At 34.9% G+C, this 72,089-nt stretch overlaps 3 protein-coding genes across 3 annotated transcripts; 2 read left to right on the top strand and 1 right to left on the bottom strand.

Moving 5' to 3' along the window:
• Nucleotides 1-12,271: 12,271 nt before the first annotated feature.
• Nucleotides 12,272-28,895, bottom strand: LOC123556712 (uncharacterized). Its single transcript, XM_045347632.2, has 4 exons — nucleotides 28,814-28,895; nucleotides 23,455-25,137; nucleotides 18,704-18,897; nucleotides 12,272-13,816 (listed from the first exon to the last, which is right to left on the bottom strand). Exons 2-4 carry the CDS (start codon nucleotides 25,063-25,065, stop codon nucleotides 13,474-13,476), a joined length of 2,148 nt encoding a protein of 715 aa, XP_045203567.2. The 5' UTR covers nucleotides 25,066-25,137; nucleotides 28,814-28,895; the 3' UTR covers nucleotides 12,272-13,473.
• Nucleotides 28,896-29,004: 109 nt separating this feature from the next.
• LOC123556711 (transmembrane protein 218-like) lies at nucleotides 29,005-38,435 on the top strand. Its single transcript, XM_045347631.2, has 3 exons — nucleotides 29,005-29,192; nucleotides 34,908-35,001; nucleotides 37,154-38,435. The coding sequence occupies exons 1-3, from the start codon at nucleotides 29,077-29,079 to the stop codon at nucleotides 37,295-37,297; spliced, it is 354 nt and encodes a 117-aa protein (XP_045203566.1). The 5' UTR covers nucleotides 29,005-29,076; the 3' UTR covers nucleotides 37,298-38,435.
• An 11,950-nt stretch (nucleotides 38,436-50,385) lies between these two features.
• Nucleotides 50,386-52,358, top strand: LOC123558842 (uncharacterized). Its single transcript, XM_045350690.2, has 2 exons — nucleotides 50,386-50,551; nucleotides 51,649-52,358. Exons 1-2 carry the CDS (start codon nucleotides 50,433-50,435, stop codon nucleotides 52,010-52,012), a joined length of 483 nt encoding a protein of 160 aa, XP_045206625.2. The 5' UTR covers nucleotides 50,386-50,432; the 3' UTR covers nucleotides 52,013-52,358.
• The last annotated feature ends 19,731 nt before the right edge of the window (nucleotides 52,359-72,089 follow it).

Raw genomic sequence — 72,089 nt, 5'->3', positions numbered from 1 at the left:
ACCACAAATCAAAACCTCAGTTTACACAGCCTCCTACTACGAATCTGAGTTTCAGGTTACACTACCACCTTCTACGAATCTGAGCTTCAGTTTTCACAGCCTCCTACTACCAATCAGAGCCTCAGTTTTCACGGCTTCCAAGTACAAATGTGAACCTCAAGTTTTCATACCTTTCTACAACCAATCAGAGCACAACTTTCTATTACAAAACAGAGCCACAGTTTGAACAGCCCACTGCTACCAATCAGAGCCTCAATTTGCACAGCCTCCCACTACATATCAGAGCCTCAATTCGCAGTTTCCTACTACAAATCTGAGCCTCAGTCTCCACAGCCTCCTACTACATCAGTTTGCATGGTTTTCTACTACCAATTTGAGCCTTAATTTGCAAAGGTTCCTACCACCAATCAAAGCCTCAGTTTGCACAGCGTCCTACTACAAACTTGAGCCTGTTTTCAGAGCATTCTGCTACCAATAAGAGCCTTTATTTGCACACCATCTTACGATAAATCTAAGCTTAAATTTGCACAACTTCCTAATACCAATCTGAGCCTCAATTAGCACAACCTTCTTCTATGAATCTGAGCCTCAGTTTGTACAGCCTCTTACTACAAATCTGAGCCTCAATTCTTAGAGCTTCCCGCTACCAATCAGAGCTCAATTTGCAGAGCTTCCTGCTATAAATCTGGGCCAGAATTTTCACTGCCTCCTACTACCAATCAGAGCCTTAATTTGAACATTCTCTTACTACTAATCTGAGCCTCAGTTTACATAGCCTCCTACTATAGATCTGAGCCTCAGTTTTCACACCTTCCTACTACAAATCTGAGCCTCACTTTGCACAGCTTTCCACTACAAATCTGAGCCTCAGTTTGCACAGCCTCCTATTACAAGTTTGAGCCTCAGTTTGCACAGCCTCCTACTACCAACCAGAGTCTCAGTTTGCACAGTCTGCTTCCACCTATCAGACTTTCGATCTGCACATCCTCCTAGTACAAATCAGAGCCTCAGTTTACATGGCTTCCTATTACCAATCTGAGCCTCAATTTGCAAAGCTTCCTACAACCAATCTGAGCCTCCATTTGCACAGCTTACCACTTCTGATCAGAGTTTCAGTTTGGACAGTCTAAACCTGAGACTGAGTTAGCACAGCCTCCTATAACAAATCTTAGCCCCAATTTGTACAGCCATCAACAAACAATCAGAGCCTCAGTACCTTACTACCAATCAGAGTAGCAATATGCACAGCTTCCCTCTGCTAATCAGAGCCTTAGTTTGCGCAGCCTCCTACTACAAATCTAAGCCTCAGTTTTCTACCAACAATCTATGCCTCAACTTGCACAGCCTCCTACTACAAAATTGAGTCTTAGTTTGAACAGCCTCCTACAAATCAGAGCCTCAGTTTGCAGAACCTCCTACTACCAATCAGAGCCTCAGTTTGCACAGATTCCTATCACAAATTTTGGCCCGAGTTTGCACAGCCTCCTAGTAAAAATGTGAGCCAGAGTTTGCCCTGCCTGCTACTAAAAATCTGAGCTCCGAGTTTGCACAGCTATCTACTACCAATCTGAGCCTCAATTAAACAGCTTCCTACTACCAATCAGAGCAGCCTACTTCAAATCTGAGCCTCAGTTTGCACAGCTGCATACAACCAATTAGAGCCTCAAAATACCCAGCTTCTTACTACCAGTTGGCTTTCTACTACAGAACACAGCCTCATTTACACTGCTGTTTCAGTACAGGGTACAGATCATAGCCAAAGAATCACTGCTTCCTACAACCAGTCAGGGTCTTATTTGCACAGGTTTTTCTACTAATCAGTGTTTGATCTTCTGAAGCGACATTTTAACTCATGATATATTCAACCTCCAATTTTTTTGTAACAATTTTTTACTTACTGAGAATTTCGTTATTTTTGCTCAATCAAATTATAATTCTTCTGCTGTTTTATCTGGGTAAATGTGCACAATAGATCCTTTCCATTTCACAATCTCCCAGTCTTTCAATGTCTGGACAAAATCATGACTACTGGTTTGTAGGTATACACGTATTTGAAATACGTACATTATAATTCCAGTATTTCTTATTTTAACCACTTTCACAAATACTTTTTTTCTAAAATGACGATGTCCATTCATGTGTCACTCTTTCAGCCTGTCCTTCTGAACTTCTATGCATGCAGGGTATTTAGCTAATGTATTAGCTAGGTATGAAATACTGACCTGATCAACCAGTAGAATGTACATACGACTTCAGAAGGATGTAATGGCTCTTGCACTTCATTTTTGGACTCCCTCACTTTTTTTCCCATGCAGACATTTTGCAGTTTTGGCATGTATGTGCTTAATGTGAATGGTACAGAATACATCTTTGGTTCAGGTTAAGTGATTTTTTATGGTGTTACTGTTGTTCATTGTTTTCATTCTTCACTCTATTTTTCACCATGCCCATATATATCTACTTTTTTATCTAGTCAATTTGGAGGTTTTTATAAGGATAGTCGAGATCAAAGTTTACACTGGTTTTGGTCTGACAGTTTTTAGGATTTATCGCCCTTCCACTTTAAATTCTCCATACCTGCACAGAGATACCAAGATGAGTTTGGTGTGCATTAGGGATAATACATGAATCGAATATTGCTTTCAGTCTGATCCACAAAGTTTTAGTGGAGTTGTGACCCTAGCACTTTATGTTTGATCCATCTTTTCTGTAACAATCGATTTCCTTAATTCCTCTTTAAATGCAACAATACTATTCATATAATACAGTATTTTAAAGAACTCTTAAGAATGATGTGAGAAACTTTTTCAGACTTGCAAATAGACCTGGACAATATTAAGGACTAATTTTAGGGCTGAAATCGGTAATATTTGGGTTAAAATTACCTTTTTTTAGTGCCGATTTAGTGGTTACAATGTTTAACAATATATCACAGAGCGATCTTGGCGCCCACCATTGAGCCATTTTTGAATGTTCCAAATTTCAAGACTAGCTGAAGATCAAAATCAAGGTCAAATTTCATTTTGGTACACAACACTGTGCATGTGGTCAAAATTTGAAAACTGAAGCTTGAGAAATGTGAAAGTTACAGTAACTGGTAACTAGATCAATTTCAAGGTCAAAGTTCATTTCAGTACACAAAACTATGCATGTGCTTCAAATTTGAAGGCTGTAGCTTGAGAAATGTGAAAGTAGGTAGTAGGTAAAAATCAATGTCAAATTTCAATTCAGAACACAAAACTATGCATGTGCTTCAAATTTGAAGGCTGTAGCTTGAGAAATGTGAAAGTAGGTAGTAGGTAAAAATCAATGTCAAATTTCAATTCAGAACACAAAACTATGCATGTGGTCCAAATTTGAAGCCTGTAGCTTCAGAAATGTGAAAGTAGGTCACTTGGTCAATCTCAAGGTCAAAGTTCATTTCGGTACACAAAACTATGCATGTGGTCCAAATTTGAAGGCTGTAGCTTGAGAAATGTGAAAGTAGGTCACTAGGTAAAAATCAAGGTCAAATTTCAATTCAGAACACAAACCTATGCATGCATGTGGTCCATATTTGAAGCCTGTACCTTCAAAAATGTGAAAGTAGGTCACTAGGTCAATGTCAAGGTCAAAGTTCATTTCAGTACACAAAACTATGCATGTGCTTCAAATTTGAAGGCTGTAGCTTGAGAAATGTGAAAGTAGGTAGTAGCTAAAAATCAATGTCAAATTTCAATTCAGAACACAAAACTGTGCATGTGGTCCAAATTTGAAGGCTGTAGCTACAGAAATGTGAAAGTAGGTCACTAGGTCAAGATCAAGGTAAACTCATGTCAAGGTTCATCTTGCCACTCAAAACTATACATGTGGTCCAAATCTGAATGTTGTAGGTTATGGACAAAGAGATTTTTAAAGTTTTTCCCTATATAAGTCTACATGAACCATGTGACCCCTGGGGCAGAGGCCATATTTGACCCTAGGGGGATAATTTGAACAAACTTGGTAGAGAACCACTAGATGATGCTACATTACAAATATCAAAGCCCTAGGGTTTGTGGTTTGGACAAGAAGATTTTCAAAGTTTTTCCCTATATAAGTCTATGTAAACCATGTAACCCCAACGGTGGGGCCATATTTGACCCTTGGGGAATAATTTGAACAATCTTAGTAGAAGACCACTAGATGATGTCACATAAAAAATATCAAAGCCCTAGGCCCTGTGGTTTTGAACAAGAGGTTTTTCAAAGTTTTTTCCTATATAAGTCTATATAAACCATGTGACCCCCGGGGCGGGGCCATATTTGACCCCAGGGAAATAATTTGAACAATCTTGGTAGAGGACCACTAGATGATGCTACATACCAAATAGGCCCTGTGGTTTTGTACAAGTTTTTCCCTGTATAAATCTATGTAAATTATAAAAATAAACAAAGGGCCATAACTCTTTCAAAAATTGTTGAACCAGTCTGATTTTCTGAGGGACACAACTAGGGTACCAATACATCATTCTGACAAAGTTTGGTCAAAATCCCCCCAGAAGTTTCTGAGGAAATGCGATAACGAGAAATTGCTAACGGACGGACGACGGACCACGGACGCAGAGTGATTTGAATAGCCCACCATCTGATGATGGTGGGCTAAAAGGAGGACCTAAATGGCCTACAGCCCCCCACCCCCCCTCCCACACGCACACACTGTGGTATCAAAAGAGAAAACTGCTGAAACTATATTCACCCTGTAGATACATCTCTATGTAAATTTAAAACATTTTGGTAGCATAAAGACAGGGTAGTACAGCAATACCTAATACTACAAGCAGGCACATCTAAACTTGTGTCAAAAGGGAATATGGTTTCTAAGTCTTCCTTACGTATCTGTGCAATACCTCTGTGGCAATCCCACATTTGACACAAGGGACATATTTAAACAAGCACTAGACAATGCTTCTTGCAAGGAAGCTTAAGGAGAAACTTTAAAGCTTTTACCATATGCAAAACACTAAACCCTATGACGATATGGAAATCTGCTTAAACTTCAGAGACCACCAACCAATGCCTTATGCCTATGAACTGATACATAAACAAGAGCACTGCAATGCAGAGCAATATACGTCCCAAGGTATGACATTTGACCCCTAAGTGTGACCTTGACCCTGAAGCAAGCCATCCGAAACATGCGCTCTGCATGTCACCTCGATGTGGTGAACATTTGTGCCAAGTTTCTTTAAAATCCTTCAAGCAGTTCAAGAGTTACAGAGCAGACACAAAACAAAGTCATATGACCTTTGACCCCGAAGTGTGATCTTGACCTTGAAGCGAGCCATCCAAAACATGCACTCTGCACGTCTTCTCAATGTGGTGAACATTTCTGTCAAGTTTCTTCGAAATCCTTCAAGGGGTTCAAGAGTTACAGTGGACATGATATTGCTCATGGATGGACGGACACCGGCGTAATAACATAATACGTAATAACATCATATATTTGAATGTTTTACTGTCAACAAGAAATTTAAGGGCCACTTAAAAGCCTGCTTTTTAAAACTTTTAATCTATCTATCACTGTTAATTATGACATCGTCAAAAACAATTTTAATGGGAGTAGTTTCCATTTAAAAGTTCAGCCATTTAGGACACAAAAAATATTGTAAAATTACAATTTTGATCAAATGCCACTTTTCATGGAATTACACTCTAGTGTATCATTGAAGGTTCTGTGTGCACTGCTGTATGAACACATCTGCAGATGTCTCTAAATTGTTTTTGGTACCAGTAACATGTGTAAATGTGGAGTTCTGCTCAAAACATGGCTAGAGGGTGTGGACAGTAGCATGCATTTCCACTACTGTCGATGAACAGGCTCAATCAAACCCAGCCTACATTTTCATTTTTCTTGTGTTGAGTGACCTGTGGAGTTTCCACTTCTCTATTTCATTTAAATATGACTGGATTGTTATAAAACTTACAGGATATTTTAGAAAGCAAAAAACCAAATTTTTATATAAAATTTATTAAAATTTTTAGAAAATTGATTTTTGCAATGTTTCATAAGCCACTGGGAATAAGAATGGTGTTAACATTGTACGAAACATACATCCTGAAAATGCTTAATAGAACAATAACTTAAGTCCAAAATAGGACTGTACTCCAGAAAGTATAATTGGACATGAAAGTCTTGAAAATATGCATATGACTACTTCACATTGATGATGTATACCAAGTTTCATTTCAACTGGATGGAAACTGTGCAAGTTGAGTACATACTGCTGTGATGTAGTTGTAATATTTCAGGGTACCAAAAGAGCCATAATGCAGAAAAATAAAATGGATACGAAAGTCCAGAAAATATACACATATCCATTTCATGCTGACGATGTATACCAAGTTTCAATTTAGTTGGATGAAAACTGTAGGAGTTGAGTACAAAATATTCTGATGTAACTGAAATACTTCAAAGTTCAAACAAGAGGACCATAATGGTCCTGAATCGCTCACCTATCCCCACATGACCCAGTGTTGAACTGAGTATGACGTCATTATTTCTATTATTTGATATAGTGACCTAGTTTTTGAGCACATGTGACCTAGATATCATCAATATAAAAAATTCTGACCAATTTTCATGAAGATCAATTGAAAAATATGGCCTCTAGAGAGGTCACAAGGTTTTTCTATTATTTGACCTAATGGCCTAGTTTTTGAAGGCACGTGACCCACTTTTAAACTTGACCTAGATATCATCAAGGTGAACATTCTCACCAATTTACATGAAGATCTTGTGAAAAATATGGCCTCTAGAGAGGTCACAAGGTTTTTCTATCTTTCGACCTACTGACCTAGTTTTTGACCGCACATGACCCAGTTACAAACCTGACCTAGATATCATCAAGCTGAACATTCTCACCAATTTTCATGAAGATCCGTTGAGAAATATGGCCTCTAGAGAGGTCACAAGGTTTTTCTATTTTTAGACCTACTGACCTAGTTTTTAACCCCACGTGACCCAGTTTTGAACTTGACTTAGATATCATCAAGGTGAACATTCTGACCAATAATCATGAAGATCTCATGAAAAATATGGCCTCTAGAGAGGTCACAAGGTTTTTCTATTTTTAGATCTACTGACCTAGTTTTTAACCCCACGTGACCCAGTTTCGAACTTGACCTAGATATCTTCAAGGTAAACACTCTGACCAATTTTCATGAACATCCATTGAAAAATATCGCCTCTAGAGAGGTCACAAGGTTTTCCTATTTTTAGACCTACTGACCTAGTTTTTGACCGCACGTGACCCAGTTTCGAACTTGACCTAGATATCATGAAGATGAACATTCTGACCAATTTTCATGAAGTTCCATTGAGAAATATGGCCTCAAGAGAGGTCACAAGGTTTTTCTATTTTTAGATCTACTGACCTAGTTTTTGACCCCACATGACCCAGTTTCGAACTTGACCTAGATATCATTAAGGTGAACATTCTGACCAATATTCATGAAGATCTCATGAAAAATATGGCCTCTAGAGAGGTAACAAGGTTTTTCTATTTTTAGATCTACTGACCTAGTTTTTAACCCCACGTGACCCAGTTTCAAACTTGATCTAGATATCATCAAGATGAACATTCTGACCAATTTTCATGAAGATCCATTGAGAAATATGGCCTCTAGAGAGGTCACAAGGTTTTTCTATTTTTAGACCTACTGACCTAGTTTTTGACCCTACGTGACCCAGTTTCGAACTTGACCTAGATATCATCAAGGTAAACATTCTGACCAATATTCATGAAGAACTCATGAAAAATATGGCCTCTAGAGAGGTCACAAGGTTTTTCTATTTTTGGACCTACTGACCTAGTTTTTGAACCCACGTGACCCAGTTTCGAACTTGACCTAGATATCATCAAGGTGAACATTCTGACCAATTTTCATGAAGATCTTATGAAATATATGGCCTCTAGAGAGGTCACAAGGTTTTTCTATTTTTAGACCTACTGACCTAGTTTTTGACCGAACGTGACCCAGTTTCAAACTTGACCTAGATATCATCAAGGTGAACATTCTGATCAATTTTCATGAAGATCCATTGAGAAATATGGCCTCTAGAGAGGTCACAAGGTTTTTCTATTTTTAGATCTACTGACCTAGTTTTTGATCCCACATGACCTAGTTCCGAACTTGACCTAGACATCATTAAGGTGAACATTCTGACCAATATTCATGAAGATCTCATGAAGAATATGGCCTCTAGAGAGGTCACAAGGTTTTTCTATTTTTAGATCTACTGACCTAGATTTTAACCCCACGTGACCCAGTTTCGAACTTGATCTAGATATCATCAAGATGAACATTCTGACCAATTTTCATGAAGATCCATTGAGAAATATGGCCTCTAGAGAGGTCACAAGGTTTTTCTATTTTTAGACCTACTGACCTAGTTTTTGACCCTACGTGACCCAGTTTCGAACTTGACCTAGATATCATCAAGGTAAACATTCTGACCAATATTCATGAAGAACTCATGAAAAATATGGCCTCTAGAGAGGTCACAAGGTTTTTCTATTTTTAGACCTACTGACCTAGTTTTTGAACCCACGTGACCCAGTTTCGAACCTGACCTAGATATCATCAAGGTGAACATTCTGACCAATTTTCATGAAGATCTTATGAATTATATGGCCTCTAGAGAGGTCACAAGGTTTTTCTATTTTTAGACCTACTGACCTAGTTTTTGACGGCACGTGACCCAGTTTCGAACTTGACCTAGATATCATCAAGATGAACATTCTGACCAACTTTCATAAAGATCCCGTGAAAAATGTGACCTCTAGAGTGGTCACAAGCAAAAGTTTACGGACGCACGGACGGACGACGGACACCGCGTGATCACAAAAAGGGCCATAACTCTAAAAATACTAATGGAATATATTCAACTCCTGAAAATATGCACGTATCCTCTTATAATGAAGATGTATACCAAGTTTCATTTTAATTTGATGGAATCTGTAGGACTTTAGTACACAAGAAAGTGTGACAGACAGGGACAGTTCAAACACTATATGCCTTCCTTGTCTTTGACATGGGGGTTGGGGCATAAGAATGCATTTTTGGCCATAAAATTGACCTTTCCAAAGATATTTAAAAGAAATTATAAAGTCTTGCTATCACCCCAAGAGACTTAAAAATAATGTTTAACTTGTACCTAAATCTTTGCATAATAAAGCTGTAATTCATGAAGAAAAAAATATCCTACAGATTTAGTGGATCAAAGTGATTTTCTTCTTTTACAAAATTGTTTTCACCTTTCATGATGGTCTTGAACTAAGTTTTACTATGCAGGTTGCAGGTCTGTGGCACTTAGCCTTTACCATGCACAGTAAGCTCCTCAGGACCAGCAAATTATGCTCATTATATCCACAGCTTCTTATAAACATATAGCGAACAAGTTTATTTATAAACAGTATTTGTACTACAGACTGATATAACAAACTGACTGATCATGCCTTATATTTTGTCTTTACGTATAGAAAGAAGTTTACTTGATTGCCCTCCTTTCATTGTTTATAGTCTGTCAGTCTCCTCTATGAAGAGCTGATTATAGTTAACAAAAACTCACTTTTACAATTTGATGAGGACCACTTATCTCCTCTCTAAATGATGCAGACGATTTACAGTACTCATTATGAACAGTAAGAAATGCAAACTGCAGAGCAACATATCTGTTATTACCATTTATTCTTTAATAATACTGATTTTTCATGTCATATACAGTTTATGCTGGTGAAGTTTTTACAAAATGTCAATGTCTGTAAGGATCTGTCACAGACTAAGTGTGCCATTTTCACATGGTATTGTTGTAGTAATCATATGCTGTTTGCTCAAAATAAATATGAGAAACATACATAAGAAACATGATGATCAGGTAAAATCATTATACAAATTTCTGATTATGAATTTTTCACTATATCCTGCAATAGCTAAATTGAATTTTTAAAATTGTTCCTCATTTCTGATAATTCACTACAAGCATGTTTGCTGTAACCTTTTTATTTCACACAGAATAAAGCAGAAAACCTGGACATTTCAAACTGTTCCTTTTCACTGGAAATTGGTTATAACCCTGTTTATAATTAGTGAAGTTTACTGTAGTTTTACAGCAGAATGCATTATGGGAGTGGAGACATTTTTACATATTGTGAAATTACAGTTTTCATAAGAATTTATGTTTCTTTTCATAAATTTATGTGACACCTTCAAATTCTTTCTCAGAATAACGTAAACAAACACCAACTTTGTGGATGTTGAAGTAAAGACCAACAACTTTGTTTTTTTCTGGTCACTGGTCATCATAGACCATAATTTGTCAACATCAACACAGTAAAAAGGTAAAATATAAAATATAGATTGTATCTATTTCATGTCAACAAACACTATCTTGCTTTAAAGGTGGCCAATTTCATTTCAGACACATGCATAGATTTCTTCAATACTTTCACTACTTATCATTAATTTTGTACAAAATTTATGTTAAGGATGAAGGAACTAATTTTTTCTAACGTTATGAATTTTTTCATACTCTGTGAGCTTGAAGAACATTAGTTTCCAAGACAAACAAGAGAAGAAACAAGAGGACCATGATGGTCCTGAATCGCTCACCTGTCCCAACATGACCCAGTTTTGAACTGAGTATGACGTCGTTTTTTTTCTATTATTTGACATAGTGACCTAGTTTTGAGCTCATGTGACCCAGTTTTGAATCTGACCTAGATATCATCAATGAACATTCAGACCAACTTTCAAAGACCTGAAAAAATATGGCCTCTAGAGGGTCACAAGGTCTTTTCATTATTTGGACTACTGACCAGTATGAATGGGCCGTGACTTTCAAACTTGACCATAGATTATCATCTAAGATGACTTCTGACCATTTTCATGAAGATCCATTCAAAGTATGGCCTCTAGAGAGGTCAAAAGATTTTAATTTTTAGACCTATGACTAGTTTTGACCGCAGCTGACCCAGTTTCGAAATTGATGCTGATTCATCAAGATGAACATTCACACCAACTTTCATTCAGATCCATGAAAATATGCTTAGAGAGGTACAATGTTTTTTCACTATTTGACCTATGACATAGTTATTGATGGCACATGAACCATTTCGAACCTGACCTACAAATCATAAGAAAACATTCTGACCAATTTTCAAAGATCCTTTCAAAAGTTATGGCCTCTAGAGAGGTCACAAGGTTTTTCTATTATTTGCATGCTAGTTATTGAAGGCACGTTGACCCCGTTTCGAACTTGACCTAGATATCATAAGATGAACATTCTGATCCAATTTTCATGAAAGATATGTGTAAAAATATGGCCTCTAGAGAGGTCACAGGTTTTCTATTTATAGCCTATACCTAGTTTTTGACAGAAGTTGTCCCAGTTTCGAACTTGACCTAGATTCATTAGATGAACATTGACCAATTCATAAAAGATCCATAAAAATATGGCTTCTAGAGGAGGTCAAGGTTTTTTATTATTGACCTATGACCTAGTTATTGACGGACACGTGACCAGTTTCAAATTGACCCAGATTATCTAAGTGAACATTCTGACCAAATTTTCATGAAATCCATTCAAAAGTATGACCTCTACAGGTCCCAAGGTTTTTTCTATTTTCAGACCTAATGACCTAGTTTTTGCCCGCAGCTGTCCAGTTTCGAACTTGACCTAGATATATCAAGATGAATACTCAGACCAAACTTATACAATCGACTCCATGAAAAATTATGGTCCTACAGAGGTCACAAGGGTTTTTTTATTATTTGCTACTGACCTAGTTTTTGAAGGCACGTGACCCAGTTTTCGCAACTTGACCTAGATACATCATGAACATTCTGACCAATTTTCATGAAGATCATTGTTAAATATGGCCTCTAGAGAGGTCACAAGGTTTTCTATTTTTAGACCTCTGACCTTTAATTTTGACGCACGTGCCCAGTTCGAACTTGACCTAGATATCATCAAGATGAACATTCTGCAAACTTTCTAAAAGATCCCATGAAAAATTGTGACTTAGAGAGGTCACAAGCAAAAGTTTACGCTAGGTCGGACGCACGACGGCACGACGGATCGCTGCGCGATCACAAAGTCACACTGTCACTTGTGACATGTGAGCTAAAAACCAGTGTTTACCAAACTCGTTTTAATTTTAAGGGCATTTTCTTCACCCACTGTTTAGCATTTCTGAAAATTTTGTAAAATTGAAAAATTGTGGTACATTTATAAAAATATAAATCCACTTACTGTTATAGGGATTTCAGTTCTTACAGGTTAGTTTGAATACAAGGTGATGTCAGTATTATATAAGCATACATGTCACTAACAAATCTCTTTCATTTTTACATGTTGACATAATTACCCCACCCACTTTATTTTCAATAGAAAAAAACGTATTTAGATATACAAAAAAAAATCTGACGTTAAGATTTACAAAATACTTTGCAGCTTTAATGACACACATAAATGCTTCAAAATGGAAAGAAAAAAAGATGGGGTCACCGTGCATCTAAGAGATTTATTAAGAAAAAAACTGTTAAAAACTGGTGAATTTTGATATTTTTGTTTTAATTTATATTTTCTAGCTATAAATATAAAGTTCTATCTTGAAAACTTTTATTTCAATCATAGCTTATCATTATATGAATCAGTCACGAAAATATCAAAACCAAACCTGATCTACTTTAATAGATATTTGAAATTACCTACCCCTACTCCATTGTAAATCTTACGTCAATTTTAGGCAAATGCCAGCCAAAAATACAGGTGAAAATTTTTTTTTCCGCAAAAAGTAGAATCTACTTGGTTAAATTGTACATTATTAGCCATATTTTAATTATTGAGCATTAATTTTCCGCAAAACTTTTGTTAGAAAGCAATATTCGAAGAACCATTTTTCAAAATGGCGGATATCCTGAAAAAAAAAACACTCGTACATCCTTAAGTGAGTTAAATTTTCTCTTGAGGTATTTTTAGTATTTGATCTATCTAACAAGCTTGGCCAACTAAGATGAATATTTTATCACTCGTTTAAATTTGACAAACATTCTATACATGAGGAACTGCTCCACCATATAGTTTTAAACCAGTGATGATGATAAATAACGTCAACATACACATACATGATAGGTAATAGCAGCAATTCATTAGAAAATGAAAGTGAAAGTGATAATGAAAGTTAATGGAAATGTGAATTGAAATCAAAAGAAATACACAGCTTTTAAAATAGTGAAAAAAAAACTAATAAAAGACAATAAAACATAAGACATTTTTAATAGGCATCTAGCTCTAAATGTAAATAAAATTAACCTTTTTGTTAATAAAATAGATATTCTGACAAAATATATGGAAAGTGAAAAATGTATTAATATGTTACTGAAATGAGACTGACCAGCTTTAGTACAACAAGTAATTTAAAATCTGTCATATTTTTTTCTGTCTGTACTCTCAGTTAAAGATACCAGAATACTGAGACAGAGATTCAGCTAAAACAGAAACATATCTAGGATGTAAGTGTGTTCCATCAAGTCTGAACTCTTCTTTCAGCATCTTTTCCTCTTCAGGTCCAGTCAGAAGTTCATTTACAAAATTCAGCCAATGGATTGTTGGCTCTCTCAGAAGCATGGTTGCCAGGATTCGATTAAACTGCAATACGATTGGTCGAGTTACATCCAAGACTGGTAGTACAGGATGTATAAAGATTTTCCATTGGTGCTTGCTTTGTAGACTCTTCAGAACTTGAAGGTAGATGTCTATCACAGTTTCCATGCCATCCTCAATAGTGTCATACCTGAAAACAGTTACAACAGCAATTTATCTATAAAACAGTCTTTTAAGAGGTGCTTCTAAACATTGTTTTTTCTCAATGAAGAAGTACTTCTTACTAAATAATATTTGCCTTATTTTTACCAAGCATTTAAGGTATCCAATCCACAAATAAGGAAGTTCTGTATTACAGTGCTGTTAAAATATATCAAATATTGATGCCTGGTAAGCTCATATAATTTTGGTTTCATTTGAAAGTGTATTGTCTACTGAAAAAGAAAATATAAAATACAAGACAAAAATATGTTACAGAAATTTTATTTTTCACTTTATAGTCTTCAATGATACTTCAACAGAAATCCAGTTATTACAGTGCAAGATTTATCATTTTGCAGTCAAAAACATGACTGTAACGATTCTTGCATATTATTTATGGTCATCTTATTTGGTCAGAGACCACCAATTCAAACAAGAGGGCCATGATGGCCCTATATCGCTCACCTGAGTTTAGTTGCTTGCTTGAACAAATTTCTTCGCTAAGCTTCAGAAACAAAAACGAGCTGTCATTATTGGTGACAAATGCCCCTGAAGTCGGCCCAAGAATGCGACATTGTATGTTTAAAAAAATACACATATCATTTTGTGACCTTGACCTTGACCTAAGAGGCCTTGGTCACAAGTGTGACACACCTTCTCAATATGGTTAACATTTGTGTCAAATTATTTTCAAATCCCTTGATAAATGGCAGAGTTATTGACCAGACAAGAAACACCTTTGACTTCTAAGTTTGACATTGACCTTGGAGCTAGGGGTCTTGGTCTTGTGCTTGACACCTCATCTCATTATGGTAAATATTTATGCCAAGTTATTTAAAAATCCCTTCAAGGATGGAAGAGTTATGGACCGGACACGAAACAGACCATGTTAACCTTTGACCTCTATGACCTTGACCTTGGAGCTAGGAGTCTGGGTCTTGTGCATGCCATGTCGTCTCATTATGGTGAACATTTGTGCCAAGTAATTTCAAAATCCCTTGATGGATGGAAGAGTTACAGCCCGGACAAGAATTTACCGGATGCACACACGGACGGACGGACAGTGCAATTTTAATAAGCCCACCTTCGGGGCATAAAAACTAGGTGAGTAGGTCATGGTAAAGATTATTCAAGATAACTACTGAAATCTGTAAAGAATTATACAGGTGGTCCAAATCTCTTTGCTGTAGGTTCAAAAACAAGAATGTAGGTTAGTAGACTAGGTTTAACAATATTAGAGATGAGTTAGAGATGAGTATTGAAATCTGTATCAAAAGTTATACATGTGGTCCAAATTTCTATGCTGTACCTTCAAAAATAAGAAAGTAGGTCAGTAGGTCACGATTAAGACTATTAAAAACAAGAGATCACAGAGTGATCTTGGGGCCCACCAATGTGCCATTTTTGTGTGTTCCAAATTTCAAGACTTATTGACTAGCTCAAGGTCAAATTTCATTTCCGTACACAACACTGTGCATGTGGTCTAAATTCGAAAGCTGTAGCTTGAGAAATGTGAAAGTAGGTCACTAGATCAATTTCAAGGACAAAGTTCTTTGTGCACAAAACTATGCATGTGCATCAAGTTTGAAGACTGTAGTTTGAGAAATTTGAAAGTAGGTCACTAGGTCAATCTTAAGGTCAAAGTTTATTTCGGTACACAAAACTGTGCATGTGGTCCAAATTTGAAGGTGGTAGCTTGAGAAATATTGAAGTAGGTCACTAGGTCAAAATCAAGGTCAAATTTCACTTCAGAACACAAATCTATGCATATGGTCCAAATTTGAAGTCTGTACCTTCAAAAATGTGAAAGTAGGTCACTAGGTCAATGTCAAGGTCAAAGTGTGTTTTGGTACACAAAACCATGCATGTGGTCCAAATTTGAAGGCTGTAGCTTGAGAAATGTGAAAGTAGGTCACTAAGTCAAAATCAAGGTCAAATTTTATTTCGGAATACAGAACTATGCATGTGGTCCAAATTTGAAGTCTGTACCTTCAAAAATGTGAAAGTAGGTCACTAGGTCAATGTAAAGGTCAAAGTTTGTTTCGGTACACAAAACCATGCATGTGGTCCAAATTTGAAGGCTGTAGCTTGAGAAATGTGAAAGTAGGTCACTAGGTCAAAATCAAGGTCAAATTTTATTGCGGAATACAGAACTATGCATGTGGTCCAAATATGAAGACTGTACCTTCAAAAATGTGAAAGTTGGTCACTAGGTCAATGTAAAGGTCAAAGTTTGTTTCCGTACATAAAACCATGCATGTGGTCCAAATCTGAAGACTGCAACATGTAGCTTGAGAAATGTGAAAGAAGGTCACTGGGTCAAAAAATCAAGGTAAAATTTCATTTCGGAACACAAAATTATGCATGTGGTTCAAATTTGAAGCCTGTACCTTCAAAAATGTGAAAGTAGGTCACTAGGTCAATGTCAAGGTCAAAGTTTATTTCAGTGCACTAAACTATGCATGTGGTCCAAGTTTGAAGGTTGTAGCTACAGAAATGTGAAAGTAGGTCACTAGGTCAAAATTAAGGTCAACTCATATCAAGGTTCATCTTGCCACTCCAAACCATACATGTGGTCCAAATTTGAATGTTTGAATTGAAGGTTATTGACAAGAAGTTTTTAAAAGCTTTTCCCTATATAAGTCTATATGAACCATGTGACCCCCATGGCGGGGCCATATTTGACCCTAGGGGGATAATTTTAACAAACTTGGTAGAGAACCACTAGACGATGCTACATTACAAATATCAAAGCCCTAGGCTTTGTGGTTTGGACAAGAAGATTTTCAAAGTTTTTCCCTATATAAGTCTATGTAAAGCATGTGACCCACAGGGCAGGGCCATATTTGACCCTAGGGGGATAATTTGAACAATCTTTGTAGAAGACCACTAGATGATGTCACATATAAAATATCAAAGCCCTAGGCCCTGTGGTTTTGGACAAGAGTTTTTTCAAAGTTTTTCCCTATATAAGTCTATATAACCCATGTGACCCCCAGGGTGGGGCCATATTAGACCCCAGGGAAATAATTTGAATCATCTTGGTAGAGGACCACTAGATGATGCTTCATACCAAATATCAAAGCCCTAGGCTCTGTGGATTTGGGCAAGAAGATTTTCAAAGTTTTTCCCTATATAAATCTATGTAAATTATAGAAATAAACAAAGGGCCATAACTAGTTTCTGAGGAGATGCGATAACGAGAAATTGTTAACGGAAGGACGGACGGAATGACAGACGGACGGACGGACGGACGACGGACCACGGACGCAGAGTGATTTGAATAGCCCACCATCTGATGATGGTGGGCTAATGAGTATTAAAATCTGTATCAAAAATAATACAGGTGGTCCAAATTTCTATCCTGTACATAAAACATATCTTCGACAAAAATTTTTAAAAGGGTTTTCCCTACACAAGTCTATTTAAACCATATGCGCCCCACTCCCCCTCCCCCACACACCTACTGTTGGGGCCTGTTTTAACCCCAGATGATAATTTGAGCAATCTTGGTAAAAGACTACTACACAATGCTGCATACCAAATATCAAAGCTCTAGACCATGTGGTTTTGTACAAGAAGATTTTCAAAGTATTTCCCTATATAAGTCTATATAAACCATGTGACCCAAGGGCGTGGGCCATATTTGACCATAGGCGGATATTTGATCAATCTTGGTAGAGGACCACTAGATGATGCTACATACCAAATATCAAAGCCCTAGGACCTGTGGTTTTGGACAAGAATTTTTTTTTAAGATTTTCTTTTCAGCTGCAATGGCAACCAGTTCTGCATGGAATTCAATTCTTTGAAAAACTTTTAAAGAAGACCATCCAAGGAACATCCCTGTGAAGTTTCATCAAAACTGACCTTGTGGTTTAGGAGGAAATGTTGTTTAAAGGAAAGTGTGGACAAATGTCTGATGGACATACAGATGGCTGGCTGGATAGCAAGCCATCACAACAGCTCACCCTGAGGTGAGCTTAAAAATACAGAGAACTTATTGGGAATGAGGTAAGTGTATACCTGGGAATAAGGTAATGTTTGTCTGTTCTGATTGGTCAGTCATGTAAATAAACCCAAGAACTTGGCAAGAAGTGATTATTTTTTTCAGAATAGAATATTTTTACTGCATTTACAGTATTTCATTATACATTTTGACAAAATTTGCGTAAACAGGGGGTAATCTCATTAACATGAAAATAAAGTATCACTATTCCGATATTTTGGTGGAACTAAGATTGTTCTTAAAAAATGTGATTGGATATATATGTTTCGATTTATAGGAGGCCATACACACCATAATGTTACAATGGAAGTCTATAGGAAAACAACTGGTGTTCTCTAACCATTTACTAAAGTATTTCAAATGAGACCAATAAAACATGTGGTCACCAGCTTACATACAAAAACTTAACCAAAAAGTCCAAAAAGGGGCATAATTTTGTAATAATGCAAAATAGAGTTATGGAACCTAAGCACTGCATGTGAGATCATGAAAGTGAAGAAGTGTGTGAAGTCCCATTAAAGGATACTGAGATAGCAGCTAACATACAAAATCTTAACCCAAAATTTCTAAGTCGAAAAAGGGGTATAATTTTGTAAAAAAAGCAAAATAGAGTTGTGGAACCTGTGCAATGTAAGTCAGTTTATCACTGTGAATAAGTGTGTGAAGTTTCAATCCATTCCCACCAGTGGTTACTGAGATACCAGCTTACATACCAAATCGGGACGCAGATGCAGATGCATGGGTGAGTCCAATAGCTCTACCTAATCTTTGAATAGTCGAGCTAAAAATCTGTCTTCTTTGAGGTTCCCTAGTTCCCCACAAATGAAAAACTGTTTCTCAAAGTTTTCCTCAGCATAACAAACTTACCTAGCTTTTTCCCAGCATTTAAGCAGCGCTTCTCTACAGTCAATCTCACCAAGACAAACAACCACTGTGGAATTATCAGGGATGTTTCTGATAGCTGAGTAAAAGTTTACTTTTGGGTAGAACTTGCTCTCTGATCTCAGATGCCAGATTTTAGTACCAGTTGACAGGACTGGGAGCACAATAAACGTTGCATCCTGCAATTGAAAAAAAAAATCAGTCTAAGCTGAGTATTGTAATGAAGTTATCCCTTGCAAAATGTTTTTTTTTCTACAGTTATATATTTTTTTCAACGAAAGAATCCAACAGTTATGTAATATACAGTAAAATTCCTACTTACGACCACGCCGAAATTACGACCGCACCGCTAATACGACTGATTCTGCAAAGAACAGAATATTTCCTTCTTAAAACCAATGGTCGTTTGTCCGAAAATGTGTCCAGACCGCTAATCCACTAATGCGACCACCAATTTCAGAACTATTTGATTTTTTCACACTTAATTAATCACCGCAATTACGATCACTCAAATTTTTCTGTATGTTACCGTGAATCGCCACGGGAATTAACACGTGCGACATCGTGTTAACACGTTAAGCGTGTACATTGTGTATTTATCCGTTAATTGCTAACAAGTCTTTTAAACGTTATCAAAACAACGTATCAAACTGTTTGATTGTCTGAAATTGTTATTTAAAGATGTTTGGTGTTCTACATCGCTATTTTAACAAGAAATTGTTGAAATAATTAATTTGTTTGTAATTAGACGAATGCCCACTGATTGAATTGACTGGATTAAAACGGATTTAATTAGATCTAAACGGTGTTTGTTTGTTATTATTAATGTAAATACGTTTGGGATTTCAGCGGAGAATGAAGTTTGAAATTGTTTGATATTGTTGTAATTGTCTTTAACTGAACAAAATTCAAATCATTATCAGTTAAGTGCGTCCTTAATTAATACACAGTTTTAGTATTTAAGGCTAAAGAAATTAAAGAAAATAAAGCTACATATAAATTTAACACTGTGTTTGCCATTACTGCGTCTTGATTGTATTCCAATGTGTTATTATCTGCCAGACCTTCCCCGTATAGCCTTGTCCACTAATCAGACCAGACCGCTAATAAGACCAGTTTTACAAAGAACCATAGGTGGTCTTAATAGCGGAATTCTACTGTACAAAGTGTTATCTAGTATACAATGTGTTAATTCTCTTTTCCCTAAAACACAAGAACAATGTAAAGGAATTTTTAAATTAAAAAGAGATAGAGTAACAAAATATAAGAATTTTAAGTGGAAAATAGCCAAAATGTAAGCAACACATAAAAATTTTATTATTTATTTATTTATTTTGTTGGGTTTAACGTCGCACCGACACAATTTTAGGTCATATGGCGACTTTCCAGCTTTAATGGTGGAGGAAGACCCCAGGTGACCATCCGTGCATAATTTCATCACGAGCGCGCACCTGGGTAGAACCACCGACCTTCCGTAAGCCAGCTGGATGGCTTCCTCACGTGAAGAATTCTACGCCCCAAATGAGGTTTCGAACCCACATCGATGAGGGGCAAATGGTTTGAAGTCAACGACTCTAACCACTCGGCCACGGAGGCCCCAAAAATTTTATTAGTACTTCACCAAACATTTTCCTAAATTAGTCTCCAGCAGCATGAATCAAGGCATTAAATGAACTAGAGTTGTCACAGGAGTGATGAATTATACCTCCACAATACGGCCTTGTCACAGAGCTAAGCCAATGACATTATGTCAAAGCTAAACTTGTTTGATCTTTGACCTACTGACCTCAAAATCAATAGGGGTCATCTGCTGGTCATGATCAACCTCCCTATGAAGTTTCATGATTTTCGACCCAAGCGTTCTCAAGTTATTGTCCGAAACGGTTTAAACTCCGAGTCACTCTGACTTTTGACCCTTTGACCTCAAAATCAATAGGGGTCATATGCTGGTCATGACCAACCTCCCTATTAAGCTTCGTGATCCTAGGCCCAAGCGTTCTGAAGTTAACTGTCCGAATAACCGTTTAAATATTCCGGGACACTGTGACCTTGACATGTGACCTCAAAATCATTAAGGGTCATCTGCTGGTCAACCAAGGTACCTATAAATTTTCATGATCCTAGGCTCAAGCATTCTCAAGTTATCATCCAGAAACCGTTGAACTGTTTCGGGTCATTGTGACCTTGACCTCTGACTACTGACCTCAAAGTCGAACTTGACCTGTACTTCATAATGGTAAACCTGTGTAATAAAATCCTAGGACCAAGCATGCTCATGTTATCATCCAGTAACAGTTTAACTGTTCATGGTCACTGTGACCTTGACCTTTGACCTACTGACCTCAAAGTCGAACTTGACCTGTACTTCATGATGTTACACCTGTGTACCAAAATTTATGATCCTAGGCCCAAGTGTTCTCAAGCTATTATCCAGAAACCATTTAACTGTTCAGGGTCGCTGTGACCTTTGACCTACTGACCTCAGTCAAACTTGACCTGTATTTTCTGATGTTACACCTGTGTACCAAAAATTATTTAAATCTGTTAAGCCTTTCATGAGTTATTGTCCGTAAACCATGAAAACCAACGGACCGACAGACAAGCTCACTCCTATACACCCCCCCCCCCCAAAAAAAAAATTCGTTTTGTGGGGTATAAAAACAAGGGATGTATCAAAACCAATACAGCCATTACAGAAACAAGAGCTGTCACAGGAGACAGTGCACTCTATTATTTCGATCCTGGATAGTGATATTGGTTAATTCTGAGGAAGGTCAAGCTGTCACAGGAGTGTTTAATGACTCCATTGTGGATGAAGATATTGGACAACAGCTTAAGTCTGTATCAAAAATATTAAGTACTAGAGATCAAGTGTATCAAAACATTAAATAAGTATAAAAGGAACATAATTCATGGTAAATTTCTGCAAGGGTAATGCACCATGTGTCATATCATGTGACTTATAATGAGAAATAACTATTTTAAGTTTGAATCAAATCTATCTAGTAATAACTGTGATAGGCAAAAGTGCATCAAAACTTGAACCTGAAATTTTAAGCAAAAAGAGGTCATAACTTATAACATATTGGTGCCAGCATTATGGACCTTGTGTCATATGGTGTGGGTGATAATATGGAACAACCACTTAATCAAATCCATTTAGTAACAACAGAGGTATGGTGAAAAAGCATCAAAATTAAACTGAAATTCTAAGTAAAAACTGGCCATAATTCATGAAATATTGGTGCAAGAGTTATGGCCCATGCATCATATGATGTACGTGATTATGTGGAACAACTATTTCAAGTTTCAGTCAATTTATTAAGTAATAACTGAGATAGAGTGAAAATGCACCAACACTTTAACCTGAAAATTCTAAGTAAAAAGGGGAGTAATTCATCAAATACTGGTGCCAGAGTTATGGACCTTGTGTAATATGACGTGGAACAACTATTTTAAGTTTGAATCAAATCCATTTAGTAATAACTGAGATAGAGTGAAAGTGCACCAAAATTTAACCTCAAATTCTAAGTAAAATATTGGTGCCAGAGTTATGGACAATGTATAATATGACGTGGAACAACTATTTTAAGTTTGAATCAAATCCATTTAGTAATAACTGAGATAGAGTGAAAGTGCACCAAAATTTAACCTCAAATTCTATGTGAAATATTGGTACCAGAGTTATGGACCTTGTGTCATATGATGTGGTTGATGATGAGGAATAACTCTTTTAAGTTTGAAACAAATCCATCAAGTAATTACAGAGATAAAGAGGAAGTGCATCAAAACTTTAACCAAGGTGTGGATGTTGAAGGAAGCCAATGCCAGACAGAGTAGGACAGCTCTCCATACTTCGTATAGTCAAGCTAAAAATGCCCTGCAAGGGGATAAATCTCAGAACAATGAGGTTGGTAAGTTCCAGTCCTAAATATCATGCAAAATCAGAATGCTGACTCCATCAAAACTGTGTACCAATACCACTTTAAGGACAGCCAAAAAAAAGTCTTTATGCAAAGGTGGTCTTCAGTCTGTTTAACAGGTCTGACTGTATATAAAAAGGAACTTTCAAATCATGCAAGTCTTCATATCATGAATGAAAATAAACTATAAAGCAAAGCATTCCTTTTAGATGCATAATAATTTGCCATGTTATGTTACATGTGACGGTAATATATACACTCAAGAATTCTAAAAACACCATCTATATATGACAATAATTACATTCTGGCAACCTGTATGCAAATTATTTATTAAATCTGATCCAAATGAGATGGTTTCTTTTCTATAACCTGAAATGTGACCCGAGTCACCTGTGCACATAGAGCTTGTGTTCTAACAACAGCATGTGAATTTCTTAAACTACCCTAATGTCACCTTCATTGGAAGTTCTGGCCATTTTTCTTTATCTTTTAACTGGGTTAATGATTTAAACTGATATTCAATAGTATACTCCAATGACTGCAGACAAGTTCTTGAATGTTCTTCGATCATTATCATTTAAGGCAAACACATTAGTGTGAATTTTGTGGTTATGTCAATGGACAAAATTAAATACAAAAAAAAAAAAAAAAAAAATTAAAATTCCCATTTACATTAATGCTAAAATATGAAATCTATCAATTATTATCCCAAAGAAATACCAGTAGAATCTACATGTAGCTGTTTTGGCCAAAATTACTAAATTTTAGAAATCACAGATGTTACTGAAAAAAAAGCTTGCCAATAATACAAACCTGTACAGTTATTTTCTGCCAGGCTGGAGGTATGCAGTGACTGTCACCAATAAAATATATATAGTTTTCTCCATGTGACAGCTTTGTTGAAGGAATCTTTCCATAGGTCTTGAATAACTCTCTGATGCAGTTGAAATATGCTGCTTCATTTCTAATGTTGCTAAGGTGAAGGTCACGACCTTCACAAAGAGGTTGAAGCATTTCCAACAAAGGTGGAATATACTGTAGCTGACCTTTAACAAACAAAACTTTGACAAGTGTAAACCAAAATGCTAGCAAATATTTCTCTTCATCAGTATATTCCCCCATACTTGATTTAGCTAACACATTATCCCCTAGTTTCCATGGCGATACACCCTCTGTCCTGTCCTCAAGCTTTTCTGGTATACTGTGAATGATATCACTGACTTCTGAGCAAGTAACATCATTTACAGATTTTTCCAAGAACTGGCTACAGTACTCTTTATAATACTTGATAATTTCATCATGTCTCTCTACCACCTCTAAAGTATGTACATATATCAGTGCTATACTGGGATTACTTGGTTCTACATCTAAAGCCATATGGAAGAGTTGAAGGCATTCTTCCATGGCACTACAGTCCCTGAGGCAGTTTCCAAGAAACACTAGAGCTGCCGAGTCTTTTATCACTGGTCCAGCCACTTCCTTTAACACCTCCATACCACCTGGTTGCTGACACACATCTGCTAATTTCTCCACAGCATTTTTGTCATTTTTGTTTCTTGCCAAAACAGTTAATAAAACAGACATTGCCTCCTCTTTCTGTGATGGACCCAGTGGGAATAACAGGCCTGCATATTCAACAAGAGCCTCCTGGTGCTCAATATTTTCTCTTAAAACCCCTTGAAGCACTGCAATAGCCATATCTCTCTGTTCCTTTATAAGGTAAGCTTTAGCAAGCAACACTTGAATTTCGTGTTTATGCTCTGTGCTAAGACCCCCTGAACTTCTAGCTAGTTTTGAACATTTAATAAGAATCTCAATGGCTTCATCACCATTACCACACCCTATATAAGCTTCCCCTGCCAAGATGTGTAATTCGACATCATTTTCAAACAGCTTTAAAGCCTTCTTAGCCCATGACAGCCCCTTCTGATACCTGCCTGCTTTTTTGTAACATGTTACTAGTCCGTTGTAAGCCGACTTATTCTTTGAATCAACTTTCAGCATCTCTTTGTAGATTTCTATAGCTTTCCTGTACCTGTTGTTTCCAACATGAATGATGGCTGCATTATTTTTACCTAATAAGATATCCTTATTTGACTGAGAGTCTTTTGCTTGCTTTTTATGTTCTGTTGTAGCTGTATCTTCAACAACACTTACACCTATTTCACCTTTATCAAATTCTACCTTCACATGCAAGTCATCCATGTGTTTCACAACATTGCCAACAGCACTAGATTTATCAATAACTTTTCCTTTGCCATTCTTAACAGTACATAACAACTTAGGAGTGTTGCATACAGGAAATTTTAACTTCAAAGATTCAATAAATGTATTCAACACATCCTGTATAGTTCCAGCTTTGTCTTTCTCCCATACCATAACTACAGTTAGTTCCGGATCTTCCGAGTGAATGTAGAACTTCATGTTTTTCTACAGACGTAACAAATCTTGGGTTGTTAAATCATACTTGATGAAGCTTCAGACTGATCTGCAGCACTGAAAAAAGGCATAAAATATCTGTAAATATTACTGGTGAATATCTATGAAAATGTCTTCAAATCAAAACAAAACACAGCCATTTGAATACTAATAAAATGAAACCGTTTTCAATTAAGCAATCATTCTTTTCCTACACAGTCATTAACAGATTTCATATGGTATGAAATATTACAGTACTGAACAATTATGTCAAATTTCCCAAGAGTCACTTGGGACAAGTGACAGGAGTACTTAACGACTTGAATAAAAGATAGATAGCCTCAAAGACTACAATACATCCACAATTATCCATGTACAAGAAAAGATTGTTAGTTAAAAAAATAAAAACTGTGACAGAACAAGAGCTGTCGGTATGACAGCCAAGGCTCACTATTTGCACTGTTGTCCCAGAAGCAGGAATATTACCCTAATTAAATGTTAAAATATCTACAGAGTTTCAATCCAGTATCTGCATTAGTTTTTGAGATAGTAACTTGCATGCAAAACTTTAACCAGAAGTTTTTACGTTCAAAAGGGGCCATAATTTTACAAAATACACGTCAGAGTTATGGGAATTGATGCTATGACCTAGTTTTATAAACCTGAAGAAACATGTGAGGTTTCAAATCAATATTAGTTTTTGAGATACATGTAGTAACTTGCAGGCAAAACTTTAACCAGAAGTCCAAAAGTGGGCCACCACAGTCAGTGGAGGGGGCAAATAGATTTGGTCTTGTCCGTCAGTCAGAGTTGTAACTGTTTTAAGCTATATAACCTACTTCAGTTACTTTTTCAAGCATTTTATAGCCTTTTATAATATAAAATATAGTTAACTCAGGTAAGTTATTAAAAAAAGTCTTTTTGCTGTTCTCACAAAGTGACCTTTAAAGTGAAATTAGTAGTAAACTGTGGTTAATCAAATTCTCTTTTAGTCTGATCATGACCTGATAACCATAATGGGATGTTAAGAGTTTTATAGTTTTAAAACTTTTGCATAAAACTTTATCAATACCTTGCATGAAAATTTTTACTGCATAGCTGGAAAGATAAAAGTTCAAGGATTCAGGAAATAATTGCATTAGTCTCATTCATAAAGAGGAATTGGCACAGTAGGGCTTTGTAATATTTTATGATAACTGAAACAAGTTAAGAAAATATAAGTAATAACTCAAATCGGTTTTAAACTGCGATAAATTGAAACAGTTACACCCCTGACTGTCTGTGTGTCCATCTGAAAAAGTTTGTGACTTGTCTAGCTCAAAAAGAATATGATATAAATTGATGAAACCTTGCATGAGTTTTATCATGAATAAACTTGCACTCTATTTTCATCCCTGAAATCATTGTGGATTTTGTTGTGATGCCATAGCTAAAAGTAATGCCTAAATATCCATTATATAAGTTGTTGAAGCTATATCCCTTAGCTCAAACATTTGAATTATTGCCCCTTATTTGTGACAAATCAGTCGGGGCACACCCTGTGTCCTACAGCACATTTCAGTTTACTGTGAAATCATTTAATTTCGTCGGCACAAAATTTCGTGGTTTTGGCCAAAACAGCTGTTTCATGGGGACGTAAATTCATGGATTTTCAATTTTTGTAAAAAAAATCATAATTTCCACAGGAATAAATATTATAGATCTACTACTACTTCTGTCCTTACATGTAAAACCTACATGTGTCAAACAGCGCTACCATGGTTACCAAATTTGCAATCTACGCCGCAGGAGATTAGCGAGTGATCATGTGCCAATTTACGACCGCGTTATCTATATTTATACGACCACTAATTTGTAAAACTTTTTAAAACTGTGAAATATTCAATAAGAAAAGTCGGTGCCAATTTAAAGATGTCAAAACCGTAGCATTCATTAATGAAACAAATATAAAGTTGATCACTGATCATTAGATCGTGTTTTTAACAAGAACTAGTTATTGTACTGCAAATCAAAACAAACTATTACAGATTTAAATAATGTTGTTTTTATTCCGTAGTACTACTCAGTAGTATAACCACAGTAATCCTTACATAAACTATTATAAACTGGTCTGATTTTTTTTTTTGCAAAATAAACGGCGCTTCTGCATCTAAAATTACAAGCTGTTGAACTTGTGCATGTGTTATTTCCTGCCAGGAAACGTGTAATATGAATTAAATATTAATGCATCGGACGCAAATCTAGCAATTAATTTATAATATTTGATAGTTCCAAAGTCGTAGTATTTTACTACATGTCAGTAAAAATAAAGGCTAGTGTATAAACATTAAGTTTGCATAGTGGGGCCGAAAAAATCAAATAACAGCCGTATTATAGTGCGGTTGGCACATGGCGCTACGTCGAACTTCAATTTTTATTATCTACTTTTACTTTGACAAGCATAAACAAACCACGGGTACATTTCTAAATGAAATAGGCGGTTTTGTTTCCACGCATACCTATGTTTATCGATGATGGAGCCTCCAAAAACTACACAAATGCAGGTTAGTACTGCCGCATGCATACAACTACAGATCAGATCGAACAGTTATGGTGTCTATTTTGTAATGTAACACTTAGCCCGTGTACCTGAAGTTTGACTAAAACACAACATGATTATGCCAGTTCTAACATTTTTATTTCTTAAGAAGAGCAATGCACAGTTATTTATAAATGTTCAGACGAATTTCACAGATATAATCAAAGTTCAATGAGACTTCTTAAAACAGTTCTGTTAACAACTCTATAAACATTTATAAGTTCTTAATTATAAATGTACTTCAGCCTAGCTCTTAACAACGCTTATTAAGTTTCAGCTCATGAGAGCGGGAACAAGTACCTTAGCCCGTCACCTGGGCACCTCTCTATTGATCACAGAGTATATTGAGTTTATAAAGGATTATACATGAAAACACAGCAGACACATTATTTCACTTCCTGTCCACCTGGTAATTAATACACGGATGTTTTACACCCTGAAGCTACTATAGAGCTGACAAGTTTTGTCTGACTTTCGAAATGTACAGTTAAAATCTTAATTATCCGATTATAAACCTAGGCATTACATTACAATTTTGGCGACTTTGCGTTCAATTAAAATTATCGTGGGCACAATTTGTTCCTTGGGACTTAAATTAGTGGTTGAGATCAACCATGAAATCCACGAAAATTAATCCCCCACGAATAATAATGATTTCACAGTATGCGTCAGGTGCCGAAGACCTGGGAGGCGTACCACCTTTTGTCTGTCCGTCACATTTTCTTTTTTTACTAGACTTCTCTTACAGTTTGCATCCAATTAAAATGGTGATGGTACACAAGTATTGAAAGTTTCAAAGCTGTATGTCAAAGGATTTTATCAGACAAAACTCAGAAACAGACTTGGGATCGAAAAAACTGCAAAACTTTTGTTCAGTTAAAGAATACTTCATGATGAACATCAGCTTCAATGACATTTCTGCAGTCCTGTATATTGATATAACTCAACTGTTTCACTTGTTTTATTATACTAGTCTGTCTAAGAAACAGCAACATTAGAATTAATTTCAGTAAACGCTGGGTCGAAATTACTTGAGGTCGAATTCGTCACTTGGGTCGAATTTGCTACTTTGGTCGGCACGTCTCGCGTACAAGCGTTTTCGCTCAACAAATTCCGAATATAACAATAGGAAAACTGTCAAAAGTGACATGTCTCATATACATTTGATAAACAGACCTGCACTTTTTAAATATTTTCACTTCTTTGCAATTTTGATTTAATCAGAACTGTTAAACGCTCATTAGAATGTATCAGGTTAGACCTTCCAATGACCAAGATCGATTAGATTTACTTCCCTTGCAATTTGTGTTCTATCTATTCATTGGTTATTTTCTCGCAATTGTCCAATCATCAACGTTGTTAGAAAAGTGGGTAAACACATTTTGTTGACATTCGTGACAGGTGTTCTGACTTGTTACTTGCAGTTTATTTCTTTTAAAATGACGGATCACAACACTGTGTTAGGAGTTGGCATCGGCCTATTCCTCATAATTCTAGTTTGGGCTCTTAGCCTGTTCCTTTGCATTGTTTTTTCCAGAGCAGTTGGGGCAATATCGTAAGTTAACATGACAGCTTGTCAGAATGAATAATACTCAGATGAAAGTAAATTTATTGGTAGTGCAACGATTAATTTACGGAACCGTAATCCTACCTGCGATTCTATGATTATGGAAGTTCCGTATTGCTAGACACACCTATGAGGATAGGCTGTGATTACGGAAGTATATAAGTGGCATCAAAAATATGTTAAGACATGCATAAACAGGCTGGTAATATTTCTTGAAAAATAATGAAGATATTTCTTTCAAACTTGGTCCATTTGTTAAGGTAACTTGACATGAACAAACAAGATGGTGGCACGAAATTAGGCATGGTCACATTATTTACTCGAATAGACAATATGCTGCTACAGAAGTCTAAAGATGCATTTTAATCATTTAATACACACATATACAATTATAAAAATGCATTTAATTTTTAAAAATATAAAATAAAATATTCTGAAACTCACCATGAAAACTAGTCAATTTTTGTGCGCATTTTGCAGAGAAGTTATGTATCCAAACTGAAAATAATTTATATCCTCATATATTTGAATATGTCCTTCAGGTGCTCCACCTATGAACAGAAGAATTTATCTACTGAGTTTTATGCTATTTGCTCTGAATTTTTATAAGTAAATTATAAATTTCAATATTTTGATGCAAATAAATTCAGTAACAAGGGGCTATGCAATTCCAAAAATATGTTTATTGTAAAACTCACCCAGTCATATGAACGGAAAGTGAACCCAAACATAGCTGATTTTGGGTATATTACACTATGTTATATGACCCTTGCATGTTCAAATGCAGAAATCCTCATCTAAACTGGCTCTATATCTTTTGGAAGGCAACAAAATATCAAGAAAATGTACCTTATCAATTACATTAAACATACATTAATTTAGTATGGCCTAAGATCCATGTTTTCCATGAGATTTCCATGCAAGTCAGTAAAGTTTTGACATTGAGGGTTATTCAAACAGTAGCAAACACATTTGAACTAAGACACAGATTGAAAAAATTGTAAACGTTTTATAAAATTAAAGTACAAACAATGTAGAATTACTAAGAAATGAACACATCACTCAAAACTCTTAATATGTGAGGATATAAAGTCTCAGAAATAAGGACAAAGTAAACTTACATGTACTTTTATTTTTTTTAATGACCCTCATACTGCAGGCAGGTTTCAACTTTTTAGGGTGTAAAATATAGAAATTTATAATTTACTAATGAAATTCCAGAGCAAATAGCATAAAACTCAGTAGATAAGTTCTTTTGTCCATAGGTGGAGCACCTGAAGGACATATTCAAATGTATGAGGATAAAAATTATTTTCAGTTTGGATACATAACTTTTCCGCAAAATGTGCACAAAAATTGACTAGTTTTCATGGTGAGTTTCAGAATATTTTATTTTATATTTTTATAAATTAAATGCATTTTTACAATTGTATATGTGTGTTTTAAATGATTAAAATGCATCTTTACACCTCTGTAGCAGCATATCGTCTATAGGAGTAAATAAGTTGACCAACCCTAATTTTGTGACGCCATCTTGGTTGTCCATGTCAAGTTACCTTAAGCATAACAAATGATACAAATTAGAATAAAAATAACTTGGTTGCCTTCAGTTTTGGTAGAATTATTTCCCCTTTTCAGATTTTTATGACGCATAATCTTTGAAGTCCAAAAAACAATGTTCTAATGCTAAGTTTAAAACAAAAAAGGGTTAAATGGCTTTCATATGCTCTAAATTATTGTGCCAGTACACGAATGTAAACATTTTACTCTGCTTTCACTTACAACATTATAGAGAAATGTTAGTCCTAAAAAAATTGCTCATACATCTGCACTAGAAACAAAGTATTTACCCTAAATATATAGAATAAAGGTATTGGCGCACAAGTTTGGAGCACTAGAAAGCCATTGAACCCTTTTCTGTTTTAAACATTGCATTAAAACATAATATTTTTGGACTTCAAAAATTATGCCTCATAAAAATCTGAAAAAGGGAAGTAATTGTAACTAAACTGAAGGCAACAAAGTTATTTCTATCTTGATAAGCATTATATGTAATGCTTAATAAATGGACCAAGTTTGAAAGAAATATCTTCATTATTTGTCAAGAAATATTACTTTTTGTGTCATAAGCCCGATCGGGCAATGTTACCAGCCTGATAAATGATGTTGTAAACTTACTTTTTTAGCTCAACTATTCGAAGAATAGGGGAGCTATCCTACTCGCCCCAGCGTGAGCGTCTCACAAATGTTAAAGTTTGCGTACTGGTCACCCAAATATTTTCAAAATCCATTGAGATATTGCTTTTATATTTTGCTTACTTGTTTACCATCATGACCCAAGTCTGTAAAAAGGAGGAGGCAACTCTATCAAGCATTTTGACAGAATTATGGCCCCTTTTCGACTTAGAATAAATGTTAAAGTTTGCATACCACCCCAAATATTTTCAAAGTCCATTGAGATATTGCTTTCATATTTTGCATACTTGTTTACCATCATGACCCCAGTTTGTAAAAAAGAGGAGGCAACTCTATCAGGCATTTTGACTGAATTATGGCCCCTTTTTGACTTAGAATAAATGTTAAAGTTTGCGTACCACCCCAAATATTTTCAAAGTCCATTGAGATATTGCTTTCATATTTTGCATACTTGTTTACCATCATGACCCCAGTCTGTAAAAAGGAGAAGGCAACTCTATCAAGCATTTTGACTGAATTATGGCCCCTTTTCGACTTAGAATATGCTTATTGTAATGTTAAAGTATTACTCATAGCTTATATTATACTATCAAGCACTGAGAATAGTCGAGCGCGCTGTCAACTGACAGCTCTTGTTTTCACTTAAAATAGCAAAAATGAAATACAAAAATGGATTTCGCCCGATTCTGTATGCGCTGAAATCTAAAGTGACAGGCAAAATCAAATCATAAAATTTTAAGTAATGAATATTTTTAAAAATATTTTTGAGCTAATGTTAAGAATATGTATATATCTTCATTTGTCTGCCAATTTTCAAAAAAAAAAAAATATATATATATATAGTGTGGTTTTGGAAAGAAAAAGGTATGTATATGGTGTTGATTTCGCCTGTTTCTACTAAAAATAACTGGAAATGGCTGATCGATAACACGAAATAATAGTGCAGGCATGAAAAAAAACACGCTATTTTAAGTGAAATAAGATAGTTTACAATAACATTTATGCATGTCCTAACATACATTTGATGCCTCTTAAGTACTTCTGTCACAGGGTGAGAAAAATGTGCAGTCAGTCCAGGGCTCGAACCCGGGGCCCCTCGCTTACAGGGCGAGTGCTCTACCGACTGAGCTAACCGGCTGCCTGACACATCTTCTCCCCTGACGTGACCAAGTCCGTACCATGACATACACCCCCACAAATTGGAAATTCGTCCTCGAATTCTGGAGGTATATAATATTGCAAGCGTCGTAAGACCAAGCATGCCACGGTCCCATGTTGGGTGCCATATGTCACAGGGTGAGAAAAATGTGCAGTCAGTCCGGGGCTTGAACCTGGGGCTTCTCGCTTACAGGGCGAGTGCTCTACCGACTGAGCTAACCGGCTGCCTGACACATCTTCTCCCCTGATGTGACCAAGTCCGTACCGTGACTTTTCCATTATCCTAGCTTATCCTCATAGGTGTTTCTAGGAATACGGAACTTCCGTAATCCTAGAATTGGAGGCTAGGATTATGGTACCGTAATCGTAGCCACTGCCAAATTTATTATGTGTAGTGACGAACAAATACTTTATCCAGTCCATATTTTATACTTGATACATTTAAAATTTAATTAAATAAAATCAGAAAAAACAATTATGTTCTGTATGATAATTTTTAGCCTTTCTTGGGCAGCCCTTTCTTGTTCGGCTTATCAGGATGATCTGCCATTCATGTAATTCCTCTAAGCCTTATCCACATAGATAGATCTGTGTTAAAGATAGGCTTTCAGAAATTAAAAAGTCATAGAATACTGGTTAGACTTACTTGCTCAAATAAATTAATGATAAATACTCAAAAAGAAACTTCAGATGAGTTGAATAGAAAACAATTTTTAAATAAAACATTTATATTTTTAAGAGACTTGAAATTTCTGAAGTATGTTGTGAGCTGGCTTGAGGTGATAAATTGAATTGACAATATCTACCCTGACACAAGTTTCAGTACAGTACTACACGGCTGTCTGACATACTTTCATGTCAACATAAATTCATTACTGATGATGTAAACATAACAAATACATCATAAATATACAAGAAAATGTTTCCAATGGATTTCAGTGGGATTTTCCGAAAAGACATATTATGCTGCCTAAGTCTGATGTGGCATGACAGCGATAGTCAAAAGTTATCATGCTGTCCTGAAATGTTCTGTATTTGGCCTAGGTAGTTTTGGTTCGTCGCACAAGTTGTTTCTTCCTATATGTTCAATTAGTATGACATGATTGCTTTAGAATTAAAGGAAAATCTTTCAAGATATATCTTTATTAAATGTACATACGGTCCTCTCCTAAATCTATTCAAATGGTGGGACTTGGTCCTTTAAGTGGTGGCTAGGGCATAAAACGGAAATACCTTTAACAATTTCTTCTAATGAACTGCTTGATGAAGCTTCACCACCCTTAAAATTATCTGTAGCATCATCATTGTAATGTCCTCTCCCAAATTTGTTTTTAAAAATTGGAGAGCTTGGCCCCTTTTAGAGGCCACTGGAACTAAAGCTAGAAAAATCTTTAAAAAGATTTCTCATGATCCACTTGATGGATATTCTTAAAACTTGGTCTGTAGCATTATTGTAAGGTCTTCACCCAAAAGTATACAAGTGGGAATGATTGGCCTTTTTAGGAGCCACTAGAAAGAAAATACTAATACTTTTGAATAATTTATTATCATGACCTGCTGGATATATCATCAAACTTGGTCTGTAGCATCATTATATGGTCCTTTCCAAAATTTATACAAATGGGGGCAGTTGGTCCTTTTAAGGGGTTGCTAGAACTAAAACTAGAAATACCTTCATAAGACTTCTTCCTATGAACTGCTTCATGGATCTTCATCAAACTTTATTTGTAGCATTATTATTTATAAGGCATTTTACCAAAAATCTTAATTGAGGACATTTGGTCCATTTTAGCAGCTGCTATCTAGAGCTTAAACTAGAAATACCTTAAACAACATTTTCATATGAATAACTAGATGAATTTTCATCAGACTTGGTATGTAGGATCATATTAAGGTCCTTTCTCAAATTTGTTCAATTGAGGGCAGTTTGCCCCTTTCCCTTTTAGGGGTTGCAAGGGCTAAAAGAAAAAAAACACCTTTTTAATGACTACTTATCATGAATCATTCAATGAATCTTCATCAAACCTGCTCTGTAGCATTAATATAAGGTCCTCTCATAAATTTGTTCTGTTTGGGGTGTTTGATCTTTAAAGCATCAGATGGTTGAGGTCCTCTTTAGATGAGCGACTTAGGCCCATTAGGCCTCTTGTCTATTGTAGGAATATTTGTATAGTGGTGATTCTGTTTTCTGTTGTTTGAATATCGGTATAGTGATGATCCTATTTTCTATTACAGGAATATCGGTATAGTGATGATCCTATTTTCTATTACAGAAATATCGGTATAGTGATGATCCTATTTTCTATTACAGGAATATCAGTATAGTGATAATCCTATTTTCTATTACAGGAATATCGGTATAGTGATGATACTGTTTGCTACCCTGTTTACTGTGATACTGTTAGTTTTACCCAGAGAAGATTTTGAAGCTCCAACAACAAAGGTATATTTTAACAATATATTTTATTACAACCCTTGATTACTGATTCTTAGAGTAGGCAGAAGGAAGGAGTTGTCTGTACATTTTGCAAGTTAATTGTGATGTTCATAAATATTCATTACAGCATGTAATTTTATATTTATGTCTCCCACCACACAGTGGTGTGGGAGACATATTGATTTACTCCAGTCTGTGTGTCAGTGTGTCTGTCACAAATCTTGTTCGCACTCTAACTTGAACATTTCTCATCAGACCTGTGTTTGACCATAAGACCTCGACCAAGTTCGATAACTAACCAAATCCGCCCAGGCACTTGAATTATGGCCCTTGAATTACTGGATCCACTGGTCCAGACCATCTAATTGGATCCACTCGTCTAGACCATCCAGAGAAACTAGACATTTTTGATAGGGGCAGTTGTGGGAGACATGCACTTTTCTCAAAAGCATCTAGTTTTATTTGTACCTGACTTCATAATTGTTTTTTAAGCTGCATCTGACAGTAAGTTTTAAATGGTTATATACTTAAAGAAACATTTATGTGATCAAGTTCAAAGAAATTTACATTTACCTGTGAGTCACTGACTATGTTACTTTCTTTAGATAAAGAGTATATGGTGCTGCCCATTTCAGACTGAACCATCACATTTACCTGTGACCATGGTTAACTTCTCTTAAATAAAGAATTAATGATACCACCCATTTTAGACTGAACTATCACATTTACCCATGACCATGGTTAACTTCTCTTAAATAAAGAATTAATGACACCACCCATTTTAGACTGAACTATCACATTTACCCGTGACCATGGTTAACTTCTCTTAAATAAAGAATTAATGATACCACCCATTTTAGACTGAACCATCACATTTACCCGTGACCATGGTTAACTTCTCTTAAGTAAAGAATTAATGATACCACCCATTTTAGACTGAACCATCACATTTACCCGTGACCATGGTTAACTTCTCTTAAATAAAGAATTAATGATACCACCCATTTTAGACTGAACCATCACATTTACCTGTGACAATGGTTAACTTCTCTTAAATAAAGAATTAATAATACCACACATTTTAGACTGAACCATCACATTTACCTGTGACCATGGTTAACTTCTCTTAAATAAAGAATTAATGATACCACCCATTTTAGACTGAACCATCACATTTACCTGTGACCATGGTTAACTTCTCTTAAATAAAGAATTAATGATACCACCCATTTTAGACTGAACTATCACATTTACCTGCAGCCATTTTACTTCCTTTAAATTAAAATTTCATGGTACCGAACATTTCAGACTGAACCTTCAAAGGTATGCTTAACTGATTTTTCATATGATGCAATGTTATCAGTTTTGCTTCACTTTCCTTAGGGAATCTTAAAATTGATTGTAATACAAAATAATCACATGATATTGTTACATGTTATAATCACAATGAAGTGTGTTTTCCTCACGCAAATTCCTTTTCACTTCCAAGTAAAGGTACAGATTTAATAGTGATTTATGGTAGTGAAATTAACAGAAAACCCCTCACATTAATATGAAAAGTGCACTTGTTCTCACAAAGAAGTTAAAACACTGAACCATTTGGCTATGACCACAAGTTTGTTTGATGTTAAGATGATCACCAGGTAGTGAATTTTCATCCTTCTGCCAACAAAAAGTGATAAGCAAGCATATTAACTATAGGAAAGGTCATTTAGTAAACTTTAAACCTAATTTTTGTACAGGAAAAAGGAGGGAGAAAAAGTCCTACATATAGAAACCTAGACAGGATTAAGATAGGCTGGTGGGGTGGAGATTGTTATTCATTATCCTCAGAAGTGTTGTGGGTGCAAGTCATTTAAGAACAATTTTCTTTCCGACTGAATATACATGTACTAGTAATATAGCTATTATTAAGTTGGGGATAGAGGCAACTGAATGGGAGACACTGATTCAATTTATCTGAAAATTACAAGTCAGTGAAACAAACATCAACTTTCAGAGCATGACCGGATCAGTTATGAGTATTTTGTGTCCCCCACCATTAACAAATTTGGTGAAATTAAAGAAAGAAGACTGCCCACTGTTTATGAAATTTTTCAATTTTTAGAATGTTTACATGTTTTTTGCAGTCTATTAAATTACAATCTTCTATTTTCAGATATATGACTACTCCATCATCTTTAGATCAGTTCTTATTGCTGCATGTTCTTTATTTCTGGTAATTGGACTGGTTGCTTTTTTGATAATACATCTGATGGAACCAGTCTATGCAAAGCCAATACGGAGACTCAAACTGTCGTAGAAACTTACAGATAGCAAGTGCTAGGAAACTTTGTGCCAAGTTATTTGAAGTCCTTGTTTTATCAGCATTGTGATATAGTGTAACAATAGGTTTCTGCTGAGAGCAAGTACCTGCCTTCTACTTACAGTACTAGCGGTAAGGTGGTTCACAATCTTGTAAAAATGTTAACACAGGGAAGGTTTCATTAAAACACTGCCATAGCTTGGAATAGTGCATGTTGTCATGACCATAAAAGTTTGACAACTTTTTTGCAGGAAATATGTGGAAGAAAGGTTGAGTAGCAGAAAAATGACTTTTGTGTAAGGGGAAAATAGTTTAAATATTGTTTCAAATAATAGGAATGATATAACTCATCTCAGTGTTGTGAAAGAAAACTTATATAAATGTGCCATGTTAAAAGTATAGATTCTGACAGACTATTCTTCACAACTTTTATGCAAGAAAATAAGGCGAACAATTGTAATTTGTTGTCCACATTTTTTATATTTAAGTTATCAATTTATGTTCAGGTTGTAGAAATATTGCATTTAACACTGAGATAATAGAAGGCATCTTTGTTTTCCATTTTACAAATGTTAGCTTACACAGGTTGAAAAAATAACAATTTCCCATTTCATGTGAAATCACTTCTCACACTGACCAATTATTTATCAAACCCTTGCACACTTATCAAGTAAAGCGCAAATAAAGCTTCTTTGGTTATCATGAGATTCGGCAAGAGTTCACTCTGATCTTATATGAGAGTATCAGATATGTTGTATTCTATAGATCCTTGCTGGCATTAAAAAATATATATAATGTTGGCATTTAATGAATGCCAGTCTTTACAATTAATTGATAATAATACATTGAGCGTTCGCTCAAACTCAGATAATTCTTACACCACCTGTCGCTCGAACTCATCGTCAGGTCCCGGCATAATATCTTTATAATGTATATTTTTCCATGGCTTGGACTACCGATCACTCGAACAGATTTTGCTTGTCCCGTCGAGTTCGAGAGAACAAAGTTCGACTGTAATTAATGTTTGCTCTGTAACATTTTAGAAAATATTTTGTGTTATAGTGTATAGAATAATAAAATCTGTATTTATTTGTATATATTATTATGTTTTTTAGGAATATAAAAATAAAATGAAAAAGAAATTTTGATTTAGTTTTTTTGCCATGTAAATGTGGTAGTTGTCAGATTATGCATTGCACACTGATTTGCTATCATTACAAGCCAGTAGAAAGCAAGGTATTATTTAAACATTGGCTATGTAATATAATTTGCCGTTTTAGATTACAGTGTTGCTGTCATTACAGCTTGGAACCAGCTCATAGCTCATATCCAGTTCCCAAGTTTTGAAAAATTGCATTCCTGCATTTCTTACTGTAATTTTTAGTAAAGGTAAGATTCCTCCAAAAATATTTCAGTTGATTTGTTCAATTCCAATTGAGCTGTCCACTTCTGGTGCTGTTGAATCCTTCCTATTATTTTAGACTGTAGTTTAATCGTGTTGTATTTACATACAAGATGAAAAGAACTACTGAGAAGTAAATATTTGCCGTTTTAACCTTATACTGAAAAACACCACAGGTATCTCAATAATCAATTGTGGGAATGGGTTGAAACTTTACATCCTTGTTCACTGTAATGATCTGATGTGATGCAGTGCAGTGGTTCTATTACCCTTTTGCCTTTTCATAAAATTTTGCCCATTTTTCTAATTAACATTTTTTGGATTAGTTTTTGTTTGTAAGCTGGTATCTCAGTAACTATGAGATGGAATGGATTGAAACTTCAGACATGCAGTGCACAAGTTTCATTACTCTTGCTTTTTCACAAAATCATGCCACTTTTTGAGTTAGTAATTGTTGGTTAAATTTCTGTGTAGAAGCCGGTATCTCAGTGTGACCTTTAGCAGGAATGGACTGGAAACTTCAAACACTTGATCACTGTGCTGATCTGATATACAGTACATGTGCTATATTATCCTCTTGCGTTTTTCAGAAAATTATGTCTTTAGTCTTAGCAATGTGTGCTTAAGTTTTTGTATGTAATCTGATATCTCAGAATTCACTGCAGTGAATGTACTGAGACCACACACCTTGTGCACAGTGATGCTCTGACATGCCATGCACAGGTTCCATTACTCTCTTTAGCTTTTTCACAAAGTGAGAATGGATTTAAACTTCATAGTGACATTTCAAGGGTTAGAGCAAAGTGAAGGCATGTGTATACACTTAAAAAATATATTTATGCAGAAAAAGCCAAAAATAAAAAACTAGTTGAAGACTTTGGGTATTAGAGAGGTATGCTAAAAGAGTTTATTTATACTGAAATGAAATAATTCAAAGGCCTGAAAATAGCTCTGCTATGTTACTTCATTAAAAAAATCTCAGTGTACACCTACACTCCAAATCATTAGGACCACCTGACTGAAGACGAAGCACAATGTAATGTTATAGAGACATATATTCTCAGGATTAGCAGTCATGGAATACTTGGGGCAATGCCAGGCAAACAAATTATTTAATAGTTTGATAAAACCAATTTAGAACTGTATTTACAGTCAACCATAAACAGGATAAAGTGGAGAGGATGCTGTTGTACTGCTTACACAAGCACAGATGTTGAAATCACCTTTAATGTTTTGAACCAAACATTTGCAGAGAGTGCAGAAAGAATTGTTGCTGATATTTATCCTTTCAATAATAATTAAACCATTATATTAGAAAAATGTTACATACAGTGCATCAAAATTGATCTTTATTTAATGAGACTGACTTTCAGATCACACAGCAACAAAGAAAAAAGGAAATTTAAAGATACTAAAAAATCATTGCTGTGTTTCTTAAAGGCTTTGAAACTGAGTTACTGACAGACTGAATGTTATGGAAGCACATGAGAAGTATTTGGTTTTAGCCCAAATCCCATTAACAGTGTACCAACTTATTGACACTGTTTTTATTTCAGAAAAAGAAAACGGGTACATTGGTAAAGAAATGCACACTTTATTTTGCATTTACCTGAAAAAGTTATTAGCCATATCTCTATTTCATGCCATAAATTTACACAATACCACATCACAAAGTAAGATTTCTAACATGGTTTGAAATTGTTTAGGCTTTCCACTTTTTCTTCTTTCTTCTACAAGTAGTACGAATATAATGTTACGAGCCATACATAACACACTGTCTTGACAATTAAATGCATGCAGAAAGATCTATTATACTAGATTTAAATGATATACTAAAGAAAAAACGGGTAATCAGCCAATTCTGGCATTTCCATTATTTAAGCAAAAAACGAAGATATTTTATGTAATTTGCCAAATTTAGCTGTCTATAATAGTGCTTCATGAAATTTATAGTTGCTGTAAGAAAACATTTACAATAACTCAACAAAATATTTATTAAAAGCTCTGTAGTATATTCATTCATGATTCTAGCTCAGAACAGTTAATAGGTTAATTCCATCATGAATGAGATCCCACAGAAAACGAACAGTCGGTGGTTTAGCTCTTTTGATCAATTTTTGTACTTCTTAGACTTTGAGCTGAACCTGTAGGTATATATTTCTTGCCATTGTCAGTTCTATATATTTGCTGTATACAGTACATTAATATCTGTTATATTCTGAATTGAATTTGTATTATGAGCACATGTATAGAAAATATTTTCTAGCATGTTAAAGAGTACAAAATGATTTACTATATATTTTGCTAGATTATGCCTCAAAATGCCCCTAGAAGGCACAGGTGGCAGTATCATTGATTGGTCACCCCCTCCCCACCCTAAGACCCCTGATACAACCCTGAAATTTTTTTCTGACATTCTGTTGTTCCTTAATATCCCCACCGGATACACCGGAGAATGTCAGAATTTTTTTCAGGGTTGTATCAGGGGTCTTAGGGTGGGGAGGGGGTGACCAATCAATGATACTGCCACCTGTGCTAGAAGGTAGCTGTGAATATATAGAATTTCAAAATTTTACTTGACTGTGGCCATACCCTTGGGCCCCAATAAAATGTTGCTGCCTACACATTGATTTAGAACTGCAAACTACACCGCTGCATCTAGTCTTATTATATATAGTGATGACGTCTCGGTGAAGGTCGGTGACTCGGTGATAAAATCCACAAAATGTGTTTGGAATCTTGGTGCAGTATTTGACGAAAGTATGGATATGGAACAGCAAGTCAACTCTTGTGTGCCGGGCTGGATATGCACAACTATGCAGAATAGGTCAGACACATCAGACGGTATTTTACCAGTTATGCCACATTTAAGACCCTTGTCAACAGTCTGGTTAGACTACTGTAATGCCTTGTTAAGCGGTATTCCAAACAGCACACTGAAGGCGTTGCAACATGTCCAGAACATGGCAGCTCACGTCATCACTATGCCCCGTAACAATCATATAACACCGATTCTGAAGGAGCTCCATTGGTTGCCAGTGAAATACAGGGTGCAGTACAAGGTTCTGTCACCAACACCTTTAAGGCTTTACACAATCAGTCCCCTGCCTATATAACGGATATGATCGAAGTGTATAAACTGGTCAGAAACCTAAGATCACAAGACACGCTGTCACTGGTTAACCACGATGTATGGCAGTCGCAACTTTTCATTCACTGCTCCAAAGCTTTGGAATTCCCTTCCCGTCAAGACCAGAGAAGCTCACACGCTAGCTGCTTTCAAAAGCCTGCTAAAAACCCACTTCTTTGTACAACATTTCGTTAACTGACCAATACATTTTTACTGTTCATGAAACAGCGTAAAACATAATTTGTTAATGTAGAATGCATTTTTTGTTTGTGTTGAATGCGTATTTGTTTGTATTGTTTGCAATTTATTCTCTAAAGCGCTTTGAATGTGTACATGTGCATGAAAAGAGTGCTATATAAATGTGGTATAATTATAATAATAATAATAATATATTCTGAAACATTTAACATTTATAGAATAACTAATCACCTTTTGCCATAAAAGCCAGTCTATCAACAGAATCAAACTCTTACAAAATTCAAGAAAAAGTGGACCTAAATAAAACAGAAATTCAAATTATCTAAGTACATAAAGGGCCATAATTCAGACAAAATGCATATCAAACTTATGGATTTTGGTCTTGATACTCACTTTCAAAGCTACTGTTCTTAAATATTCAAGTGAAGCGGACCTGAACAAAATATTTAACTAAGAATTTAATTTTTTTTAGTACAAAAAGGGCCATAGTTCTGACAAAATGCATGTTAGAGTTATGGTTCTTAGTCTACTTACTCATTTAATGATGATAAACAAATTTGCAAAGTTTCAAAGCTGTAGCTCTTATAGTTTTTGGGAAAAAGTGAACCTAAACAAAAATATTTACCAAGAAAATAAAATTTTCTTAGTACAGGAAGGGCCATAGATCTGACAAAATGCTAATCAGAGTTATGGTTCTTGGCCTACTTAGTCACCTAATGATGATAAACAGGTGTGCAAAGTTTCAAAGCTATACAATAGTTGTTATAGTTTTTGAGAAAAGGTGGACCTAAACAAAATAACGAATCACCACCAATGCCGATGCCGACGACCAAGATATGATAATACATTGTATTTTTTTCTTCAAAAATCAGACTACCCGGCTGAGAAAATTCCAGAGGTTTCCATGGAATGTCTGTGAATTTCCATGGAAGTCCGGACTCCGGAGTATTTGGACAAACTTTCCGGAGTTGGATATGGAATACTGCGGAAACATTTCCAGGGATTTCCATGGACAATTTTCCGGAGTGATTCCACGGACGTCCGTGAACAATTTTCTGGAGTTATTCTGTGGACGTCCATGGACAATTTTCCGCAGTGGTCCAGGAAGTTCTGCTGACAGTATTATGCAATAGCAATACATGCTTTTTTTTGCAGTACATGTATAGTGTGCAATAACACTTTAGTACAAGCAATATGATTTTATTGCATGTGATCACTTTTGCAGTTTCAAACACTATATGATATATATGAACAAGGAAAATTAATCTTTGCCAGTTAAAAGTGACTGATTAGAATATTTTTTAAGCACATACTTGTGAACAAAGATTAGTTACACTAAAATAATGTCGATGAAATCATTCAAAGAAAGTACCTAGAGTCATTTGTTTTAAATATGCATATTATTTATAAAATCTTTGTGAAGCCTTTGCTTACTTAAAGCATTCATTGTTTTATGCTATGTAATGACTGATACACAAAGATACATGCATGTGTTTAAGCAGCATAATTACAAATGTATGTATTGTTTCAGTACTGGTCAATTATGTAAACAAACTTACTTGAGCAATTTATAGAATCCTCAATATTAACTTTGAACTGAATTACCTCACATAATAAAGTTTCACTAATTTCTACACAACTTGTTAACATCAGACTTCCAGTTACACATTTTGAAAATTCCTCTTTGTAAGATCAGTTGATCTTATTGGCTGAACTTGATCACATGACGCTAATTGCTTTCTGATGTGTTTAAAATCCCTCAGAAAATGACAGAGTTATTTTCCAGAGTTAAAACGACCAGAATTTTTTCTAAGTGCTACATTTCTGCAGTGTCCGTGAACATTCCATATACATTTTGAAAGATGTCCAGAGTGATTTCCAGAGATGCCCATGGAAAATATTTGCAATCACTCTGAACATGTTATATAACAGGTGACTTTTCCATACTTTTCCATGGAAAGTACCTACTTTCCATGGAAGTTTTGCATTTGTCCGCAGTTTTTCCACAGTTACTCTGGAATATGTACAGCCGGGAAGCTAAAAACAAAAGGTGTACTTTTAGAAAAATAGAAATCAATCATTATTTTCAACAACGCTAGACATTTCAACCCCAAGACACTTTGACCTCAAAATTGAATTTCCTTGGACATTTAAACCCCCAAGACGTTTCGATCCCTCAGAAATATCTTTAAGTTTTGATCCAGTATTACTTTGACTTTGTTTCTGATGACAATTATGACTTTAAAAACACAAGTTAGGGAATACTTTAAAGATATTCTCAAAAAGTGGTACCCCATTCAAAAACGAATGCCATTTGTAAACAATGATTATTGCTGAAAACTATTTTAAACCTAGTTATGTAAAATTTCGGCACTGGAGCATTATTACAAATCTATCAAAACGAAGATATGTAACAGTGTTTTGAAAATGATGAGATTTTAAATGCGCTAAACTTTCCAAAACTGTGGCCACTTTATCAAGTCCTTTTATGGAATTCAACAAATATATCAGTAAATTGACTAGCCTATCATGTTTTATACGCTGTTCAATTATGTGAAACAACTCTTTCATTTTATGACTAGGTGTTGTTTGAATTTTTTTTTTAAATATGGACCTACTTTTTTACTGTCACTGTTAAAATGTATTTTTGCATTAACAGACTTTTATTTCTCGTAATGAAAATTAATACAGTGAAACCTCCCTAAACCAGGAACCCCTGCATAAACTGAATGAATTTTGTGGGCCCAAAATTTGGCCTTATTTCATTAGTAAAATAGCTCTGTAAACTGGAACTCTTTACTGAGAAACTGAACTATTTTTTCCAGACCAAACTTCTGTTTATCAACACAACCCTGAAAACCAAACAATTTAAATTGCAGTCAGAACTTTTGGCACTTTCCGTTTATCATAATTACCAGAATTCACTCTATTTGGTTGCATATGTCCATAAAATCTTTACAGTAATTAAACAAGATAAAGATTTAAGATGAATCAGGTTGTTTGGTAATGATACAGTATTTATGTGATGTACCACACATTTCACTGACAAAACTTTGTTAACCATACCTTTACTGTGGTCTGGAGGCTACTAGTATTTGGTTTAGAGGAGTTCCACTGTATTTGATTCGTCAAATGGTATTCTTTTTTTTTCAAAGAAACATTTTTCAGAATATCTAGTTAAGAAAAAAGAACAAGCAAAATATCATTAACAAAGCTGACTTCATAAAGACGTCGCTGTCCTTGGCCAGATTGCTTTCCCTTAAACAATTTATGCACTCAAGAAAACTTTTTTACTAAGTATTACTCAAGTATTTCTTTACTTTTCGAGAAAAAAATTGTCAGAAATGTAAGTAATTCATAAGTACTGCTCACTTATAAGTTACTGGTTAATTATTTAGGAAAAGAAATAGTAAAAACTTTACTTAATAGAAGATTTACAATGTAATTTTTTAAAACAGTACATATTAATCATTACCAAGTAATTGTTTTACTAAGCAATTACTGAGTGAAAGAGATACTTAGTCTTGGAAATACTTGGCATTACTGAAAGTAAATGAATTAGGGTAAGAAAATTTTAATATTCCATTTATTTACAAGCAGCTAACGCCTGGCGGCGTTTTGGCCAGGTTTTCCGAATTACCGGTAGGTGATAATGAGTTAAAGTTCTAATAAAGGCATACAATAACTCCCCCAACCCCACCCCCACCCCCAAATTAATAAGTACTATTGAAGGAAAAAAAGGGGGAAAAGAAATGGACGAGTAAAAAATGAAACTAAAGAAATAAATTGGTGTAAAAAAATCAAAGTAAGAAAAGCACCATTTCAATGTTTATATCCCTGTGACCTTGACAATTGAACCCGAAATCAGTAGGGGTCATGTACACATCAAGACCAACATACCTATGAAGGTTCAAGGTCCTACTAGTAGGTGAAATATTTGTCCAGATATTGAGCAGAAAGCATTTTCAATGTTCAGGTCCCTGTGACCTTGACCTTTGACCCAGTGACCCCATTCTCACTTTGGACCAACTAGGGTAATAGGGGATCATTCTGATTAAGTTTCTTGAAGTTTGGATAAGTAGTTGTTGAGAAAAATGAATGACAAAAAAAAACAACAACAGTTAACATGAGACTCATTATTCCAGCCATCCTCCCGCCCATCCGCTTGGACAGACCTAATCTTCAAGCCGGATTTTTCTTCGAAAACCCGGCCAACAAAAAGGGGTAATGTTAGAGATTTCAGGCTATAGCTTTTATGTTCTGATTTCAGTAAACAATACTGTGTTGGACAGGGGTTAGACTGGATTCAAAGTAGTAACATAAATGTACTAGTACATGGAGCTCATTTCTGAAGACTTTGTTACTCAACTATGATATGCAAACCTGCTACAAATATAGTACCGGTAATAAAGAAGACAAACTATCAAATAATGTTTATTATTACATACTCATTTATAAACTCCGTTGAGTTACAGTGGGACCTGTAACATCAATATTTTTCCATAATGACGTTCAAATGTCATATTGGGTGCGTGCCGTCATTTGTGACGTCAGTTTCATGCATGCTGTTGCGTTTAAAAGTTCTTTAACGACAATACTTTCAATCTACTCTAGCTAAAAATAAGTTTATTTAATTTATATATTAATTTTAAGTGTAGTAGGTGTATGTAATAAAAAGATTATTAGATTTGCATCGAGAAATATGCACTCATTCTTTCGCGGAATTATATTGCGCTCCTAAAGTCGCACAATATTTCCGCTGCAGAACTCATGCATATTTCTCGATACAAATCTAATAACCTATAAGCGTTTACTTACTGTAATCATAATGAACAAAATATATAAAACAATACAATATTTGAATCACAAGAGCATAAAGTATAACAAGTTTGAAGTATTTTGTTTTGGGAACATTTCTTAATAGGCCATGATATCAAACTATTTTAAATGTACTTTTGTGTTCTTAAAAACAGTATAATTTGTCATTTACATTATGAAGTATTACTATAAATTACTCCAAATTGTGTATTTTTTGAATTATTTCTCACCTTTGTGCATCTCCTTATCATTTTCTGTTCTCTGCATATATAATTGACCCTTTATTTGTCTAAAAGGTTTTCCTGGAATTTTCTGACCAACTCTCTTACTCTTAAATTATAAATTAAAGCATTTGAAGTCTCATAAAAATCTTTATGTCCACAATTTCTTGTACTGTAGAAACAAATTTTTTGCAAAGGCAATATTTTGCGAATTTTAAGATCGATGCCTGAAATCAATGTTGGGGAGTTTCTACCTTTCAACATAACATCAGAATTACCTGTATTGTCACTCTTATAATTATGCTTTTAACTGAAATATGTTTAAACTTCCATAAGGCTTTAAATTTTATGTTAAAAACAGATAAAGCACCTGTCCAAATGAAAAATATGCATACTTTGATGGTTAGAAAAGCACTATTTTTAATATTACACATGAACTTATACAGTTTGAACCATAAAGGGAGGTAAATATATTTTGACACATAGATTGTTTAAACCGTTAAAATTGGCTGCTGCTGTCTAAGCCATGCAGTCAGCAAGAAAATTGATGCGTGGCACCGCTGCCCCGTACAGATATAGACTTTATACGCCTTGAGTTTTCCCAATTTAATTGCACGTGTGAATATACTTTTAAGTCGTTCCTATTCATATAATGTACATATTTTACTACAGGCGTATAAGTTAAAGTTTTTCGCTCCTGCCGTTGTGGACTAGCAGGTCGGAGACGCCTAACTGCTTGTGGCATTTTGCCCTTTCCTTGGTGGCGTTTTTCTGTATGCCCAGTTTTATTAAAATTGTTATTCGTATGTTTTTTCTGGTATGTTTGCTTTTAGTATTTTTCTGTATGCCATTTTGGTTAAAAATATGTTCTCATGTTTTTTCTGGTATTTTTCATGCAATAAATACCCTTGATCAAACATACACAATGTTTACCAATTTTAACAAACCGAGCCTTACGGCAGGAGCTTGGTGATCGCATTTTGTCCGTGTCTAGAAAGGTCATAATATAGAGTGACAAAAATTAGTGCATTTTGTAGGTAATAAGAATAGAGGATGGACAGGATGGATTTATTGAAGAGGAAATGGTTGATATTTTATTTATATTCTATGATTCACAAGAGTGTATATTAGGAATTTTCTTAATACATACATTTCAGTATAAATAAATACATGTTTATGTTGTGATTGTATAAAGATTTCAATAAAATAAGTTAATGATAGAATCCCAAGATTTTATCTAATCTAACATAGCATTTTAGTATTAGGAATGCTGATTCAAATGGCATACTATACAAATATATATATGAAAATTAGCTAATGTATGTTTCTCTTTGCCACAAGGGTTGAATTTCTGTTAGCTGATTTGTCAAACGATTTATGTAAAATTGAATTTCTACGATCATGAAAATGTTCAGTGATTACTAAATTTGTATCTTGTCTTGCATAATATTAATAGGCTATTGGCTTAGTATCGGGAAATATGCACGAGTTGTGTAGCGAAAATATTGTGCGACTTTAGGAGTGCAATATTCTTTCCCAGAAGAACGAGTGCATATTTCTCGATGCAAAGATAATAACCTTTTTTAATACATACGTATCTACAAGTATAAATGTAATGTAAACATTATGAATGTAGCCTGAATACGACACATTAAATTACGTCACGCATCCAATAGGAAATTCAGGCGTCAGTGTACGGAAAAATATTGACGTTTCCGGTACCATTGTAACTTAATGGGGAATAGAAACGAGTTTGTAATAAATATTCGTTTCTATTCCCCCGATTTTCTTGTATACCGTATTCAAGAAAGCATTTTAAAAATAAAATCAATTGAACAACTTTCAGTCTTTATATATTTCTTAAAGTAGCGTATGATGCATAAGAAATTACATTTATACGTGTCGTTGCATTACTTATTATTGTCGATCGTATTCAGGCTATTGAACATTCCTGTTTACATTACATTTATACGTGTAGATACGTATGTAATAAAATGGTTATTATTACTTCATTCTATTGTACTAATGCCGTTATTTTATTATACATGTTTGTAAACCATTGAGTGTTTCCTGTGCCGAAATATGTCTATCTATCTATCTATCTACCCATCCATCCATCTTTGAATCGGGAAATATGCACTCGATCTTTAGCGGAAGAATATTTCCGCTGCAGAACTCGTGCATATTTCAAAGCTATATAAATGTCGTAAGTAGTTAATTGACGGGATTCAAACCATCAAACCATATGTATACTGATATAAAAAGGTAAAAACCTTCTGAATGACTCTCTGTACGTTAATAACTTGCTTTAAAATCGCAATCAATAAATGGAACATCTATAGCAAGCAGTTCTTGATTGTTTAAATGGATCGCTAATGGAACGCACTAACAAACACCGAAAAGACGGTTTTGACAGAAGTTATAAGGTGTTTTGACAGTGTTTATTGGAACAAATTTTAGTTTGGGTATATATGACACTGAAAAATGATAAAATGGGTGAAAATAAATGTTAGATATTCGTAAAAATGCAATAAGAATGTAAATTTTCTGCATCATTTCAAAAGCGTTGCAACGGTTTACTACCTTCTGCACAATACTTTTGGTTGTCTATAAGATTTCTTGCAAAAAATCTTGTCAATAAGTTTGTATCAGAGTACTTACTTTTTATGGATTTTTGAGAGAAATTATTTTTCGACTAAAATATGTGGGTTAGTCTCTTTAAGTTTTATATTTGAATTTGAACAGTCACTATGAGTCAGGAATTTTATGTAATGCAATTTAGCCAATGAATTCAAATTCAGATTAAACACCCAGATAAACACTCTACATGATGTACAAACTAAGGGTTGATTTATATATGCACAGACTATGATTCTATTTATCAACCATTTTTCACAATTAATGATAGATCTATTCTGATGTGGACAAAATGTAGCCTTTTAACCTTTATCTTGCTAAATTTCTAAAATGGACTGATCTGTCGTTCAATTCGGGCAGTACCATTTATTATCTGAAGGTGAATAGCGAACAGTGTAGACCATTATCAGCTTGCACGGAAGTGTAGGCTGATCTTGGTCTGCACTGGTCGCAAAGGCAAAGCCACTTACCGCCAGCAGGCTAAAGGTTAATGACATTTATTGAATGTTTTGTAGAATTTAGCGCTTGTTTATTTTCTTTTACATTTAACTTTAAAATCTTCGATTAAACCTAAACGTCCTAAAAAAAAAACCCACAATCTGCCGGCAGATAATGTCCATAGATAACTCCGTTAATATCTTTAAAGTTTTATAAACCTATTGATAGCGTAAATTTGATAAACTATATTTAGAAATTTAAGGTTAGTGCCAGTCAATACGAGTCGTAATGCCTTTTCTGTTGCCTTCAGAGATATATTACTCGAAACGTTCCATTTCAAATCAGTATGGGTCATTTTGGAACAAAGTACCAATTGGAAAATATTTGGATGACCTTTGTTTTGACAGGTATTTGCAAACTGTTTACAAAACTTCTGGTCAGTTACATGACTTCATTTTTCTAAAGTTTCTATTAAGCTGCAATTTCAATGTGCATGGTTGCGTTTTAAGCGTTCAGACAATCGATTGTTGAATGAATTTAACTGTAGTTTGTACATAGATATATTTTTTCCTACTTTTTAAAACAACAGAATAAATTAGAGAATCAACCCCAGGCGTTGGCCCAGAGAAACAATGTACATTACTTGATAAATGAAAGTACATTTGTGTTCATGTTTTGAAGAAAATGACTTATTTTCGTTTTGAATAGGCTACTTTCGATTTGAGGTTTGATTATACTAAAGGCAGACTATGGAATGAACTTCTTTCGATTTGAGTATATAGTTTCGATTTAAGATAGTTTAACCAAGAAAAGCATATCACAATCAAACTGCATGATATACATGTCTGTCGTTATATTGGGTATATGTTAATCATTTACATATTTAAATACGCCCGTTATATTGTCAGAAATAATGTCAGAACCTTAAACTAATTCCAGCATAAAGTTACATTGATGGTTTATTATCTTTAGTTACTAGTTAGTTCAAATTTTTCTAAAATAAAATCAATAAAACAAATTATTAGTATAATGTCTTTATTCACATGCATGCATTACATAATAATGCAGTTCAAGAATCATTATAAATGATTGCCGTAACTGTTTATGAATTTGAACCAAATATTGAGGTTATCAAGTGAAACTGAAACTGAATAATTTGATTAAACGCTTATTTGTATAAATGACAATGGCGTTTTACATAATAATAATGACAAAAGTAATAAGTTTAGTTGAACAAGGTCTTGACCGCATCTGCCCTCCCCCCGCCCCCACCCCCCATTCCCCTTGCGATTTTATCCGTACCCATCTGCTCGACTATTCGAAAAATAGTATAGTAATATACAATGCAGTATGGTTTCGTTTAGAGGCCTCGGAACCTGGCTATTCTTACTGGTTCTTTGTCTTTATTTTCATTTTCTACTGACCCAAACCTTCCAAAACATTACTGAATGTCTATACTAAATGTATGACAATTGATTAAAGTTTACTCTTTTCTTCGCTGCAGGCGGAATATTTCTGATATGCCGCAGTTACAAGTTCGGAGGCCACTAGGGCAGATGTTCGGCAGATGGGTTGCGGATGACAACGAAACGCTATGGATATATAGACAATTAGAAAAGAATGGATATTGTTTGCAGATTCAAACAGAAGAGGTCGGCAGCTTCATGTCGTGGTTATCTTTATCCCCTACAAAATTAACCGGTACTATCTTTGCTGAAGTTGAAGGAGAGCCAGGCGGGAAGATGTGCAAGACACAGAATAATTCCTTTGACACCTTTAGCAAAATACACTCATCGGCATATGAATATTTTTTCGGGTTTATGTACCTGTTTTGTTGTTTCATTTTTCTTTGCTGGGTCATACGTTGAGGAACTGGTTTTAAAGGATTGTTTTAACTATTATAGAGTTTTCGTGATATAGAGACGCTTTTTCTTGAAGAAATTGCTAGGATAACATTCAACATTTAGTTGTAAAAGACAATTTCTCCCTACTGCGATGATAAATGGATGAAGGTTTATGGATTTTTCTCCAAAAGTAAAACATCTATATATACTAATGAAATAGGGTTTATCTTTGTTTTCCTAGGACTCGAGTCACTATGTACTAGTATTTACAAACTTTACAATAAATTGTTTATGTACTTATTCCACACACAATTATGTTATACATAATAACATAGCCAAATAAATTTGCGTTTATTAGTGATGAATCGTGCCCGTTTGTACGTTTTTCATTTTTACAGAGAAAATGAAAAGATTATGCAATATTTTCCTGAACAATATAGGATATATTTGGACTTGTTCACCTCCGGGAAACATATTGGACTCGCCTATTATGCTCGTCCGAGCGCACCAATGCAAAAATATTGCCATATTATCGATATCAAATATTATTTTTGCATCAGATGCTAACATAATTTCCCGAATGCAAATTGTATTTTGTTAGCTCAAGGTTAGCTATTGTGATAACGTAAGTACCCATCCGTCGTCTGTCCATTCGTCTGCGTCAAAGTTTTGTTCAAACGACATATTTGAAACCATTAAGTGGAAGTTGATGCCTTTTCTGTTGCCTTCAGAGATATATTATTCAAAACTTTCCATTTCCAATTAGTGTATAACCTATTTTAGGCACCATGTATGTGTCAAGTGATAATTACCTAGCCACGCCTCTCCGGACGTTTCAGATTACTCAGTACAGTTTTTACCCAGTGCAGCGAGCAGCCATTCATATTGTGATTATTGTCTGCATAGGTTTACATACAACAATGAGTTCCAATGAAGAAAAATTCAACTTTGATTTATGTGCAACGGGGGTTTTGAAGCTCTTTTCGGCGATGATTTCAATATAACAGAGGTACCTACTTCAACCCAGATTCTGTCCATTGCAACCCAAGATTTGAACAAGGTAAACTTTATCTATTTACCATTTCATTCAGCAACAGTTACTGTTGTACAGCAGAAAATCCACGTCTGATCCGAGGTTACTGAAACTATTTTTGTCATTGAAAGAGGGCCGTGGGTTAAGTTCCCGCTACCAACCATGTCTGCTTCGGAGAGAGACTTAGTTTCTTTACGAATAATGAAACTGAAAAATTGGGGTTGGAAGAGAAAAAAAAAATGTAAATATGCAAAATAGGCTAGACAAGTTTCACTTGTCTGCATCATTGATCTACCGACTGCTTGTTTTTGTGTTGACTGTGTAGCAATCGTTGTTTGTTTGTCCGTCTGTCTGCCAATCCAAAATGTCAATATAAGCTTACAGAGACGTCTGCTTTTAATGAAATTAAATGTTTGTCCGTCTGTCTGCCAATCCAAAATGTCAATGTAGGCCTACAGAGACATCTGTCCTAAAAGTCGGACGTTAGCTCTCGTCATGCTATGAAAATTGTTGTCTGCTCAAATTCTCGTCTGCTTTTTATTATTTATTTTTTGATATTTTCAAGTTTTACCAGATGCTGAATTACTCGGTTACTCATGGTTAGGATCAGCATGATAAGGTTTAAAAACACAGGCATTTGTTTCAAATGTAAGAGAAAACAATGTAAATATGATTACTATAAAGCTTTTTTTCATTTTCAGGGCCAGGTGATACAAAGATTGCCCCCTCGGTTCAAACAGACGAACTTGAGAAGAAACAAATAAAAGCAATTCTTAAAAAAACTCGTCAGAATAATAACTGGGCAATTTTAGTATGGAGAGAATGGGCTTCTGCAAGAAATGGAGCTTCGAGAAGACATTAGAACTCGGTTATCCTATCCCCGAAAATGTTAGTGAAATTAAGAACATGAAAATGCTCGAATATTGGTTACAGAGATTAATCGTTGATCTCGTAGAAAGGATGGAGGTCCCTACCCACCTAACATATTTATTCAGATTGTAACTGGTTTGCAGCGCTACCTTCGTACTAAGTGCAAAATGACTGGATTAAATTTTCTTAAATCGGACAATACTGACTTCGAACAGTTTCGTAAAACTTTAGATTCGCGTATGAAAGGCTGGTGTAGGTGTGAACCCCTGCAGAGCTGACCCTTTTACTGTAGACGACGAAAAGCAGCTGTGGTCTAGAAATGTGTTTAACATGGTTTCTGCAGAAGGACTTAGCAACGCTGTTTTCTTCAACAATGGCAATGAATTTCGGTTTAGGGGGTTTCAGGAACGTGTTGACTGCCAACCTGAACAATTTGAGATTGGTTTTTATCATTCTAATCAACACGAATATGTAAAATTTACACCACGTGTGCGAAAAAACTCACACGGACGTCTGTTACATAGGAAAATAAACATCGAGCCAATAATGTACTATGAACACAAGGCAATATTGATTCAGCCCTTTCCGTATCAAGGTGTGTAGGGTATTGCTCGTAATTAAGATTCAAGTATGAGCTTTTCATAATCATAAACATGTCCAGGAATAGTTTTATGAAATCTTTTCAGTTAAAGATATCTTAAATAATGCAGTGTTTTCTCTCCTTTAAAATCCTATACAATTTTTCAAATAGAAGCTAAAAATGTACGAAACGTTTCATAGTAATCAAGATATCTTGATTGAAAGTGGATGCGTAAAGATGCAAAATGAGAAGAATCTTCGTGGGATTTCATCATATGTTTTCTTATGGTAGTTTCAACAGTTATCTGATTTAATTTCTCATTAAATCCTATGATTCTAACAAATATTTTGTTGCAATTTACTGAGGAACCTTATTAAAGATCAGTAATTAAGCAGACTGCAAAATTTGTTTAAAATAGTTTTACTCAATGGGAGTCAGAAATCGAAGTGTTTTCAAGTATTTTCATGATTCCATGTATATATCGTCTTGTTTGTTTGGGAAAGTCACCAATTGTATATTATCTACATAAAGTGATAACTGCCTTCCATAGTTTATGATTTGAAACTTATTTTGTTAGTTGTGTAAGGATCCAAATATTTAGTACTTTTAAATATTGATTAGCTAACACGCTAGGCATTCTGCGTGGCATTCTTTTCTGTACGACCCATATGGGATTTGCACTTGTTTTTCCTCAACCCAAAGCCACAGATCACAATATTCTATTAGCTCGACTATTTCGAAGAATAGTCCGAGCTATTATATCCGCCCTGATGTCGGCGTCACACCTTGGTTAAAGTTTTGCATGCAAGTAGGTATAGCAATCATTTAAAGGCATATAGCTTTGAGTCTTATTTGCTTTCCTTTTCTGAAAAGAATCAGCAGCCTCACATGATCCCTTTTGGACTTAGAAAATCCTGGTTAAAGTTTTACGTGCAAGCAGGAAGGTCTAATACATATAGTCGTTCCAGGCGCAAGTTATCGTATAAAACTAGATGATGGCACCAAGTCTAATAGCTCAGACATTTATTTTGGCCAAAAGCTAATGCAGATACTGGATTGAAACTCTAAAGATACTTTAACATTTATGGTAAAATTACCAATCTGAATAGTCGAGCATTTGCTGTCTTACGGACAGGTTGTTTTACAAATCCCCTATGACTTTTTTGCTTTTTTAATAGCTGAAAAATTAAACAGTACACTAATACAACATACTAGTAAATGTCGCGCTGAACCATCTGAAGGGATCGGAATGTAACAGCTCTAATCGAAGTACGGGGAGACTGATTACGGCTGCCACACGGTACAAACAGCGCTGCTGTGACAATAAAATATGAAGAGTGAAACACAATTTGCCTAAAACGACATAAACGAAAATGTTGCATGCTTGTTGTTTTAAGTCAACATTTAATTAAGTCCTGCCAATCATTTAATAAAAGTGTGATAGTCTTTTTAAAAAAATAACGGACAATGTCCCCCACCCCCTACCCACAGGATAGCATTCAGTTGTTCAAGCTGACCAAGGTTGACATTTCCCCGTTTGATATTTTTCAGTTTTATCTCAATTTTTACTTCATTTCGTTTCATAATTTATGAATATCACCTTAAAAATCAATTGGTCTTTCTTATTTCTGCTGAATTCTTTCAACTTCAAAAATTTTGTTTATCAAAATTAAAGGATGGCTTGGTTAAATGTCAGATACAGGAATATTGAAAAATTTCACAAGTGGAACATGATATTGTAAAAATGTTAATTAACACATTTTGTGACTTTAATCCAAGAACAAAATGTGTTAATAAGATTCAAAAAGGAATGCCACAAAACCTTGGAATTGGGAAGTGTCAATGTTATTCTCCAGACAATTAAGTGTAAATGTGTATCAAATACTGAAGAGGCACGGTAATTTACTTATTGAACATTAGGCTTTAATCTGAATAGACTCGCAGGTCATTTTCATAGACTAAATAGTATAAAAGGCCTTTTCTAGGTTAAGTGGTCGCTATCTTGTCTCACCGCTTTGAAACCACTTTTGAGATGTAAAATTATCTTTTAAGACGCGAAGCTAATAAGCTGTTTTAGGAAAGGTCGGTGATTCTATCAAGACACCCGCTTAGATAATGCCTTGGTCTGCATTCACCATTAAATAACTATGGCTTAAGTTGTATAAGTCCCGTTGTAATAATTTATTTCTCAAAACATGTCTGAAAGCTTAATTTCGAACCACTAAAATCAGACTATAAAGGTCATGAGGGTACCTTTTCTAGGCGAGTTGTATATTGTTTGAAAATTAACAAAATAATATCTCATGTCTAATCGTTGATATGTTAATTCATGTATAAATGTGTCTCTCCCACTAGTTGCATTTTATATATTGCATAATGTGACTCGCTATATTAACTTTGTATATTGATACTTTGTTCATAGATTACAAATAAAGAATATCATATCATATATTTCATGTTGTACACGAGTAGTCTTATATAATGACCGATTTCTTTAAAATCAAGAATTCTTTGTCTTTAATTTTTAAAGTGAAATGTACAATACTTGACATTGTCTTCTTTTAAGGCTCCCACATTACCATAGATAAGTTTTATATTTGCATTTTATCAATTGCCATGCGTCAGGATTGTTATGCAATTTGATGTACGCAATGACTTCAAATTTCATATTATTCACAGATAAAACGATAAATGTAAACTCAGTCTACATGATTTACAAATTAACACTTGATTTAATGGCTCATAATGCCTTTGTTAATAATGTGGCTGCCACATTTTTGTTATGAACATAAAATATATTGCTTTCTTGTTACATCCTGATTTCGATAATTGATTTCTTTAATATTTGTGAAAGTAAGCACAATAGGGAGTTTTATTGAGCTCATTTATTGAGTCCTTCCATTTGGCCTGGAAATTATGTCGATAACTCCGTTGATCTTTCAGAAAAAACAAACATATCAATAGTTAGGAAAATCCATTGGAAATTTAATAAACTAAATTTAGAAATTGCGCATTATAAATTTAATGTAAGTGCCTATCAATACGAGTCGTAATGCCTTTTCTGTTGCCTGGCCTGCAAATCATGTCTTTAGATAACTCGTTGATCTTTCAGACAAAAAGAAACCTATTAATAATTAGGAAAACCCATTGGAAATTTAATAAACTATATTCAGAAATTGCGCACTATAAATTTTAAGTAAGTGCCTATCAATACGAGTCGTAATGCCTTTTCTGTTGCCTTCAAAGATATATTATTCGAAACATTCTATTTCCAATAAGTATGGGTCGTTTTGGAACAGAATACCAATTGGAGAATATTTGGATGACCTTTGTTTTGACAGGTATTTGGCAACTGTTTTACAAATATCGTTTATAATAACTTGTAGTCAGTAGAATGACTCGGATCTTACTAATTTGAATTGCAAATTTCAATACCTCTCACCAAGGGTCGCATTCTAAGCGTCCAGACAATCGAATGTCTAATGGATTTAGCTGTAGTTTGTACATAAATATATTTTTTCTACTTTTCAAAACAACAGAATAAATTTAGAGAATCAACCTGGCGTTGGCCTAGAAAAGCATAGTCTTACGTAATCTAAAGAAAATGATTTATTTTCGTTTTGAATAGGCTACTTTCGATATGAGATTTGGTTGTACGAAAGATAGATCTTTCGATTTGAGAATATAGCTTCGTTTAGATAAAAATAGTAAAGATGGTTTAACCACCAAAAACACCTCAATTATATCTCGTTGAGCTTCAATGCATGATATACATTTTTGTTTTGCTCTTGTTATCTGTCCAACTCAGGCTTTGTTATATTAAATGATGTATATGTTAATCATTAAGGTAGTTCTGTACGTTTGATAAAGCGAAAGTGATGGCGTAACGTTGTTTATCCGGAAAACGTAGAATAAAGCCTGGATTCGGCGGACGGAAATGAAAATTATTTTATGAATAAATGGCAACTCGCGTCTAAATTTATTATAATGACACTGTAACTATTTTCCTAAAGTTAAAATATGATATCGAAACATCTGACACGTTAAATAATTCAAAATAATGTCTGAAAATTAGCTTGAAATGTGCGGTTCTCTTCAATCATGGTCAAATATCTCAAAAATAAGCACACGGACCTACACATTTTTTCACCAAATTATAGACCATATGTTTATTTACGACTTTGAGAAGTTGCATTAAAATCTACAATGTAGATTAAATTCTATTCGCGAAAATGTTATGAAAGTTGTGATTTTTCTTATAGACTCCCATTATGAAAAATTGCGTGAGGTGCAAATTTTTCCGATCAGTCTAGCAAAAAAAAAAACAAAAAAAAAAAAACGAGCACACGACCCTATCTTTTTTATTTGCTGAAGTTTCTAAGTATATTCTAAACTTTTGAAAAATCAGAGTTTAATCAAACTCTACATTGTAGAAAAAATTTCGATCCAAACGTGCAGAACTATCTTAACACATTGAATGTACACTGCAGTATGGTTTCGTTTAGGGTTTTATAGGGTTTTTATATCATTTCATAAAACGGAATGATTTCGTTTTTACGAAATGTTATTTCGTTAAAACGAAATGATTTTGTTTAAACGAAATAGTTATTTCGTTCAAACCAAATGATTTCGTTTAAACTTATTTCGTTAAAACGAAATGATTTCGTTTAAACGAAATAAAAAAGTCTCACATTACCTAAGTGGTAAAAAAGTGTGTAACATGTCACTTTAGGGGCACCGTAGTTTTTTTCCTACTGGATCTTTTTCTTTTTTAATGATCCAAATTTCAAGAACATTTGTAAATGTCTGTTTTGAATGTATGACAATTGATCAGCATATACTCTTGCATTCTTCGTTACAGACGGAATATTTCTGATATGCCACAGTTACAAGTTCGAAGGCCACTAGGGTGTGTTTTCGGCAGATGGGTTGCAGATGACAACGAAACGCTATGGATATATAGACAGTTAGAAAAGAATGGAAATTGCTTGCAGATTCAAACAGAGGAGATCGGCAGCTTCATGTCGTGGCTGTCTTTTTCGCCTACGGCATTAACCGGCACTATCTTTGCCGAAGTGGAAGGAGAACCAGGCGGGAAGATGTATAAGACAGACAATGATTTTTGTGACATCTTTAGAAAAATAAAGTCGCGGACATATGAAGGCATTTTTATTATTATGTTCCTACTTCTTTGTTCGGTTATTCTGGTTTTGGTCTGTCACGCAATTTTTGACGATTGAAAAGCATCAACCGCTTCCAGCAAGATTTTACATGATACATGTTCAATATTAAAAAGCTAAGCTTTGTTCTTAGAAACATTGTTCGTGAATGGCATTAAAAGATAAAATAATATTCCCTACTGTGACGACAAATGCCTACAACGTATAACAAGTATATTTATGAAATTCTGTTTTATCTCTTGTTTTGTCTGGGCGAGTCGACCACATATTTATAAACGTTTTCAAAGCTTTTCAAAATTGTTTATGAAATTAATATTATATATTTAAGATACATGATATTCATATTGTAGAAGTTTTACTCTCTGTCGTATCTGTTATTAGTACCAGAATATAATTCAGAGACACACGCAGATATATTCATGTGGCGGTGCACATTGATCCTTTAATTATATAAAGATGCAATTCCATGAAATGCGTCAAATGATCCGTAGTTTAAATAATGGCTTTGCCCTAAACGAGAAAACAATGGACAGAACTAAACAGATGGGACATGAGGTTATGAAACTTGCAGATCACAGAAACTGCCAAGAGCAGGCACTGCATCCGAGGGGTATTTAAACAATATCCAAAGCTATAAAAGCAAGAGTATTGGAACCGCCAAAGCCGAAATGTTCAAGCTGAAAAATTAAACAGTACACTAATACAACATAAATGTCATAAATGTCGTGCTGAACGATCTGAAGAGGTTGAAATGTAACAGCCTTGATTGAAGGTACGGGGAGACTTATTACGACTGCTACACGGTACAAACAGCGCTGCTATGATAATAAAATATGAAAACGTGGAAAACTACAGATCACCAAAAACCACATAAACAAAAATGTTGCAGGCTCGTTTTTTTTCCAGTTTGACCTTTCAATTATTTGATAAAAGTGTGATGGTCTTTAAAGAATACGGACAAGTTCCCCACCCCTACCCACAGGATAAAATTCCACTGCTCGTGTTCACCAAGGTTGACAAAATACCCAGTTTGATATTTTTTAGTTTTATATACTAGTAAATTTAAAAATTGTTCTTTCTTTATTTGTACTGAATTCTTTCAACTTCAAACGTTTGTCTATCAAAATCAAAGAAGTGATTTTGTCCGCCTTGGTTAAATGCCAGATACAGGAATATTGAAGTATTTCACAAGTGGAACATGATATTGTAAAAATGTTAAATTTATAAATTTTGTGACTCAAATCCAAGAATACTATGTGAAATTAAAGAGAATTCCTATAGCTTTTTTCCTTTCATAGATTTTATTTTCAAATTCACATATATGATAGGAAAATTTGTGTTGAAAACAATGAACAAATAAAAACATGGGTCACCAGGCTTGTTTTCTTGAAAAAATGTCTTGAACACACCCACTATTGCTGAAACTGCCAGCGATTTTTCAGCATTTTCATAATTTTCTGCTTTTTTTTTTATAAATACCGACCAAAATATGCAGTAACACAGCACGATAAGGTTTATTCTTTTTACAGATTTTATTGTATACGTATTTGATATTATAGTCATATTTGTAATACTATATCATTACAATAATGGGTACAAATGAAAAAAAAAACCCATCTTTTTTCATATTTACTATTGTGAACTTTTTTCAATGAAAAATACCCATAGTGAAGAATACATTTTTAAATTTTAAAAAACTGTTTCATAGACTTTTTTCCTGTTTTTCTTGTGTATAAATAGTTGTATTGTGAACATAGAAATGGTAAAAAATGTATGGGTCACCAGGCTAAATTTTATGTTAAGACCGCTTGAATACAACACCTGTTCGGACGAAAAATGGCGCGAACTTGACCAAATTGATTACATGTAATCTGCTAGAAGTTTAAAAAAGGTTAAACAAATTCTTAATTCTTTCTATAATTGAATACTAAATAATCTGAAAGGAGATATTGTCTTATCAATACAAAGTTAATTGTCTAACATTATATGAACAACACTGTCTTTGTACTAAAATGCGCTGTCAAAACACAGCCACAAAAATGGCAAGATACCTGTCAGGCATGATTCATGTCAATACAACATAAACCAGTACTAACCTTTGATTACTGATAACACTTATTAAAATGTTATTTTATTCAAGATTCCTCATATTTAAGATTGTCTGTCACATCTTTCAACAAATGTTGACTTCACTTCAATTTCCCATGGATAGTGTCGGCTGCGCAGAAAGATGCGCATAACAAACTATAGAAATTCCCTTAATGGAAATTAAAAAAGGAATTAAAAAGTCTACTACTTAAATACTTAGCATATAACAGGCATGGGTATAATATTCTACTTATATTGATGCTCACATAAAGCTCCTATAGTTTTGATATTATCCCTTCCCGTAACAAGTTACTGCATGGTGGTCAGTTTCAAAATAAACTGATATATCTCACTTAATTTTGATGTTATAGCAAAGTGATGTATGTTTTATTACTGCATTCATTTGTGTTTATCTATAAATAGGCTTTACCGATTATCAAAGGTATACATTTATACACATACCTATGTCAGAGTTGAGTGCTGTATGGGCGACCGTATTCTTTGAATGTGAATTTTTCTGCTGGACTTGGGGGCTGATCATTTGAACTTCGGGTTTGGGTTAGGGAGGTTTTACTTGGAACCAAGATTTCTTTTGGCCTTCGATGAAAGCCAGAATATTTTGAGTAATTTGAAGCATTTTGACCCAAATTACATTTTCTTAATAATATACTTCTCTATGCAAAAATGGTAAAAAACGTTGCCTTTAGTGTTCAGATCATGAATTATATAATTGATATATGAAAAATAAATGAGTTCCAAGGGGCAAAGCCAGCCAAAACTGGATGTTGACCGGGACAAATTAGGGAGGATCGGGGACATTCTCCTAAGGAAAAAAAAAATGAATTGTAGAACAGATCTGGTGCATTTGGAAATAAACTCTCCCCACTTCTGGATTTTTTTGGATAGAATGATTATACATGTGAACATCATGAGCATGTCCTGGCTTCTGGACCTTTTTCTGGACCTGTGTACCTTATCTGATGTAAATGCAAGCAAATCTGTCTGTTAAAGTTCACCCATATATTTAAATGATAATTGCTTTCAGGTAAAACAACGGTGATAATTGTCTAGATGGGTAGAGGAAGGGAGAAGAAGCAAAATATCTTGTATAAGTAGAAGAAAGTGAGCCTGTTTTCTACTCCCTGTTGGACCTCAGCTTAATGTAATACAACTGATACCAGATTTGTTAGCGTAGCGAGCAGACAATTTCTTTTACATGCTCTGATATCTGAATCTAGGCTTTAAGAATGTATGCTTGCACCCCTGACTCAGACAGTGAATACACAGTATTTTATATGGGTGAGGGAGTCTATTCGAGGGGAATCCCATCCCCTACAATATTTTGGTACTTTAAACAGTTAATCCTGGATACTGCTGAGTTTTGAGAGAAAGTCATTTCTGTCACTAACTGAAGTTTCACAAATGTTTGCTTTGTTTTACCTGGAGAAAAGTTTGTACATGTATTTTAAGAAAAACCCTGAACATAAACAGTGTAGTTGAAAAATAAATGTTAACCAATGAGTTTTCTGTTATTTACCAAACACATAGATGTCCGTGTTTTTTTTCCATGAGTTCCCTGCATCAGGTAGGCTACCTGGTACATACTAAATTATACAGCTAGTACTAGGAACAAGTAATATTTTGACGTTAAGCATCAGAGTATCCGAAAACAAGTGGAATTAGAATTAAGGATTTAGTAACACTCTTCTCTTTAACGCTTAGCCTTACATTTTGAAAAACTCAAACAAGATCAAATCATAGACAGAAAGGGTTGTTTCACAAGAAATTTGAACAGCATATAAAACATGTATACTCTACAAAACAATTGTCAGTATAATGATATAAACATTGAATTCCAGAAAAGACTGCATAAAGGGTCCACATTTTTGAACAGTTAAACGCTTCTGAAAACTTGATTTTCAAAGAAGTGTTACATACGTTCGTTTTGATGCATGTAAAATAATGTCATAGTGTTGAAATTTCACATAACTAGGTGGAACGTAGTTTCAGCAATTGTTTGTTTCTATTTCTTTACAAATGGCATTTATTTTTAAAGGGGGCAACTTTTTCAAAATATTTTAAATAGCCATCGTACGGGACTGTAATGGTCAAGTAGATTGCTGGTAAAGATGTTGTTCGTTTATCAAATATTTCTGTTAGTCCATGAGCCAGACCCAGTAATTTTGGCCAGCGGTACCATCCGAGGGGATTAAAGCTCAATGCTATTTTTGGATAGGTAAGCATCTAACAATTCAGAAACTATGTGATAGCATTGCAGTGGTGGTAGCTTTTTGTGAGTTATTAGCCGTGCAGTAACCCAATCCCAAAATAGACTTTCATCAAACTTCTGTTATACATAAGAAGACTTTCTATTTCAAACTAATGGTTCTCTCTTATTTTTGACTATATTTGCTTCAAATTGATAGACAAACAGCTCAGTTTATGTATTTTATAGAACTGTTGTTGAACTATTGACTCTTTAGCGTTTAGTGATTGCAATTACAGACACACATAGACAAGTGCTTAAACATAATTAAAGAACACAAATATTGTTTCATAATATGCAGTTAGAAAGGTATTTTGCTCATTCTTGAACTAATATGACATGTTTAAACACATAGAGTATAAGGCAGTAGAATTCTACAGATCACAAAATCAAGTTGTCTGCCATTGGCTGTTGGGGCGCTTGTAATTTACGGCCTATTAATGTGCGTTACCTACTTGTCTGAAATTAATGAATACTTCTATAAATGATATGGAACAGAAAAGTATGAATATCGTTAAATCAACGCAATTTCTGAATTAGTTTTGATATGTTAAATCTATAATCAGAAAGCTATTCGCAGGCCATTAGTTTTTAATATCAAAGTCACCTTGTTGTTATTGTAATTTACGTGACAATACACATGTAGACGCAAAATACAAAATATGTTGTTTAAACATGATGTTTTACTATCTGATCTATCTAAAAGGTGCATACTCATGCCCACTTCTGTATCAATGTTCTTATGCTTAAACAGTAAAAAATTTTATGCTGCATAATACCAGGTGGTACTTTTATACAGTAAAATACGTTACCATAAAATCAAGATTTTCATAATATTTCATATAAACATGATAAAGTGGTTGTTATTTAGTATGATGTTTAGAAAAGAAACATTTTAACTAATCAATACAATCATTCTACAATTAGATATCAAATGTCATGTAAATTAATTGAATGGAAAAGTGTAATTTATGTTACAATATGTTACCGTAATCGGTAATATGCTGCTGTTATTATTTTCAGTCATTGTATATCATGTCAAGGTTATTCTTTTGTTTTCAATAAACCACATTTTCTATGTATTCAACATACTAGAACATTCTTAGTTATGACTCTTTATCACTGTCTGAATCTTATAAGATATCGTCAATATTGGTTAGCTCGTAAGTTTCACTGGTTTCGTTTATGTCAGTGTTGCACAATATGTCAACAAATTTATCAGGAACAATCTTTTTGTCATACAAGTTCCAGCAATTTTTATCAACACCAAGAAGATAAAGGCTATTCTCATGGGCATGTAGCCAAATATGCACCTAAAAGAAAAGATCAAGGTCGTTCAATTTTATATGAATAAAACTACAAAAGTATTAACTGAATGTAGAAAAACATTAAGGGATTGTATCAAATTTGAGTCTATTATAATAAGTTTTCCTATTTTTTTACAATAGCTACGCAAATATGTATATTAAAATTTTTGTAGATTAATATAAGTAAATGAATAAGTAACTGATAGCTGACTGGTCTGATATGGTGGCAACAGGGTCATGTCCATGCCGTCGGAACGATCAGGAACGCCGTCTTGGTTGCCGTTCTTCTTGACAAACATTTCGTACCTAACCTTGTTGATGTTCCGATATTTTGAATGACCATTATACTGCAAATACAAATGACTCTCCGTCCTCCAAAACGTCGTCGGAGCACACATGTTGACGTCTCACAAGTTAAGCTGGCTGAACATAATTGAGTTTTGTTGTCATAATTGCTCATGAAATATTTCCAATTCTGCGGATGTTTTGGTATTTTTGACCAGAAAACAGAAGTGTTGGTGCAGTTCCACGACGTTTTCTTTCGACAGACTAGATTGTTTTGGAAAAGTATGTATCTGCAACGAAATCTACTATGAAAGCATCGCCATCAATGATGCTAGATACATTTTCAATAGCATGGTTTGATTGTTGCAACAGCTCGATACTTCCTTCAACATAGTATAATAGTATGGCTTTGTCTGTATTTGTTTCCGTATTTTGCCAAGGACACAGGCAAATTCTATGTCTACATCATGCGCGTTCAACAACTAATATCACGAATAGTCCAGACACATTTCTTTCAGCTTTGAATGGAAACATAATTTTTTCTACAACTGTCATCACTTTTTTACATCCGCATAATCGGCTTAGATTTTCGCAGGTTCCACTTCTTTGTGTGTGGATTTGTCTTCTAAAGTCATGTCTGTTTTCGGTTGTGTAGCTTCAACATATTTAGCTCGCATGTGCTGTGTTAAATAACACCTGTAGAATGAAGAACATTTTCTGCTGAAACTTATGATGCTTTTCTTTTTCTTGGCATGAAGGTTCCATTGTAAGTTTTACAGCATTCTGTGATGCTGGTACGGCTGATCTAGACACACTGAAGCCACGACCCCTCAAAAGCTTTTCTGCACAAGGGTGGGTTCCTTAAGATTCATCATAAGGAACAGATAAGGGAGCGGTGGTCTAGTGGATAAGGTGTCGGCTCCAGGAGTCGTGGGTGACTTTTCTATTGACACCAGTACTGGTTTTCCAGGAAGCGGACTCGACAGTGATACCAATAGGCTTGACGCTTTCATTACAATCGAGCTAAAACAAATTAGTATAAACTAATGGATAAGCAGGTAAATACATTGCATCGTTCAGATGATTGGACGCAAATGATAGTGGGCACAACTTGTGCCAGACTCCTATATGCACATCCAGGTCGTTGACATCTGTGGCCTCTATTAATGCCAGTATATAATGAATGGTATCAATAAAGTATATACAGAAGTGTGCCCTTTTCCGTGATGTCTCTCTCTGACACTTTTGAAGTATTGGTACTTTTGAAAGTACTCTTTGAACGCTGTTTGACTTTCAACAGATTTTCAAGGCTTGGATTGTCAGCAAGTTCCTTTACTTGTTTACATAAACATCGGTTGAAGGTCAAATAATAATGGTTGAATATATGTGTCATCTGTTAATAAGTAAGTGTCAGAAGATTTCTAACATTTAAACTAAGAATGATAGTGTCCCTATGAAGCCATGGTGTTCCAATGAGTATCTATTTGTTTTCTATTTGTTTAAAACCTAGTTTTAAAACGTATTACAATATATACATGTAAAATTATGTTCTTGAACATTTATAATTGATATGTACTGATTTCAGTAGCACATATTATTGTAACGTAAAATTCGCACAACTATTGCAATGAGATGGTGATTCGCTGCATTCTAGTAAATATCTAGTTCAACAATACAAATTATGTATAGTTATAATAAAATGTTATAATTTCTTTCCGATCTGTGTAGGGCATTTTCTTCACTTTAGAAATTTCAGTTTTGTAACATGTTGGTAACATACAAACTTATACGGAGATTACATCATGGAAAAGTTCCTTCCACCGCAGAAAAAAAAAAGTTATAAGAAACACTATTCAGTCTGTACTTTCAATTGTATGAAGAATCATAACATCTTGGTTATTGGGTTATAAGTACGAGTAAAATATCTATAATTTTGGTAATAAAATCACTGTTACGTAAATTACACTAATTTAGATGTTAACGTGTGCGTGAAAGAAATCTTGTTTTAAAGCACATTCAATTCATGGTTAAATAAGACTGTTAATAAACTACAGAGTGCACTTTTTCTTAATCATTGTGTAACACTATTTCATCGTCTTAAATGTTTTTAGGAAACATATTAAACGTCCCGTAAATTACAAAAGCCCTAACAATCAAACGGCATTTATGTAGGAATAAAAAGCATTCAGTATGTACTTTCCGAAAGCCATAATGTGGAATTCCTTAGGGAAGGCAGGGGGAAATGGTACCTCAAGGTCTAACATCTATCTGAAGAAAATCTAATTATGAACTTATAATTATGCTTAATAGTTGTCCATGCTGTTAAGATGTTCTTTATAATCATTATTCTAATTAACATTTATTCAAAGAGGCAAACACAAAAATGTCGAAAATTAAGGAAATATTTTATTTATTTGTTCTTAAATACTTGTTACAAATACATCAATTATTCAAACTGAATAGCATATGTTCCATAATTCGTATGTCTACATTGGATATATTTTAGCTCACCTGACCTTGTATCTAAGTGTAGGTATATAACATGATGATATCACACCAAAAGCTACCGTCAATACATTGCTATCATATATTATCTTACTCCAGGGTTGTATACCTTTCCAAAAATCACTATGAGAATTAATCCCCCGAGATGGTACCAATCAACCCTATGGCTCATGTACTATGTGTTTTTATTGTATACTACTAAACCTTAAAAACTACAAAATAATTTCAAAATAAAGAAGTGTCAGTTTTCTGGCTTGAACAAAACTTATAGGCCAAGAGATGATTTATTTGAATGGATTATCTTTCATGAGGGGCTTTATGAGCAATGTAGTATGCACGACGGGCACATCAAACGTTCTTACATACAGCGAATATTGCAGTCATAGAAAAGTAAAGTGAGTATAATTTCAAATGTCCTCGCAAGGGGTTTGACTGAATGGAAGATAGGTAGATAAATGTTTACTAAATTAGCTGACGCATGCTCATTATGCCGTACTCTTAGCTAAATTAGCATTACATGTCAAAAATTTGAATATATGGCAAGTAGAAATGTTACACTAATATATATATATATATAACTGGCTATGTGTGGTTTTGTCATCATTTGTATTGAAATATAATAAAGAAGGAAATGAATAAGTATCCAAACTACTACCGGCCTCGTTCTGAAACCACTACTGTTTTATTCATCAAATCCGAACAGGATTTTCCGTGAATATTCCGACCATAGTTTGCATTGGTCCAGAAGTTATCCAAATCATAGTAGAAACTTCTTGAAGTTTGAATATATTTAAATAGTTTTGCCACTGACCGTTTAAAGGTAGTGGCTTCATCGTTTTTCATGTATTTTCGTGTATTCCATGTTTTAATTATTGCGTTCATTTGCATTTATGTGTGACGTACTCAGTTGACGTTCGTAAATTTTAACGTATTCATATTTAAGTGTAGATGTTTGTTTGAATGTGTTTCTTTTTGTTGGACCTTTATCCTAAATATTTTGCTAGTTTTATGTTATATATGAGGCTACACATTAAAGTAGAAATAGAAATCACCACAATGAGAAACACAATAGCACAACACATTTGAAGTCAGCTTGTTTTAACACTGTAGAATGTATATGAGCTGCAATTTAACACATTTATTCAGTAATTGCGATATGTTCGTTTATGACAAGGGTATGAAAATAAATAACGTCATTATTATTTTTCTTGTAAATGCACGTAGTCAGTATTACAAAGGAAAACAACGTGTCGATAGCCAAATATAAGAAAATGATGAGACGAAGAACGAAAGTACAAACAATGTACTCAATTAAAATACTAATGCAAATGCATACACCTATATAATGCCTAGAAAACAAATACTGCAAACGTAAACGCAACAGCACGTTTCACAGTAATTAGTGGAAGTGTTATCATTTGCTTCATGATTCTCAACTGCAATCTTTGACTCTTTTGGACTTTTCATGTTTAACTTGTATTCGTTAGCATCCTCTTTTGCGTGTCATTGTCCTCCCGGAGAACCCCTCACATTATCAGATTCTCCGTTGTTAACTGATGTAAACTTCTGAGGATTTATATGATATGTTTCAATGACAGGATTGATTTCACATTTAACCAACCGTTGTAGTTGTCTGAATACCCAGAGCCGCATATTGTCTGCCGTAACCCATCTATTATCTTTAAGCATGACTGATATCGTCGGAATATCTTCAATGCTGTATCTAAAATAGTTTGTTAAAATTGAAGCTTTAATTAAAGAATCAAATTAACTAAGTATGAACTCTTCACTTGATGCCATTGTAATGTAGCTTAACTTGTAGGCACAATAGCTACAACTCTTATACATGTATATTCAAAATTAACAGCAGCAACTTTCATAAAATAGGTAAAAACAGAGCCGATCATTTATCGAGCAAAACCATTTGAGTAAGAGGAAATGATCTAACTATTATGATACGTATTTTGGAAACAGTTTCATTAAAACATTTCAAATGGTAAATTCTAAATGTAGTTTTAATTCCATGCTGTTCAAGCTCTTAACCGTATCTAAAACCGTTTACTTAACTTGATGAACTTTGTAAAAAGACCTCCAGGCCGGGTAGTTTAATAATGTTACTGGCTTTTAATCATTTGCACCTTACCGATGCTTTTAAAAATGTTTGCTGCTTGGGATGTAGAATCATTCCATGAGAGGAAGCCTAACACCTGAAGTCTTTCTCTAGAACCATTCCCTGTGAGGAAGCCTAACACCTGGAGTCTCTCTCTAGAACCATTCCATGTGAGGAAGCCAAACACCTGGAGTCTCTCTCTAGAACCATTCCATGTGAGGAAGCCTAACACCTGGAGTCTTTCTCTAGAATCATTCCATGTGAGGAAGCCAAACACCTGGAGTCTTTCTCTAGAACCATTCCATGTGAGGAAGCCAAACACCTGGAGTCTCTCTCTAGAACCATTCCCTGTGAGGAAGCCTAACACCTGGAGTCTCTCTCTAGAACCATTCCCTGTGAGGAAGCCTAACACCTGGAGTCTCTCTCTAGAACCATTCCCTGTGAGGAAGCCTAACACCTGGAGTCTTTCTCTAGAACCATTCCATGTGAGGAAGCCTAACACCTGGAGTCTCTCTCTAGAACCATTCCATGTGAGGAAGCCTAACACCTGGAGTCTCTCTCTAGAACCATTCCCTGTGAGGAAGCCTAACACCTGGAGTCTCTCTCTAGAATCATTCCATGTGAGGAAGCCTAACACCTGGAGTCTCTCTCTAGAACCATTCCATGTGAGGAAGCCTAACACCTGGAATCTTTCTCTAGAACCATTCCCTGTGAGGAAGCCTAACACCTGGAGTCTCTCTCTAGAACCATTCCATGTGAGGAAGCCTAACACCTGGAATCTTTCTCTAGAACCATTCCCTGTGAGGAAGCCTAACACCTGGAGTCTCTCTCTAGAACCATTCCATGTGAGGAAGCCTAACACCTGGAGTCTTTCTCTAGAACCATTCCATGTGAGGAAGCCTAACACCTGGAGTCTCTCTCTAGAACCATTCCATGTGAGGAAGCCTAACACCTGGAGTCTCTCTCTAGAACCATTCCATGTGAGGAAGCCTAACACCTGGAATCTTTCTCTAGAACCATTCCATGTGAGGAAGCCTAACACCTGGAGTCTCTCTCTAGAACCATTCCATGTGAGGAAGCCTAACACCTGGAATCTTTCTCTAGAATCATTCCCTGTGAGGAAGCCTAACACCTGGAGTCTTTCTCTAGAACCATTCCATGTGAGGAAGCCTAATCATTCCATGTGAGGAAGCCTAATCATTCCATGAGAGGAAGCCTAACACCTGAAGTCTTTCTCTAGAACCATTCCATGTGAGAAAGCCTTACACCTGGAGTCTCTCTCTAGAATCATTCCATGTGAGGAAGCCTAACACCTGGAGTCTCTCTCTAGAACCATTCCATGTGAGGAAGCCTAACACCTGGAGTCTCTCTCTAGAACCATTCCATGTGAGGAAGCCTAACACCTGGAGTCTCTCTCTAGAACCATTCCATGTGAGGAAGCCTAACACCTGGAGTCTCTCTCTAGAACCATTCCATGTGAGGAAGCCTAACACCTAGAGTCTTTCTGTAGAATCATTCCATGTGAGGAAGCCTAACACCTGGAGTCTCTCTCTAGAACCTTCCATGTGAGGAAGCCTAATCATTCCATGTGAGGAAGCCTAACACCTGGAATCTTTCTCTAGAACCATTCCATGTGAGGAAGCCTAACACCTGGAATCTTTCTCTAGAACCATTCCATGTGAGGAAGCCTAACACCTGGAGTCTTTCTCTAGAACCATTCCATGTGAGGAAGCCAAACACCTGGAGTCTTTCTCTACAATGAAAAGCTGGACAGTCGCCAGAAGACCTAAAATTATGTTGGAATGACTTAAAACACACCAAACAAGATGTTTACAAACAATAGAGACTTACCCTACATTCTATTAACACAAGAGAAC

The sequence above is a fragment of the Mercenaria mercenaria genome, chromosome 5 (assembly GCF_021730395.1).
Source record: "Mercenaria mercenaria strain notata chromosome 5, MADL_Memer_1, whole genome shotgun sequence".
Taxonomy (NCBI): Eukaryota; Metazoa; Mollusca; class Bivalvia; order Venerida; family Veneridae; genus Mercenaria; species Mercenaria mercenaria.
This window is presented reverse-complemented; position numbering and strand designations above follow the sequence as displayed.

What these genes read in the sequence shown, in the direction of transcription:
- LOC123558842 (XM_045350690.2), top strand. Translation starts at nt 50,433, where the DNA reads ATGCCTTTTCTGTTGCCTTCAGAGATATATTACTCGAAACGTTCCATT. An exon ending in GATGACCTTTGTTTTGACAG is followed by an intron (nt 50,552 to 51,648) that starts GTATTTGCAAAC and finishes TCTTCGCTGCAG; the next exon opens with GCGGAATATTTCTGATATGC.
- LOC123556712 (XM_045347632.2), bottom strand. Translation starts at nt 25,065, where the DNA reads ATGAAGTTCTACATTCACTCGGAAGATCCGGAACTAACTGTAGTTATG. An exon ending in GGCAGAAAATAACTGTACAG is followed by an intron (nt 18,898 to 23,454) that starts GTTTGTATTATT and finishes TTTCAATTGCAG; the next exon opens with GATGCAACGTTTATTGTGCT. An exon ending in AAATGCTGGGAAAAAGCTAG is followed by an intron (nt 13,817 to 18,703) that starts GTAAGTTTGTTA and finishes AACTGTTTTCAG; the next exon opens with GTATGACACTATTGAGGATG.
- LOC123556711 (XM_045347631.2), top strand. Translation starts at nt 29,077, where the DNA reads ATGACGGATCACAACACTGTGTTAGGAGTTGGCATCGGCCTATTCCTC. An exon ending in AGAGCAGTTGGGGCAATATC is followed by an intron (nt 29,193 to 34,907) that starts GTAAGTTAACAT and finishes TTTCTATTACAG; the next exon opens with GAATATCGGTATAGTGATGA. An exon ending in TTGAAGCTCCAACAACAAAG is followed by an intron (nt 35,002 to 37,153) that starts GTATATTTTAAC and finishes TTCTATTTTCAG; the next exon opens with ATATATGACTACTCCATCAT.